This window comes from Elgaria multicarinata, chromosome 1 (assembly GCF_023053635.1).
Source record: "Elgaria multicarinata webbii isolate HBS135686 ecotype San Diego chromosome 1, rElgMul1.1.pri, whole genome shotgun sequence".
NCBI classification, from domain to species: Eukaryota; Metazoa; Chordata; class Lepidosauria; order Squamata; family Anguidae; genus Elgaria; species Elgaria multicarinata.
The window spans coordinates 201,166,407-201,231,329 of record NC_086171.1 but is presented as its reverse complement, the minus strand read 5'-3'; the positions used below and the strand labels follow the sequence as shown (position 1 = coordinate 201,231,329).

General features: G+C 43.9%; 1 protein-coding gene across 1 annotated transcript; it reads left to right on the top strand.

The window, feature by feature from the left end:
• Positions 1-9,149: 9,149 nt before the first annotated feature.
• Positions 9,150-39,371, top strand: CTCFL (CCCTC-binding factor like). Its single transcript, XM_063141904.1, is given in 10 exon segments — positions 9,150-9,668; positions 12,414-12,591; positions 14,774-14,941; positions 24,138-24,271; positions 25,489-25,609; positions 26,623-26,772; positions 34,235-34,395; positions 36,457-36,639; positions 38,283-38,406; positions 39,035-39,371. Coding segments are annotated over 10 exon segments (1,869 nt in total). The 3' UTR covers positions 39,166-39,371.
• Positions 39,372-64,923: the final 25,552 nt, after the last annotated feature.

Genomic DNA, 64,923 nt, shown 5'->3' with positions numbered 1-64,923 from the left:
TATCATGTTTCCCCACTTCTAGAGGCTAAACATGCCCAGTTCTTTGTCTCTTCTCATAGGGCTGTTTCCAGACCCCTGATCATCCTTGTTGCCCTCCTATGAACCCCCTCCAGCTTGTCTGCATTCTTCTTGAAGTATGGTGCCCTGAGATTTTGTAATCATATATACCTGCCTGGATCCTAAGATCAGTTTCAGCGGTCCTTCTCTGGGAGCCCCTGCCAAATGAAGAGAGGTGGGTGGCTACTATGAAGAGGGCCTTTTCTATTCTGGTACTCCAGTTGTAGAATGAACTTTCCATAATCTAAAAGGCTTTGCCCTGGCTCCTCATTGACCTGTAGAGTTTGGTCACATGGACACACTGCCTTATACTGAATGAGACCACTGGTGCTTCTAACCCCATATTAACGTCTACTCTGTGTGGCAGCAGTTCTCCAGGGGGCTGTCTATACTAGGGTGACCATATGAAAATGAGGACAGGGCTCCTGTATCTTTAACAGTTGCACTGAAAAGGAAATTTCAGCAGGTGTTATTTGTATATATGGGGAACCTGGTGAAATTTCCTCTTCATCACAATAATTAAAGCTGCAGGTGCCCTGCCCTCTTTTAAATCTGGTCACTCTAGTATAGCTCCTGCAGCTTTAACTGTTGTGATGAAGAGGGAATTTCACCAGATTCTCCATATATACAAATGACATCAGCTGAAATTTCCTTTTCTATGCAACTGTTAAAGATGCAGGAGCCCTGTCCTCCTTTTCATATGGTCACCCTAGTCTATACGCGGCCCAAGCCCTGCAGTGGTTGTGAAGCTGCGCTGTGTCAGTTATACGACACAGCCACAGATTCGCAGCCATTGTAGGGCTTTCCCACAAAGCTGTGCATAAAAAAAAGTCGGGGACTTACCCTGTTTCAGTGGGAGCGAGGTCAGTACGACTCTTCTGCCATCTGACCTCACTCTGTGGCTGATCTGGGGGAAGGTCCTGGTGGAAGGCGATCGTTGATTGGTTGCTGGAAACCACGAAGAGGGCGGGACAGCGACTCTGGTATCCTGATGACCTCCGGAAACCCCACACTCCCTCCTTGGTGTCTTGATTACCCAACACCACCCCAGGTAAGTAAAACCACGGGGTTTGGGGGAAAGGCAGTGCCAACTCAGCACCGTGAAGACAGCCCCCAGGAAACCCTGCAGAAGTCTTTCCCATCTCCTGCTATCTGAAATCCTTTTAAACGGAGGTATCATAAAGGGAACCTGCTACCTTCTTTATGCAAAGTATGGGCTCTACCATGGAGCTTTCTCCTGCCCTAACATGGAGCCAGAAACTATTCTCCAATCCCTGGTCTCATTTAGAGGACTAGTGTTTTTTTAAGCAACAACAACCTGGCAATCCAAACACAGGCTCTGATTTATGCTGGCACTATAGGGTGACCATATGAAAAGGAGGACAGGGTTCCTGTAACTTTAACAGTTGCATAGAAAAGGGAATTTCAGCAGGTGTCATTTGTATATATGGAGAACCTGGTGAAATTCCCTTTTCATCACAACAGTTAAAGTGCAGGATCTATTCTAGAGTGACCAGATTTAAAAGAGGGCAGGGCACCTGCAGCTTTAACTGTTGTGATGAAAAGGAAATTTCACCAGGTTCTCCATATATACAAATAGCACCTGCTGAAATTCCCTTTTTAATACAACTGTTAAAGATACAGGAGCCCTGTCCTCCTTTTCATATGGTCACCCTATGGCACTACCCATTGGAGTTGCCTCCACCAAGAATGTCCAAATGCATTATCAATCCACAATGTGAAACATTTTCATCAGGGGATAGGTTTCTGATTTGGTGCCATTTCTTTTCTTCTATTAATATTACTCTATGAATGATTGTGTTGAACATAATTTATTATGGCATTGACACATGGCCACTGTTCTTATGAACTGACGAAAAGCATCGCGTTTGAGATGAAGTGAATGAACGTGGCAGCCATTTCATGTCACAGTCATGACGCGATGAACATGTGAGTATGCAACCAGCTGTAACTGCACAAAGGATCGTACCTGTCCTGTAAGTTATATCTCCTATAGCGGGAAATAACACATCCTTGACGCTGGAAATGGCTGCTCCAGAGAATGTGGGTGAAGAAAAACCTGAGTTCACATGTGAGGAACGTTTTTGCGTTGCCATGCCCTGGGTCAGACCTAGCCAGCCAGTCAATACACAACAGAGAGGGTGTCTCTGATTTGCATTATTTTTATTCAATATAAATGTTCTTGGGCTTACCAGGGGAAAAATGAGTCACCATTTATTTTTCACAATATAATCTTTTTAAAAATAAAATAAAATAAAATAAGCCTTCTAATGTTTGAATGTCATTCTTTGGTTTGTTAAACGTGTAGTTCATCAATGTCAAAGAACACAGGGAGAAAGAGTGGTGCAGTGAAAAACTCTGTTCGGAGGGCAGGGGGAATGCCAGTGGGCATTTTCAACAAGCAAGGCAGAAGCAACTTGAAACACTTAGAAAAGAGAGGCAAAGGTTAAAAAAAATTGTGACAGATCAGTAATTGCTGCCTCCAAAAGATTGGCTAATGGAGGCTGACTATGTGCTTTTACAAATAACAGGCAAGAGGCTGAAAGTTCATGGGCTGAGAATGCCATTAAAATAAAATAGAGCGAAAAAAGGGTTTCTAAACAGGAATACAAATTGCATACTGGGTAGAGTGATGCACGAGGAGAAAACATGGAAAGAGTGCATCTCTAGGGTGACCATATGAAAAGGAGGACAGGGCTCCTGCATCTTTAAAAGTATAGAAAAGGAAATTTCAGCAGGGGTCATTTGGATGCATGCAGTGTCTGCTGAAATTCCCTCTTCATCACAACAGTTAAAGCTGCAGAAACCCTGCCCTCTTTTGTATCTTGTCACTCAAGCTCCTGTAGATTTAATTGTTATGATAAAGAGAGAATTTTGCCAAGTGCTGCATGCATACAATTAACACACCTACTGAAATTCCCTTTCCTATACAACTGTTAGAGATACAGGAGCCCTGTCGTCTTTCCATATGGTCATACTACCTCTGACTTACTTTAAGGTTGGTCAACTTGCAGCCTATGGTCTGGATCCGGCATTCCCCTGCCCTCCACCCCACCCAGAAGCAATATTGCAGTCATTAATGGCCCTACCAAATTTCTATTAACCTATATTAATATATTTGTCCTTGGTTTCACTTATAACAAAAACAACATTTTCAAGTTATAACGCACAGAATACGATTATTATAAGAAGAGCAGTGCTGGATGAGACTAAAAGCCTTTTTCGGTCCAGTATTCTGTTCCCCACAGTGCCCACAATTTCTGTGAGTTGCTTAGCATATTTTCAGAATCCAATTGGTGCAGCATTCAGTCCTGAAGTAGTAGTTTATAGTGGAAATAATAATAATTTTCTGTTGGCCTTTCCATTTGAATTAGTGTTCCTTATTTTTAAAATGGTCTTAAATGATAGTTACAATTTTTTAAAAAAAATATATGTTTGTATACTTTATCGCTTCTCTCTCCCCGCTTCTGTTGAACAATACTTAATCTTTCCTCAGGAGAAGAAAGAGGAAACAAACAACGGCCATGTGGCCCATTCAGTGGATGTTTTTATGGCACCGCTTCTTCTGCACACAGCAGGAGATCACAGCAAGTTCGGTTTCTAAAAATAAATCGGATTTACAGGGGAAGAAGGCCAGGAGGAGTGGGAGACGCACGGGAGGTGGACGGTGTCGTGAATAAACCACTCGTCTGATGATTTCCCCCACCCCCATGTCCCCTGTTTTCCTGCTTCTTCTGTCTTTTTTTCTTACCAAAGAAAATCTGATAAAGGAGGGAAAGATGAAATAGCTCCATCCATCTTCTGTTAGCTCCAGAAGCACCCTGGGACTTGCAGTTCAGAGCATATCACAGAGGGAGGCTTGTTTTTTCTCCGTTTCTCAAACTACAAACCCTAAGCAAGATGTTTTGGCTTGCAACTCCCATCATCCCTCACCATTGGCTAGGGCTCGTGGGATTTGTAGGTCAAACCATCTGGAGAGCCACAAACAGCCCTTTATAGAATCCCATAAAAGCGATCCCAATCTACACCAAGCAGGATATAACACTTTAAAAACATTATGAAAACGGTTTAAGTAATGTGTCCTGGGCCTGAACTGTTGTCATAATCATTATAAACCATTATAAGCAGCAGTGTAGATCCTGCCTCTCTCTCACTTCTAGATGAGGGGGTCCTGGACTGGCAGCTCATTGTGCATAATATTGGTTGTTCTGCTCTAAAGTTGCTTTTGATTCACTCCAGGATCTACGCTACTGCTTTATAAGTTTATAATGGTTTTGACAACTGTTCAGGCCCAGGACATATTACATAAACAGCTTTAAACCAGTTTCAAAGTGTTATATCCTGCTTGGTGTAGATCTGGCCCTGCAAATCTCACAAGGTTTGAACAACCCATTATAGATACAGGGAAATAGGTTTCCATGAAGTTTTCCTCAAGCATGATTTCCAATTTGGCCCTTTCTCCCCCTTATGGTAACGGGTGGGACAATGGCACAATAAAAGCCCCATCTGGAAGCACCGTTACTAATGTGGAAAAGCGCAGTTAGGGAATCCTTCCCCCTCCAAAATCCTTATTTATTTATTTATTTATTTATTTATTTATTTATTTATTTATTTCCTCTTGCAAAGAACCCACCCCGAAGCAAAGCCCACAGAGTTTAATGGGATTCCCATGCAAACATGCGTAGGACTGCAGCCGGCCAACCAGAATCCTCTGCATGTTTACTCGCGAGTAAGACTTAGCACTCAACGGGGCGTGCTCCCAGGCTATGCGTTCCTCTGTTTGCTATCTGACAGCCCGATCGGTGCAAATTGAAGTAAGCCCCTCTCAAGCCAGCGCACTAGCGGATTGCAACCCCAGTCATCTCTGCCACTCATTGCAACATTTGCTGCGCAAGGCAGACCTGAGCGCCCCGCTGGATGAGCGCGGGAAACCCAGGCGCTACTTGTGGGGTGAGGACGGCGGGAGGGCCCCCTGCAGGCCCCAGGGGGGATCCCGGGAGGGTCCTGCTCGGATTGGGGCGTGGGGTGGGGTGGGATGAACATAACAAGGATGGGCCGGGAGACCTGGAGGATTAGGAGGAATAAAAGGGGGGGGGGTGTTTGTGAATCAGAAAGGAGATTGAGGGAGGGGGGTTGAGTTTTAGGGGAAATCTGGGAATAAGGCCTCAGATAAAGGTGGGGGGCGGTTCCAAAGAAAAAGGGGGGCAGGGGAAGAAAGCTGTAGGGTGGGCTCGATCCCGCACGTGCTGACTTGCAAGTTAGCCCCACCACGTTCATCCAAAGTAAAGTGCATACCGGTTAGGGTGCAGGCCTGTAGCCAGGGGTGTGCCCCCTAAATTTTCTCTGCTCCCTAATTTTTTTATGAAGATATATAAGCAATTTTCAATTTTGCCTTTAAAAGGCCTGCAAACCAGATGAACTGCCCCTACTTTTTTGGCGCCCCGCCCTAGTATTTTTAGGTTGGCTATGGGCTTGTTAGGGTGGGGAAGTCGGTGAGATTTACTTACGAGTAAATAATTGGCACAGAAGCCCGCACTGAGGCTCCAATCCGATGCACATTTAGCAGGGAGTAAGAACTATTGAACCCCATGAGTTGGTTCTGAGAAAGCAGGCGCGGGGCCTGGTTGAAAAGAACTGTAACCCTAAAGGCACAGACCACTATGCATGTTTACTCAAAAGTAAGTAAACATGGCCCTGCGTAAGTGCATAGGAATGCAACTTGAATGCCCCAATTTCAAATGCCTTGTGTTGAAGTAAATTCCATTGATTTCAACAGGAATGGTTTTGAGCAACCTCAAGGTGTTTTGTAAGACCAGGTGAAATCCTATTGATTTGGGGCTATTTCATACTTTACAGATTTCCCACACAGAATAGGAAGTAATGTGAAGCCCAGATGTAGATTGTAATGTGCCTTTGCATGTGCTGGTTATGTTCACAGAACATTTTTTTAAAATAAAATACATGTGCCATTTTCACATGATGCCATCTGCAGGGTTTTCTTAGAGTTCCTGCAATATGTAAAGTCTTGCTTCTAAAGAAGTGTGTTTAAGACCAGGAGAAAATATTTAGGGATGGGATTCGGATTAGATTTAGGGTTCAAAATAATCTGGGGATTGGGAATAAAGTAGAGGAAATAATGTGTGGGCAGGAATTGGGGTTAGAAAGATTTAAGAAAAATATGGGAATGAGGACAAGTTATGATATTATCAAACATTGAAGCAGATGGGTGGTTATTAAGATGTTCTAGTACCAGGTTGGCAGAGATATTGGAACAATAATTTGAGGTGGATAATTATTGAAGGATTATTTGAGGTGGATAATTATTGGTTAATTTGAGGCCCTAAAACACAGGAGGGACATGATGGAAGTGAGGGATTTAGGCCCAGAATACGACTCTAGAACAGCCTCCCAATATGTATACAAAGGTTAAACCCATAGTTACCCTATTTTGAGCTAAACATGGTTTAGTGTGTCATGTGAACCATGGCTTAGCATGTCGTGAACCATTTCTAACTGGTGGCTACATAATTGTGGTTTAAACACACTAACTCTTTGCTGCAAAAGGGTTAGCAGCCTAACCATGTCCTAGCATGTTCTCTGAACAGGCCCACAGAGTTATCTTAGCCATTTGTGGCTCATTGAAGGGCATGGCATAAATGGATCAAATTAAAACTAAAAAGAATAGAAGTATATCTCTTTCAAGTTCAGGCACAATCCCTGCTTGGACATTTTTGGGAGAATTTTTTTACTTGCCACAGGCAACCAAATAAGCAGTTTACAGGCTTGAATTACAAATAACCTAGGAATTGAGGAATTAGTACGCAGTCGGGTACAGTTTGAATGACTCCAGGGAATAACCTGGAGTAAAATAACACGGCGCAAACATGATAACTGCTGTGGGCTGTGGATTATTTATTAATGGGAATCTGGCCTCTAATTTGATGTTTGGAGGGAAAATGTGAAAGAAGAAAAATATGGGTGGTACAATGCGAAGCGAATTGGGAGGATCTGTGGCTTTTGAAAATAACTGGAATTTTAAGATTCAAATGTGAGACATTTGTACACATATGCTCCAAACAGAAATCTCTAAATGCCCCCAAATTATGTTAAGGGTTAGGGCCCCTAGGAGGAGTAAAGGATGATTTTATCCATTGGCAGTCACTCCTGTGTTTATGGCTGGGGAATGCTGGGGGTTGTAGGACTTTTGTCAACTTAACATGCATGGGACTGCATCCGTAGATGCCTGTGTATCATACACAATTGACTTGATGGGGCTGAGTGCGTAGGCTTTGGCATCTAAAGTCTGGTGCTTTGCTTGTACCTGAGATCAAAATGTAAGTTTTGGTTTTAGCTTTTGAAAAATAAAGATGCAGGAAATAGGAGGAAAACAAACAAGCAAATATAGTTCATGGCCTGGGCTGTGTTAGACCTGGGAGATGGGTTGGTTCAACTAAACCCATGGTTAGCAACTAGTTTTGGGCAAAAGACATCTTTAGGAGGGGTTGAGAGCCTAACCATCCCTCCTTATTCTTAAGAGGGCTTCCAGGAATCCTGTTAGCGCTCTTTCCAAACAATGCTTTTACCCAGTGTTGCAGTGAGGTATTTTTAGACTCTGGATTAATGGGGGTGGGGGGAGGCTTTTAAACGGCCATATGTGCTACTTCACTTGTGAAGGATATAACTAACATTGCTCTTCCTATTCCCACCCTCTTCTATACACTTAAGAACATAAGAAGAGCCATGCTGGATCAGACCAAGAGTCCATCTAGTCCAGCATTCTGCTCACATAGGGCTCATCTACACCAAGCAGGATTATTATTATTATTATTATTTATATAGCACCATCAATGTACATGGTGCTGTACAGAGTAAAACAGTAAATAGCAAGACCCTGCCGCATAGGCTTACAATCTAATAAAATCATAGTAAAACAATAAGGAGGGGAAGAGAATGCAAACAGGTACAGGGTAGGGTAAGCAGGCACAGGGTAGGGAAAAACTAACAGTAGAAAGTAACAGTAGAATATCCCACTATCCACAATATTCCACTATGAAAGTGGTACGAAAGCGGTATATAAAAGGCAGGAGCCACTCTACTGCTTTATAGCAAAATTGAAGTGCACTGACAATTGTTGGGGCCCATTGACACATACCATATACACTTTCATACCATAGTGGAATATCCTGCTTGATGTAGATGTGTCATGGGCTCCAACAGTTGTCAATGCACTTCGATACCACTATAAAGCAGTAGTGTGGCTTGGTGTATCCTGCTTGGTGTAGATGAGCCCACAGTGGCCAACCAGCTGTTGACCAGTGACTCACAAGCAGGAGGCAGGTGCAACAGCACCCTCCCACCCATGTTCCCCAGCAATGGGTGTATATAGGCTTGCTGCCTCTGATACTGGAGATAGCACATAGCCATCAGGACTAGTAGCCATTGATAGCCTTGTCCTCCATGAATTTGTAGTAGTGAATTCCATAATTTAACTATGCACTGTGTGAAGAAGTCCTTTTTATCTGTCCTGAATCTCCCACCAATCAGCTTCATGGGATGACCCCAGGTTCTAGTATTATGAGAGAGTGAGAAAAATGCCTCCTAATCCACATTCTCTACACCATGCATAATTTTGTACACCTCTAACATGTCTCCCCTGATGGCATTCACCTGAGCATTCTTACATAATTTAGTTGTGAAATGGCTTATCTTTCCCCTTTCCCTCCTGTTTTCCAAGCTGTTGATATATTACAGCAACCGCAACTGTTGGCCAGCCCTGATTTTTGTAATAGCCTGAGCGTGTCCATTTTAAGCTCACATCATAGCACCATTGTGTTTATTTCTGTTGTCGTCATTTCCTTCTGCTCACTGGATGGTTAATTGCCCTCTCCCCGCAGGCTGGGGGATCCTGGAATTTGGCCCCGAGGTCCAATCCTAACTGGACCACTGCTCTTGCCTCTGGGGTTGACAACGAGAAAGAGGGTCACCTATCATCCTGGGACCTTCTGTGGCTTTTCTCTAACCTAGAATCTTTGGTGGCTCTCTTTCCCCCTTTGAATAGGTTCAACACACCAATGGATAGCCAGGTTGATGAGCAATTCTCTAATATCAAAGGTGCAGAAAGAGCCTGGAACAAAGGCAGAGAAGAAGACGGTGTATCCCGTGAGAAAATGGGAACTTATGATGATGGCGAAGAAGGTGGAAACCTGGATCCCATCCCATTTGGTCAGGTGCTGGAAGGAGGAGTAGATATTCAGCCAGCTTCATCTTCAGGAGAGGGAGAGAAACGTCTCATAGTGCTGAAGACAGTGCACTTGAAAATGGAGGAAGATGATTTCCAGGGGGCTTGGCGCACTGGTCAGCAGGATGGTTTGCATGCCACGATGCAGAGAGAGGCTAGCCTCTTGGAGGTCTTGCCAGCGAGCGTAGGCGTTCAGGAGAATCCAGAGAAAGTCTTGACAATCAGTTTACTGGACGGCATTTATACGATCCACGAGATGGAAGTAATGCACCTGAGCGGCCTGAAAGAAGCACAAGCATTTCGCGAGGAAAAAAGGTCAACTGAGGAGACCCCAAACGTCCTTGCGTTTAAGGTATTTCTGCCTCTTGATTCAAGTAGCTGTGTAGTTGGTAAGGCAGCTATATTGGACGATTCATTAAGGTGGCTATATGAGTACTTCATATAAATCACTTTAGGCCAGGGTGGGCTACTTCTGGTTCTGCAGATATTTTGGCCTACGACTCCCATCACCTCTACCAAGCGCAGCCAATAGTGAAGGATGATGGGAGTTGTAGGCCAAACATCTGGAGGGCCAGAAGTTGTCCACCCCTACTTTAGACCTTTTTTAAGTAAATGGGATAACATTGGGTTTCTTTTGCTTAACCACATTGCTGGTCTGTCTGCATTTCTGTTCTGTCCTTGAGGGGCAAGGGATATGGTAATTTGCTTTTCCAAGCACTGCAATAAGCAATAGTTACAAATAAAGACTCTTCATAAAAGAGCTCCATGAGAGGAGGGAAAGGGGTTGGTTCTGTGGGTGGGGTGGGGTGGGGTGGGGACTGGGGAGGCCAGCTAACAGAGACCCTATTCAGATGACACACTAAGCCACGGTTGTTAAACATTTTGAGCTAAACATTATGGTGTAGTGTGTCGTGTGATCCATTCCTAACCATGGTGGCTGCATAACCATGGTTTAAACACGCTTACTAACCATTAACCATTAACCATTAATTAATTAACCATTAATTACTAACAATTAACCCAAGGGCCTCTACTTCCCTTGCTCGGCTTCGTCCATTTTCGTCTGCTGCCCCTTACGCCTGGAACGCTCTTCCAGAACATTTGAGAACTACAAGTTCAACCACAGCTTTTAAAGCTCAACTAAAAACTTTTCTTTTTCCTAAAGCTTTTAAAACTTGATGTTGTGCAGACTTCTACTGTTACTTTCTACTGTTAGTTTTTCCCTACCCTGTGCCTGCTTACCCTTCCCTGTACCTGTTTGCATTCTCTTCCCCTCCTTATTGTTTTACTATGATTTTATTAGATTGTAAGCCTATGCGGCAGGGTCTTGCTATTTACTGTTTTACTCTGTACAGCACCATGTACATTGATGGTGCTATATAAATAATAATAATAATAATAATAATAATAATAATAATAATAATACATTTGCTGCAAAAGGATTAGCTGCGTAACTATGGCTTAGCGTCTCATCTGAACAGGGTCAAAGAGTCCTCTGGCCTCCCCAACCTCCTTCCCTCCCAGTCAAAGGCCCAGCTAGACAGACAAAAAAGCCCATCTAGCAGAAATGCTGAGCAGGAGGAGCCCATAGGCTTCCTGCTTTGCATAGGAGTTCAGAGGCAGACTGGCATCCCAATAGGATTTTGCCCTTAATCTTCAAGATGTCATGAATGTTTTTGCTGTTTAGGGTATTCAGTGAGGTTTATTTGCATATTAAATTTATCATGGCATAAGCTTTTGTGATGAAATGGACTCCAGTCCATGAAAGCTTATGCATTAATAAATGTGTTTGGGCTTTTAAGGTGCTACAAGACTCTTTGGTGGTTTTGTTTCAACAGACTAGCATGAATAACCCCCTGGAAATGGAGAATTCTCAAACTGTCTTATAACAAGTTTTTATTTATTTATTAGCCTTACAGGGGAGGTTCAGAGGGACTCCCATTTCGGTTTAGAACCAGACAAGTTGTGAAATAGTGCAAAGCATAACTAACTGTTAGATTAGCGATACATGAATTCTAATGCTGTGTACATTTTGGCCTGGAACTATATGCTCCAGCCATGTTATTATGAGAAGTATCCTATGTGCCAAAAGGACTAATGGCTACCGCAATGAGTTAATGCAGCCTGAAACTAGTGGAAACACTAGTTTCTGGAACGATGCAGATTAGTGAAACTCACAGAGGGCTTTTCTATCCAAGGCATTTAATGCCTGCTCATCATTCCCTACTCATTGTTGTTTATGGGTTCTTTAGAGGACATTGTGGACCCTTTAGTTTCATTTCTTTGCCTAAAGCACTTTCAGCAAGCTTTTTTACAGCAGGGAAAATAGTTATTTCATAGTAAAAGTGAAAGAAACTGCTTTTTTACTTGTGTAGTTGTGCTATTTTGCTATACCTCAGTGCCACCTAGAGGTAATGTAGTGGAAAAGCAGGAAAGGAAATGCTCTTGGTGTAGTGCTTAGATCTCAATTCTGCGATGAAACTGAAAGTAGATACAATGGATTAGCAACTTTGTGTAGAAAAGATCAGAAGGGAACTCCGCTGACTTTTCCTGATCCAGAAACAAGTGTTTGCACTAGTTTCTGGGGTTCCTTTACCAATCAGCTGGAGCGCAGTGGCCGTGTTGGATAATATCCAATGTTGAGATCACACTGGGTTCATCTCACAAGTGGAAAATGTATTTGTTTCAACAGGCATTTTCTAACCATTGATATTAGGATGCTTTTAGGATGTTTTTTAGGATGTTTTAACAATGTATACTATGTTTTAAATCAGTATTTTATACCTACTGCTTTTCCCCGCCTCGATCAAAATGGAGAGGCGGGTAAGAAATAAATTTATTATTATCATTATTATTATTATTATTATTGGCATATACTAATGCGAGATTAGATATGGTATTTATTATAAATTGTTCTGGTATTTTTATCTTGTTTTTACTGTATTATTATTATTATTATTATTATTATTATTATTATTATTATTTTACTTGTGCACCGCTTTGGATATTTTAAAAATATAAGGTGGTATAGAATCATGTTTAAATAAATAAAATCTCATTTTAAGTTCTTTTTCCCCTCCCCCTTTTGTTTTAATAGATTGATAGAAATAAAGATGCAGTTCCAGTAGAAGGTACAGACCAGCAGCTTCTTGTAGCTGAAGAGGACGGAATGAAACCTTTCTTCGTGGCTGAGGGAGCAAAGATTCAGAGCGGTAGAACAAAAGGTGACCCCTTATTGTTTCGCCATTCTGAAAACAAAGACCAAAGCAACGAGTGTACATCACAGCATCATCCTGTTGTGACAAGCACTGATGTTACTTCAAAAGCCCCTGGGGGCATAGTCCAGAGGGAAGAAAGTACGAAGTCAGTGGCACAATTTTGTAATTTCTGTGTAAATGCAGAACATTGTAATGGAAGACTTCCAGTTCTTTGATGGTGGCTGGCATTCGTTGTTAGGAAACAGGATGGCAGAGGGGGTGGACCTTTGGTCTGGTCAATTAGGGCAGAACTTCTTAGGATGTTCTTCTGGAACCCTTGGGGAACTTGTTGATCTTTTATTTACTTTTGCACAGTTATTCATTTACACACAGCACCGGGACTCATGCTTTTCACAATTAGTCCAGGCATACCACAATGTAATTTTAACCTTTGCAGTCTTGCAATGGACCATACCCAGTAGGCCTGTTTGGAAGACACCTTAAACCACGGCTTAAACTACGGTGGGTAAGCCAGAAAGCTGGGCCGTGTTCAGAAGACACCTTAAACCACGGCTTTAACCGCATTGAGTAAGGCTTTTTCTTTATTCTCCATGTTTAAAACTGTGGTTTAAGGTGTCTTCTGAACACAGCCCGGCTATCTGGCTTAACCATCATGGTTAAAGCTGTGGTTTAAGGTGTCTTCTGATCACAGCCCAGCTTTCTGGCTTAACCACCGTGATTAAAGCCATGGTTTAAGGTGTCTTCTGAACGGGGCCAGTGTGATATTTTTCATTGTTTACTATTTGTACATGCTGCATCGGTGATTCTCGCTTCTCCCTCCATCCTCACAACAACCCTGTGAAGTAGCTCAGGCTGAGAGAGAGTGTGATTGAGAACGTCCTAGCCGAATGGAGTTTTGAACCCAGCTCATCGCTGCCCCTCAGTACAAGTCTGACACTCTAACCCAGGGGTGTACGCATGTGTTGCTAGTTTGGGGGTCAAGGGCTGCAAGCATAGATGCATGTATAGCTGTGTATGCACTTATCATGTCTCCCCCTGCCCCTGATAATAGGGCAGGGAAAGTGCGATATGTAGAAGGATCTCTGGGGGAGGAGGAAAAGGAGGGGGCAGCCGCCATTAGCACAGCAGGGGGAAGTGCTGTGTGGTGTAGTGGCTAAAGCGTCGGACTGGGAGTCGGGAGATCCGGGTTCTAGTCCCCACTCGGCCATGGAAACCCACTGGGTGACTTTGGGCCAGTCACAGACACTCGCAGGCCAACCTACCTCACAGGGTGGTTGTTGTGAGGATAAAATGGAGAGGAGGAGGATTATGTTTGCCGCCTTGGGTTCCTTGGAGGAAAAAAGGCGGGATATACCGTATTTCTTCGATTCTAAGACACACTTTTTTCCCCATTTAAACATCTCTAAAAACGGGGTGTGTCTTACAATCGCGGGTGCGATTATTATTCTTAGAATCAAAGCTTTTTTTCTGTTGGTGGTACTGAAATTAGTGTATGTCTTACAATCGATGGCGTCTTACAATCGAAGAAATACGGTAAATGCAATAAATAAGTGTGCAATTTCCAGAGGCTCCAGAAATGGCGCTCTCCCCCCCCCATGCCAATGAGTGCCTTAAAGGCCCTATTAACGTAAGGGTACACCTTTACCCTTGCATTAATAGGGCCTTTAGGGGCCCTATTGGAGTGGGGAGGGGAGGGTGATTTCCAGAAAGTGCACATTTCTCCCCGCTGCATTAATGAAGGCCATCATTACCGTGACGGGACATGACGCAGCAGCAGAAGCCAGGGCAGGCCCATTCCTGAGCGCTTGCAGGCGGGCTCATGAGTGCTTGGGAGCAGGCCGAGAGTGTTTGACTAGGTCTGTGACTTGTGGGGGTGGGGGTGGGGGTGGGGTGGGGTGGGTTCAATGCACTCACGGACCCAGTAGACACTCATGACTTCCCTAATTGTAGCTGAAAGCTTTTACTGCCAGTCTTTAGGAAATGCATTTCAGCCATTTAGAATAAGGAAAAAACTGCCCCAAAGTCAGGGAAGCAGCCAACTATTGGAGGGCGGCATTTGGGGAACCCTGGAAGCTTAGATTGGGTCCCCAAAGCTGAGATTTCCCACCCCTAAAATAATGTATATATGTGTATGGATGGTCCATATGTTTGGGGTGGGCAGGGAAAGTATAAAGTTAATTTCCTGCTCCTTTTTTTTTTAAAAAGAAATATAATTTTTGTGGCTTATTTTATCTCCTAGGAGACACACTGCAACATTGCACTTTGTGCACGTTCACCTCTTTCAGCGCAGCAAACCTCAGTCGTCACATGAAAAAGCACTCGGATGAAAAAACCCACATGTGCCACCTCTGCCTGAAGGCATTCCGTACGGTTTCCCTCCTGCGCAACCATGTGAACACGCACACAGGTATGGTTGCTTGGCGTGTGCTTGTTTTCTTTGGTGCCTCCCAGATTTAATCCACAAACAGCAATGGCCTTACTGATTGTCACAACTATTTCTTGTATCAACATGCATCTCATAAAACATGGATCTCTTAATGTGCTGTTTCAGGAGGTTTGCGTGCATTGATCTTATGAATATGTTGATATATGCAGAGATCCACAATTTGTGGTTGGCTTATTTAAAAGCAAAACAAAACTAAGCTAGCCGTGCTGGTCCATGAAAATAAAAATCCAAACTCCACAGTTGGGCAATACCTTTATTAGTGCCAACCAGAACTCCAGTTCTGGGCACCACACTTCAAGAAGAATGCAGACAAGCTGGAGGGGGTTCAGAGGAGGGTAATGAGGATGATCAGGGGTCTGGAAACAAAGCCCTATGAGAAGAGACTGAAAGAACTGGGCATGTTTAGCCTGGAGAAGAGAAGATTGAGGGGAGACATGATAGTACTCTTCAAATACTTAAAAGGTTGTCACACAGAGGAGGGCCAGGATCTCTTCTTGATCCTCCCAGAGTGCAGGACACAGAATAATGGGCTCAAGTTACAGGAAGCCAGATTCTGGCTGGACATCGTGAAAAACTTCCTGACTGTTAGAGCAGTACAACAATGGAACCAGTTACCTAGGGAGGTTGTGGTCTCTTCCACACTAGAGGCCTTGAAGAGGCAGCTGGACAGCCATCTGTCAGGGATGCTTTAAGGTGGATTCCTGCATTGAGCAGGGGTTGGACTCGATGGCCTTATAGGCCCCTTCCAACTCTAGCATTCTGTGATTCTATACAACATTCTGAGTTCTCCAGAACGCTTCACCAGGCTGAATGGTACAGAAAGCAGGGGATGGGGGAAGAAACAAAGGTCCAGAAATTTGGCCCGGTGTTATGGCCATGAGGTCTGCAGTTTAGAGATTTGCAGTCTGAATGAATTAATCTGGAGAAAGTGTTGCAGATATCAGATTACACCTAGCAATGGATTTTGCCAAGCAGAAGCTAACTACTAAAATTATGCTTCTCCCAGATCCCTGCATGAAGACCTTCTTAAGCAATTGTATACAACTCCAAAGTCATGTACAGCATAACTGGAAGTCTCCAAAGCAACCAACTAAAGAGCAGTGGGTTGGTAACATTTGGGAGACTATGACTATGTGTAGACTTACTCAGCAGGTGCAGCAAGCAAGGAATCCTAATTTTAAGAAAACTCTTCAAACTTTTCATCAAATTCCAACCAAGTACAGTTACCTATAATTTTTCTGACCAATACGCACAAACTAACCTGCACTCACACACACACACACACACACTCTTTTTATATGCTGTATAAATTTTATTCTTACTCTTTGATTTGGTGTTGAGCTCCGACTTTAGCTGTATTCCATAAGCATATCGGTTATAGACTAAGAATTATAATTAGTGAATTCCTTTGTTTCTTTAATGATCTTGATTTATTACTATGTTCTTCTTTTCATTGCCTTTAAACTTTAACTTTTAACTTTATTTTGAAATAAAATAAAATTTCATGGGGAAAAAGAAGCAATGCACACAATCTCCCTGCCAGCCTTCTCTGCAAGAAAGGCTGGTGGGGCACTTGTTGGCTACGCCAAGGGAGATAGGAAGTTGCCTTATACTGCATCAGACTATCTAGCCAGGTATTGTCAATTGGACTCTCCAGGGTTTCAGGCAAGAATCTTTCTAACTCTACCTAGAGATGCCAGGAATTGAACCTGATACCTTCCGCAGGGGAAGCAGGTGCTTTAGCATATTTACTCTAGCAGAGCACCCTTGGTCAACTTGAGGGTGCTCTGCTGGCCTGGCCTGTAGGAAACGTTGGCAGAGCAATTCTTATTTACTTCCTCTTATGATCTTAAGCTTTGGTCTGATGCACCCACACATTCCCTTGGACACTGTCTGGATCTTGTTCTCACTCGGAATTGCTCTGTGTTGGACTTTTCTACTGCTCACTTTCCGCTGTCAGATCATCACCTAGTTTCTTTCAATATTACTCATAATCCTCCTCCTTCACGTCCCGCTTCTCGCTCTTGTCGTGACTTGCAATCTATCAATTACGAGGCTTTTTCCCAGTCCCTAGCCTCCTCCCTTCCTTCTGTCTGTTCGGCTGTCTCCTTGGACTCAGCTGTCTCCTTCTTTAATTCCTCCTTATCTTCAACTCTTGATAATCTTGCTCCATCTACAACTCGGATAGTTCGCCCTTCTCAACCCCAACCGTGGCTCACCTCTTCCCTCCGCTACCTTCGCTCTTGTTCCCGGGCAGCTGAACGCCTTTGGCGTAAGACCAGGGACCGGGCAGACTTTGTCCATTACAAATTTGTACTTTCCTCTTTCTCTTCTGCCATCTCACTGGCCAAACAGCAGTACTACTCAACGCTGATCCAGTCAAATGCTAGGCATCCTCAGCGGCTCTTTGCGTCCTTCAATTCTCTTCTGAAGCCTAATCCGCCATCTCTCCCCGCCTCTCTGTCTGCTAACAACTTTGCCTCTTTTTTCAATGCTAAAATCCAAACTATCCGCTCTGATCTGGCCAGCTCTGCTCCTCTTCCAGTTCCTGTTCCTCATCTGTCAGCTCCTCCTGCAAATTTCTCTGCGTTTCCTTCGGTCTCTGCGGATGAACTGTCTACAATACTGCGCTCTTCGAAGCCTTCCACTTGTTCTCGTGATCCGATTCCTTCTCGCGTCTTTATTAATCTTATTCCTGCTATCCTCCCTTCCTTGCTACATATTATTAATCTTTCTCTGTCCTCTGGTTCATTTCCTTCTGCTTTTAAACATGCTACAGTCTCTCCCATTCTCAAGAAACCTACTCTTGATAGGCTATCTCTGTCTAACTACCGACCTGTCTCTTTGTTGCCGTTTGTTTCAAAGATCCTGGAGCGTGCGGTCTACTCTCGCTGTCTTGACTTTCTTTCTAGTAACTCTGCTTTGGATCCATTTCAATCTGGATTCCGTCCTCTGCATTCCACCGAAACAGCCCTTACTAAGATCACCAATGATCTCCTTACTGCCAAGTCTAAAGGCCATTATTCCGTTCTTATTCTCCTTGATCTAACTGCAGCCTTTGACACGGTTGATCATGATCTTCTCTTAGATTCCCTTCATGACCTTGGATTTTGTGGCTCTGTCTATAACTGGTTTGCCTCCTATCTAGCGGGTCGCTCTTTCAGCGTGTTGACTAATGGCAGCTCGTCTTCCTCCTTTCCCCTTTCAGTAGGGGTTCCGCAAGGCTCGGTGCTTGGCCCGTTGTTGTTTTCCTTATACATGTTGCCCTTGGGCAAGCTTATTCAATCTCATGGTCTCCAATATCATCTTGTTAAGTATATGAAAAGAAATACTTGCTTAGTCATTAAAATTGTGTGTGTATGGCTATCTCAGGGTTAAACAGAGAAAGTCTATCTGTGGGCAATTACCTTGAGATAGAGGCTGTTCTGGGAACCTTGCCAAGATTCTAAGTTAGCCTCATCACAGCTGTATGTAATGTAGATAAGAATTGTGTAGATCTGTATATAGTTTCTCACTTGTGTAAAATGGAACTGATCACTGCTTACTGATCACTGCTCTATAATCACTGCTCTCTGTGTATGCCTCAGTGTGCTGATCTGAACTGATCTGAATTGAACTGCACAGAAGCCTGAAGGAAATAAACCAGCTCTGCTGTGTAAGACCTGCGTGATGTGTGTTTGTTTCTGAGCACAAACAGAGTTCCAGAAAGAGAAAAGTTCTGGCACAATAACCCAACAAAGGTTATGGGCCCAGTCCAGTCCAGGAAGCCTACGCCAGCCTAATCCAGGCAGAAGAACCAGAACTTGATGGGAACAGTGCAGTATCAGAACCAGGAGTCTGCTAAAACAGAAAACTGTTGATGAAGGAAGACATCAAGCTAAAGCCAGTGCTGCAAAGTGAGGAAAAATCTCAGTCGGCTGACTCTGAGGAGGACTCTGAGCAGGAGGACGGTGAGATACCAATTCCTAAAGCAGAGGGAATGGCAGGAGCTAATATGTCTGGTTTGCATCAATTGTTAGAAAAGCTGAATGACTCTAACTATGCATTATGGTCTTACAAAATGCAAATGTATCTGATTCAGGCTGAACTGTGGTATGTAGTCACAGAGGATCCACCAGATAGAGCAGATCCACAGAATGCTAAATGGTTTAAGGACGATGCAAAAGCAATGGCAGTTATTGCATTAGCTGTGGAAGACTCTCAAATTTCCTTCATTCAGTTTTTGAATACATCAAAAGAGTGCTGGAATGCGCTACAAGCTGTATATCAAAGAGAAACAGCGGGCAGTAAAGTAATTCTAACCCAGAAACTGTATGGAATGAAGCTGAAACCAGGGGAGTCTATGTCAAACCATTTGAAAAGCATGAGAGAAATCTTCAATCAACTCAGGGCACGAGGGATGGAGTTTACAACTATACACCAAGTCTATGTGATTTTGTCAAGTCTTGATTCATCGTACGACGCGGTTGTCACCATGATGGAAAGTCAAGAGGAGAAAAATTTAACCCTCGAGTATGTAGCTGGAAAACTACTGGAAACCTATGAAAGAAGACAAGCTTCAAAACAACAGAGCCTTAAACATCCTGTGGCTGAATTTCAACAAAGCCATAAATCTTCTGACGTGGTGGCTGCATTAAAGGCAAGGAAATGCTTTAACTGTGGTTCCACAGGACACTTAAGGCGGGATTGCAACAACAAGAAGAAAAAGCTGTTGACAGCAAAGTGGAGAGAAGAAAACAACATGAATGAAGCTGAATCAACAAAGAAGTGTCTTCTAGCAAGAGTCAAAGAGACAAAGAATCCTTGGTTTTTGGACTCTGGGGCTTCAATAAGTATGGCAAAAGACAAACTTTCATTTGTAACCTTGGAAACGTCTACTTCAGAGCAAAAGTGTGTTACCCTTGCAAATGGAACAAAAATCCAGATTTGTGGTGTGGGTAATGTATATTTTGATTGTCTGGGAGTTGAACTACAAAGTGTTTTATATGTACCAGAATTGGAAACAAACCTTCTAAGTGTGTTTCAGTTAACAGAAATGGGGTATGAGGTTTGTTTTACTGAAGAAAATTGTACTATAAAACAGGGAAACAAGGTGTGTGTGCAGGGAATAATGAAAGAATCTTTGTATGTGATTAATACTTGTACAGAAAATGAAGTTGTAGCCAGCAAAGTCACAACAAAAACAATAGCCAATTGCAAACCACACCAAGAGTGCATCCATTTAACTCATAAAAGGTTTGGTCACGCTAACTATAAAACAATTTCTAAGATTCCAGAATTGTGTGAAGGGGTGAAAATCAAACCATGTTCTAACTATGTAGAATGTAATGTATGCAGTGAAACCAAGTGTCATAAGTCAAACATTCCAAAACATAGTGAGAGAACAACAAAAAGAATTTTTGAATTAATACATGCAGATCTTGCAGGTCCTTTTGAGACAAGTCAAGGAGGAAACAGATTTTTCTTGTCTATTGTTGATGATTACAGTAGATTTGGATTTGTGTATGTGTTAAAACAGAAGAGTGAAACTTTTGGAAAGTTTAAAGCCTTTGTTAAGTGGAGTAAAAATAGATTTAAAGAACCTATAGCTAATCTAAGAATGGACCGGGGAGGTGAATTTCTTAGCAACCAATTTAAAAAATTCCTCAGTGATGAGGGTATACAACATGACCTTACTGCTCCATATTCACCATTTCAAAATGGAGTTGCAGAAAGGAAAAACAGAACCTTGCAGAACATGTTAAGAGCTCTATTGAAAGAGTCAGGATTGTCTAACCTGTTCTGGGCAGAAGCTTTGTCCACCTCAAATTATTTGTTAAACAGGCTTTACCACTCTGTACATGAAAAAACCCCATATGAAATGTTTTACAAAAGAAAACCTAGAGTGTCACATATAAGGGTTTTTGGAAGTAAATGTTTTGCTCATATTCAGAAAGAAAACAGACCAGGAAAGCTAGCTCAAAGAGGTTTGGAATGTAAACTGTTGGGATATGATACACAAACAAAAGGCTATCGTTTGTGGTCTCCATATCACAAAAGTGTAATTGTGAGCAGAGATGTAGTTTTTCATGAACAAATGCAGGAAACAAAACAGTATGTAAGTTTGCCTGTAGAACAGAAAGCTGTAGAAACAGAAGAAATTCCTGAACAATCTCAGCAAGAGAGGGAGGGGGAAGAAACTATAAAGGAGGAAACTATGCCTGTAACTATGCCAAAGCGACCAGAAAGGGAACGCAAAGCTCCAATTCGTTATTCAGATGAATACCAAAGCAAACAGGTTTCTCATAGAGCTTTACTAATAGCCTATGAACCTACTTCATTTGAGGAAATTCAGGAAATGGAACCTAAAGAAGCTCAGGGCTGGCATGAAGCAATGTCAGAGGAAATCAGAGCAATGGAAAAAAATGAAACGTGGGAGCTAGTACCTTTACCTGAAGGTCGTAAAGCCATTAAATGGGTATTCAAAGTAAAACAAAATGAGAAAGGACAGGTGGAACGTATCAATGGTAAAACACAAAGAGATGCTTTTAAAGCTGGGTCTCAGATTGTAACACAATTTAAACAACATGCGCAAGAGGAGGACTGTTAAGTATATGAAAAGAAATACTTGCTTAGTCATTAAAATTGTGTGTGTATGGCTATCTCAGGGTTAAACAGAGAAAGTCTATCTGTGGGCAATTACCTTGAGATAGAGGCTGTTCTGGGAACCTTGCCAAGATTCTAAGTTAGCCTCATCACAGCTGTATGTAATGTAGATAAGAATTGTGTAGATCTGTATATAGTTTCTCACTTGTGTAAAATGGAACTGATCACTGCTTACTGATCACTGCTCTATAATCACTGCTCTCTGTGTATGCCTCAGTGTGCTGATCTGAACTGATCTGAATTGAACTGCACAGAAGCCTGAAGGAAATAAACCAGCTCTGCTGTGTAAGACCTGCGTGATGTGTGTTTGTTTCTGAGCACAAACAGAGTTCCAGAAAGAGAAAAGTTCTGGCACAATAACCCAACACATCTGTACGCCGATGATACACAACTATATCTGTCATCTCCGGAACTTTCTCCTGATGTTCACGATCGTATCTCGGCATGTCTTTCAGATATCTCAGCTTGGCTGCTTCATCGTCGCTTGAAGCTTAACATGGCAAAGACTGAATTGCTTGTTTTTCCTCCTAAACCTTCTCCTCATCTCTCATTCTCTCTTACTGTCAATGATGTTACGCTTACTCCGGTCAAGGAAGCTCGTAGCCTTGGCTTTATCTTCGACTCCTCGCTCTCCTTGATTCCTCATATTGAGGCAGTAGCTAAATCTTGTCGATTTTTCCTGTATAATATTGCCAGGATTCGATCATTTTTGTCTGTCTCTTCTGCCAAGACGCTTGTTCATGCACTGGTTATTTCACGGTTGGACTACTGCAACCTTCTTCTCTCTGGCCTTCCTTCTTCTCACATCAGCCCGTTGGTTTCTGTTCACCACTCTGCCGCAAAGATCATCTTCTTAGCACGCCGCTCCGACCATGTTACTCCGCTTCTGAAATCTCTTCATTGGCTTCCAATTCACTTCAGAATCCAATATAAACTTCTCCTGTTAACCTTCAAAGCTTTTCACGGTCTAGCTCCTTCCTATCTCTCCTCTCTCATCTCACACTATTGCCCCGCTCGTGCTCTTCGCTCCTCTGATGCCATGTTTCTCGCCTGCCCAAGGGCCTCTACTTCCCTTGCTCGGCTTCGTCCATTTTCGTCTGCTGCCCCTTACGCCTGGAACGCTCTTCCAGAACATTTGAGAACTACAAGTTCAACCACAGCTTTTAAAGCTCAACTAAAAACTTTTCTTTTTCCTAAAGCTTTTAAAACTTGATGTTGTGCAGACTTCTACTGTTACTTTCTACTGTTAGTTTTTCCCTACCCTGTGCCTGCTTACCCTTCCCTGTACCTGTTGGCATTCTCTTCCCCTCCTTATTGTTTTACTATGATTTTATTAGATTGTAAGCCTATGCGGCAGAGTCTTGCTATTTACTGTTTTACTCTGTACAGCACCATGTACATTGATGGTGCTATATAAATAAATAATATTAATAATAATAATAATAATAGGGTGTCTCTACATTAAAGGGAAAAAAACACACTCTTACCGGGCTTTCTTCTTCTGGAGTCTTTCCAAGTTTACGACTGGCTACTTTAGACAGTGGCCACGTGATTTAGAATTGAGAACTTCCCCTTTTGGCATTGCTGTATATATTCAGTGAAATACCGCCATCTGGTGGCTGTTTTACAGTGCAACGCCAGCTTTACATACTGTGAATATCCGGCGATAATTTTAACTACTGCATCATCTCTGATCTTTTTAAAAGCGAGATTATGTGTATGTTTAAGTATTGTAGAAAAAAAAAATTAAAAAAAAAAAGCGAGATTATTGGCGGGGGACGGGACGGGACGTGGGGAACGTCCTGGAGTTGATGATGTCGTGTAAAGGAGCCTCAAACTTCCGTGAGTGGCGAATCATGAGCATGCAAAAAATTATGTAGAGAAGCTTTTAGACCCTTTTAGTCAAGGCATCCAAACAACTCTCAGCCTCTCACATACACTCTTGGAGCTGGGAAAAGGGTAGAGATTGCCGTTTAACTGTCAGCACGATGTCCCCCTGCCTCTGAAGCAGCAAGGTTGGGAGGAAGGCTGGTTGTAGAGCTGAGCTGAAATTTTTTACAAGACATTTTTCCTACCCTGGGGAGAAATTAATTGAAATGCTTCCCTACCTCACCCCTCCCGGTTTCTCTGCCTACAAAGACTGCAGGGAATTTCAAGAGGCTCTTTGTGTACATCACACAACATTGTTATCTGGTTTATTTCTGGTATTCCTTTGTTTTTATTAATTTTTGCTATTCTTACTGCATAGAACTTTATTGTATAAGCTGCCTCGGCAGTTTCTTGCCCTGAAAAGCACCCTAGAAATGATTGTTTTAAAAAATACATTTGGCCCTTAAGTGTTTGATGGGCCATTTTCTGCCTTCTTCTGCTCCTCAAAGTAGGCAGATATAAAACCAGCGGCTCAGCATCACAGTAGATGCATAGTTAAAAACTGAAATTTCTCAGCAGTTTCAGAGGGTGATCTAGCACCACAACTTGCATTTAAGACAAAACGTTTGGCTTCTCCTAACAGGGACCAAGCCGTACAAGTGTGGTGAGTGTGATATGGCCTTTGTGACCAGCGGTGAGCTTTCGAGGCACAGGCGGTATAAGCACACTCTTGAGAAGCCCTTCAAGTGCTCGTTCTGCAACTATTGCAGCGTGGAGGTAAGAATGGTGTTCACAGCAGAATCGCTTTCAGTGTTCTGCCTGTGTGTGGCTGGATCCAAGGAGATGAAGGCTCTGTGAAAGGGACGTTGATGCTCACGGTGTGTTCACTCATTTCTATTTATTTATTGGGAATGTTTAATAAGTGCTCTGCAGCCACAGCTCTCAGGGCCGAAGCAAACGCTACATTAAAGACACAGCTAGCAACTGCATCTATTTCTTTCTTTTTAAAAAACTTTAGCTTTGGGAGCCCAGCATGGGGGTGCTTTATGCTGGACCTGCTCACTGTGGTCCTGATCTGGGTTAGCCCACCATGCCTGCAAGCAATAGTGGGCCGACCCATCCTGGTGTATTGGACTACAAACCCCAGTATCCCCCAGCCAGCTAATTGGTAGTACTATGCAAACTTGGGGGCATGCGACAAACGTAGCCCTCCCCATCCTGGTGTATTGGACTACAAACCCAGTATCCCCAGCCAGCTAATTGGTAGTACTATGCAAACTTGGGGGCATGCGACAAACGCAGCCCTCCCCCTCCTGGTGTATTGGACTACAAACCCCAGTATCCCCCAGCCAGCTAATTGGCAGTACTATGCAAACTTGGGGGCATGCGACAAACGCAGCCCTCCCCATCCTGTTGTATTGGACTACAAACCCCAGTATCCCCCAGCCAGCTAATTGGCAGTACTATGCAAACTTGGGGGCATGCGACAAACGCAGCCCTCCCCATCCTGGTGTATTGGACTACAAACCCCAGTATCCCCCAGCCAGCTAATTGGCAGTACTATGCAAACTTGGGGGCATGCGACAAACACAGTCCTCCCCATCCTGGTGTATTGGACTACAAACCCCAGTATCCCCAGCCAGCTAATTGGTAGTACTATGCAAACTTGGGGGCATGCGACAAAATTAAACTGGAAAACACTTTGTTCTCTCCAATCAGTATTCTGAGACCTGTGATGCTTTCTCCCACTTCATCCTTAACTCATTCTGCTGTATGTGTAAAAACCAGTTTAGGAGGTTAAGTAATTCCCACGGACATTTGAACTTTTGACTGAGGTGTGAGTGTCTGTGTGTGTGTACTGTATACAATTCCTATAGACCTTTGATTGAGGTGCTTGTGTGTAGCTAGATAGACAGACAGAGTGCTCTGTGTGCTTGTGTGTTTATTTTGGCTAGATCCCTGGTAACGTAATTTGTTTGCATTTATAACTACAGGCCAGCAAATTGAAGCGTCATATTCGCTCGCATACAGGAGAGCGCCCGTACAACTGTACTCTCTGTACCTATGCTAGCAGAGACACTTACAAGCTGAAAAGGCACATGGTAACTCACTCAGGTAAATGTTAGAACTGTAATGTTTTTCATTGAAATTTGTCTCTCACTGAGTGATGTAATGCCTGTTCCTGTGAGGTCATAGAATGCTGAGTCACTATAGCCATCAGGACTAGTAGCCATTAATAGCTTTCTCCTTCAAAAATTTGTCTAACTTCCTTTTAAAGCCATCCAAATTGGCGGTCACCACTACATCTCGTGGTAGCGAATTCCATAGTTTAACTATGTGCTGTGTGAAGGAGTCCTTCCTTTTATCTGTCCTGAATCTCCCACCAGTCAGCTTCATGGGATGACCCCTGGGTTCTAGTATTATGAGAGAGGATGAGAAATGTCTATTCACGCCATGGATAATTTTGTACAATTATTAAAAGAAAGAAAGGGCAAAGGGGAAAAAAAACCCAGGCCAGCCCACTGAGGACTGAGCATGATCAGAGGTCTCCAAGAGCCATGGAAAAACGGAAGGGGGAGGATTTCACATGCTTGAGCCCCTAACGTGGGGGACATGGCTGGCTGAACAGAAGTACTGCTGTGAAGTGGTGAAGATATACTGCAACATTTTGTTGCAAGTCCCATTTGTTTTGAACTACTACATTGTGGGCCTACCTCTCCCGTTCCCATACTTGCTATTTACTGTGTTATCTGTACAGCACCATGTACATCGATGGTGCTATATAAATAAATAATAATAATAATAATAATACTCCCATGTCATGAATAAATAGAGTACAAAGGATGCTGCATTTGAACAGGCAGCACGTGGCAAAGGAGTACAGGAGAGTTGCATCATTTTTTGTCTTAGCACGGGGTGAATCATACAGACACTAGGAGAGGTAAAGAAATCTCAGTGGAGGTATATGTTTTAAGACACCGTGGAGGAGAAATATGTAGCTGCCATTTACAACGGCAGTAAAACAAAGAACGGAAGCGTGTGTGTGTGTGTGTGTGTATAAACAGTCTCACAATTGTCTGCCATGGTATTTTGCTTTCTAATTTACATTTTCACCTTTTTCGTTCTAGGTGAAAAACCCTTTGAGTGTCTGATTTGTAAGGCTAAATTCACTCAAGCCGGAACTCTGAAGTTCCATATATTGTACAAACATGGGAAAAATGTGCCAAAATACCAGTGTCCGCACTGTAACACATCTGTCGCCAGGAAGGGTGATTTAAGTAAGTTTCATTACCTCCCCCTCCTTTTTTTAAAAAAACGTTCTATGAAATCAATGAAGAATTAGGTTGATATCGTTATCTAATTTTGATTTAAGAAATTGCTATTCCTAATCTGGCTCATTTGTTCCAAATCAATAGCTAACTTGAAGTCTTTGCAATAAGTAAGGTCTGATTTCTCCGGTGTGGGCAGCGTGAAGGATTTTTGGTACCGCTGCTGAGCATTTTACTATACCCCATGCAAATCAGTTGAGTGTGGGATGTTTATGAAATTTTACGTTCTAAAATTCCAACCTGTGTTTTCAGGTTCCGAATTCCCGTTTCCCTTCTGTAGCAGCGCTGTTCGTGTTCTGCCATTCTTCTATTCTCTATCGCTAGTGATTTTGTTCAGGCTGCTGCAAATGGCCATGTTCAAATCTTTTCTTTTTTGCAGGATCCCAACTGTGCACCGGTGCATAGGCGCATGGATGGAATCACAAGGCAACACGGTGCCATCGCATCAAGATTCTGTATTGCACTTCAACTTAATTACTGCCCCTATGCACCGGTGCGCATTGGTAAACCCATAAAGGAGCAAAAAGAAGAGCGAACCGAGAATGGAACCAAAGTGTGCTCCATGCTCCAATACAGAAATTTATTTTACAGATTCTCCAAATTAAATCAGAAGGGAGGCAGGATGGAACTCAGGGAGGCATGAACTCACAGAGCAGTGAATGGCAAAGTATGGTGAAAACCCATAACTTAGTTTTTGAGTGGGGGGGGGGAATACTATCCCGTGACCACAACCCCAGATTGATTATCTTCAGGGTCTGAAGTGCAAGGGGAGATAAGTAGACCTGGCCCAACAGAAGTTCTTACCTGAGGCAAGCCACTGCCCTGCTTCTTTTGGGTCACGCGGCATCACTGGCTCCTCCTCCCCGCTTCTGCATTGCTGCGGTTCCCCCCTTCCATGCAGTGGCAGCAGCGGAGGAAGTATTGGAATGGGTAAACTTAGCCATGTCCACTCCCCCCAGATCCCCTGCTGGTCAGTCACCCTTGTTCTCCATGTAGTGGCTTTGTGGTCGCCCGTAGGCACCAATCAGCACCAAGGCCATCAGGAAGCTGCCATTTCTCTGCAACAGTGGCAGCTCGGCGAGGGGATGCGCAGCTCGCAGCTCCCCGTTCTTGCTCTCCTGCGCACTCCATCGGCTGGCTGGAGGACTCAGCTGAATTGACGCAAGAGGTCTCGTGATATTTTGGCCAAGTCTCCCAGCCAGGAGCCCTGCAGCTGGGGCAGAAGATGGGAGATGCCGGCCAGAGAGCTTCGGCTGTGGGGCGGTATATAAATGTAATAAATAAATAAATGAGGGAGGGAGGAGGCACCGCTGCTGCCACCGCCGCTGGGGGTGTGCAAGCTTGTTGGCCGGCTGGCCAAGCAGGCAGGCAGCTAGGGAGGGAGGGGCCAGCCAAGCAGCAGCAGGCCCTTTGGTGGGGACGGCAGAACAATTTGCCGCTGTTCCCATCCCATGCAGCCTGCTGCGGTCACATCTTGCTGCTTCATTGTAGGGCCAGCCCTGAGCATAAGGCTGTCATTGGCTACTTACTATGACGATGATATGCTGCTTCTAGCACTAGAGGCAGTATGCTTCTATATATCAGCCACTGGGGAACGTGCACTCATGTCAGTACACTCATGTCCCACTTGTGGGTTTTCCACAGGCGGCTGGCTGGCCACTGTGCAAGCAGAATGTCGGACGAGATGGACCCTTGACCATAAGAAGAGCTCTCGTGAATCAGACCCACGGTCCGTCTATTCCAGCATCCTGTTCACACGGTGCCCAGCTATCTGCCCTTGGCCAGATCCAGGTTGTAAAGGAAACCACACTCAGCCAAACCGGCTGCCCACTGGATTTTGCACAGATCTTGGAATAAAGCTCACAGCTCTCAATTTGAAAGGGTTAAGCCCAATCCTTTATTGAAATAGGAAGGGTAAGAGGCAAGCATTTACATCAGATTAGCTACTAAAACAGATACATCAACCCCGAACCCCATACCAGCAAACTAAAACATTTGTTACAGAATATACTTCCCCGCAGCCAGGTGTCCTTCAGCTCAGGCACTGGCCTCAGATTTGGTGGACTTTTTAAGGCCCCTCGTTTCTACTCCTCCCCCTCCCTCCGGAAGGGCCAGTTTCTCCTTCACAGTTGCAAATTGCCCCAAGGTCACTGCTCTCGCCTCAACGGAGCCAGGAGATGGCTTCCCGCCTGCGGCCAGGTGGAGAGATAAGCGGTACTTCTGCAATTCTATAACAGACAATGAACAAAAATGAATTGCTAAAAACAGTAATTCTGAGTACGCTTAACCCCTTCCTTACACAGGTTAGCTCTTTTTATGTTCTTAACAGGCTCCCCCAGTGGCTTTCCTGATTGCAGTCCTCTTAATTGCTTTGCACAAGTCAGTGCCCTGCCTTGCCACCAGGAAAACCACTGGGAGAAGCAGTAAGTAGCCCTTGCACTTCTGACCCTGGTGGGGATAATCAGCCCAATCATGGCGGGGAAAATGACGTATTTGCCTTGTTGACTTGTGTGGATCAGGAGACGGGGCTGCAATTCGGGGTGGGGGGAGGCAGGGAGGAGAGCTCTTGCCAACTTCTGACTTCAGGTACCGCAGGAGTCTAGGGGCAAGGGTCAACCAGCAGTTTTCCTGATTGCAGCCAGACAAGAGGAAGAAATGAAAGTTCAGAAGTGAATCTCTGTAGCCAGTCCTGCAGCTGCTACTAAAGACCACTAGAGAACCTCTGGAACAAACGCTCCCATTTTATTGCAAGAGGCAGGTTATTCGAAGCGTCTGGAGCAACCCAGTCAGCATTTGCTCCCCCGCTGCCTCCATATATTCCGAGATTGCTTATGCAGGAGCTAGACAAGCCCTGCAGGTTCAGCATAACCTTCTCCAAGCCTTTTCGGCTGCGCTATGCAAGCGCCTGGGTTTATTTTTTGTAACGAAGTGAAGCGGCGCCACCTTGTGGTTGTTGTGAGTTCAATCAGCACCCGTGACAGATCAGTGCCCAGACTTCCAAAGTCAATAGAAGTGTGTTCTTGGTGGGAATGGACCAGCCGCTATGTCTCTAGCCCGTGCGGATATCTACACGGGGCTTTTACTCTGGTTCTACTCCGCCCCAAAGTCAGTCATGTCAGAGGATGTGCGCCCCTCCCCGTAGCTAGCGGGGCATTTCTTGCCCTAAACCCTTTCCAATCCTCCCCCAAACTCATTTTGCGACAGGTTTCCCAGCCACAGTGGGAGGAGATGCCACATTGGGGAAGGATAGCCCTGGTACTCAAGCTACACACCATGAGCATGGGGGGGCGTTGTTTATTTTAAGGGAAATGGAGAGGGTTTAAAATCACAGCAGTGGCGCGGATGGAAGGGGGTCATAAAACATCCGCCCTCCCCCGTAGTGCAGGCTGCATTTGCGATCATCTTTCCCTTTCCCCTCAGCTGCTTTTTCGCCCGCGAGAAAAATACAGCGGGAAAGCAGCTTGTGGGGTTAGTTTTTCATCACTGTCGTATCTAATGCAGGGCGCAGGGCTTCCATACTGCTGCTTCACAGTCATGTAATCACGCAGTTGTGCAGTGGCGCGTTTGCGCAATAGTCAGACTTGCATTGGGCTGGGTTAGTAAGGGCTTCATGCTGGGAAGCTTCAATATTGTTGATGATGATTGTTATTAGATTTACTTGTATCCCGCCTTTTTCCCAATACTGGGACTCAAGGCTCCTGTATCCTTAACAGTTATGTAGAAAAGGGGATTTCAGCAGGTGTCATTTGCATGCAAGCAGCACCCAGTGAAACTCCGTCTTCATCACAACAGTGAAAGCTGCAGGAGCCCTGCCTTCTTTTGTATATAGTCACACTAGGCAGGGCTCCTGCAGTTTTAATGGTTGAGATGAAGAGGGGATTTCACCAGGTGCTGCATGCATACAAATGACACCTGCTGAAATCCCCTTTTCTATACAACTGTTAAAGATACAGGAGCCCTGTCCTCCTTTCCATAGGGTCATCCTAGTTTCCCCTCCCCCTAAAGACTCTTTGCACTTCTGCAAATGTTTGGATTTCCCCCAAACACGCTGGGATTTCCCCCAAGTGTGTGCCCTCTTGTGGGCAGGTGCTGCCATTTTGGTTACTTGAGGATCAGCTGTTGCCCCCAAACATTGCTGATAGAGGCAATGGTAATTATTCCATAGAATTACAGAATGAAGATTTGGCTTTTCAGTGCGCAGGACAGATTTGAATTGCTTGCCTGCACATCATCTAAACTTAGGGTTTCAGTGTCTGTTTTTTGTATTCTTGCTCAAACATTTGTGACTAGAGGGGGGTGTAATTTTATTCATTCGTATTTGTGAATGGCTTAGCATAAGTCCAAGGGGAGTTCAAAGACAACACGGAAACACAATGAAAATCAATTCAGAGGAGACCAATAAGGCTCCCTTTGAAGTCATTGGGAGCTTTTCCACGGCCGTTTATTGCAGCGTGGGTCTGGCCCAGAGCATCCATTAACTTCTGAACTTTTATATCTGTTTAGCAAACAGTAATTGATTATATGACTCTTGAAAGCCCTGGCTGCATTTAAATTTTATTAAGCCAGTGTAGCAGAATTATTTTTCGGGTCCCGGAGACTCATAGCACATGCCACAGGGGAGAGATCTGTTGTAACAGCCAGGTTTGCTTTGGTCTGCTGCGTTAGCCACGAAGGGCCAGAGAAGAAAACACTGTATTTTTTGTGTAAAGGTAAAAGACCCTCACCAAGCCAAGATTCCTCCCCCTGGCTCTAATCAGCCATTTTGATTCCTACAGGATGAGTGAGCAGAAATATGATTGCCATAGTTGGCTTTGTTGGTAAGAGTCATCCAAATCTCAGCGCAAAACTATTGGGGTGGAGGAGGCTGTACGCCGGAGGTGTTGTCAAGCTGCTTTCATTCCAAGAGCAGCATTCCATTGCAGAGAATTTCGGGGGCCAGTGGTGGACGGAGCCAAGACAAAAGTGTAGGGCCAAAAGTACCGGCGTATTTGAGCTTAAAGCTCTGGCTTCTAGTAACTAACCTCAGGAGAGGCATTTCAACCTTCTAAGGCACACACACACACGCACAAAAAAGCGCCAAGAAATCACCAAGCTATTGGTGGTCAAGGGAAGGGTGTCTGATATATGGAGAGCCAGTGTGGTGTAGCGGCTAAAGTGTTGGACTGGGAGCCAAGAGATCTGGGTTCTAGTCCCAATTCGGCCATGGAAACCCACTGGGTGATTTTGGGCCAGTCAAAGACTCTCAGCCCAACCTACCTCACAGGGTTGTTGTTGTTATGAGGATAAAATGGAGAAGAGAATTATGTATACTGCTTTGGGTTCCTTGGAGGAAAAAAGGGGATATCAATGAAACAAACAAATAAATAAATAAGGGTGTGGTGCCAGGAGAAGGGGCACAGGCATCTGGGGAACCACAGAGGGCCAGAGTGGAACCCCAGGCAAGCCGGGTTTGTCCTATGTGGCGGAGGTTCAACACCACAGCTATAAACAGTGTTTCCGGAAGGCCATTTCGTTAGCCCACCTTATTATTATAGGCATTAAGAAGGAACTTTTGCAGGCTAGTGAATGACTCGGATGCCCTGCTGAATTAGCAGGTCCATTTCATACATTACACTTTCAGGCATATTCCTAAGACCTTTTACATCCCTACACATATGCCTAAAAATGTAAAGTATGCAAGAAACGTTCGTAAAGGAGCTGTGTTTGGTTCCAGGTTCGTATTGAGTGTATCGTCAGTGGTAAATGCGGATTTGCCTCCATGTAATGTGTGAATAGCCCACTAACCATTGTGAGCATGGCAGTCAAGTGAGTCAGCCCTATTTCTGCATCTGGTGCTGAACCGGAGGCCAAGAGCGTCTTTAAATGAGCAGTTTGTAGCACGCTCATGATTGGCCACTCACAGAAGTTCACGGGTCATTTTGATGACATTGTGAGTCTCCTGTGTATCTCCCGCTCCTTTTCCCAGTTAATCGGTTTTTTAAAAAGACCTCAGAAAACCCGATTCTTCTGAAATATGTCGGGATTTCCTGCCGTGTGCAGTTGAAGTTGCACTATAAAACGCTCTCTTGGGGGAACTGACCCATTGAACTATATGGGCTGAGAAGTTTTAGAATATAGGCCACATGGTTGCTGCTCTCTTCCCATGTGATTCATTTGTTTCAAACGTGGAAGAGAAGCAGGAAGCAGAGCAATGATAAGGCAATGCAATTTCCCCCTGTCTGAAAGCACTCCAGGTGGAAGTGCTGATTTCTGAAACCCGTATTTCTTCCACTGCCTTGGACTGATGTAGGACATCTACTCATAGCTCTACATATGGATAATTATTATTAATATTTATTTATAAAGCGCCATCAAAGTTCATGGCGCTGTACAGAATAAAACAAAACAAATCCATAGAGAGGCTAACAAGTAGAATCATAGAATCGTAGAATCATAGAATAGCAGAGTTGGAAGGGGCCATCGAGTCCAACCCCCTGCTCAATGCAGGAATCCACCCTAAAGCATCCCCGAAAGATGCTTGTCCAGCTGCCTCTTGAAGTCCTCTAGTATGGGAGAGCCCACAACCTCCCTAGGTAACTGATTCCATTGTCGCACTGCTCTAACAGTCAGGAAGTTTTTCCTGATGTCCAGCTGGAATCTAGCTTCCTTTAACTTGAGCCCATTATTCCGTGTCCTGCACTCTGGGAGGATCGAGAAGAGATCCTGGCCCTTCTCTATGTGACAACCTTTTAAGTATTTGAAGAGTGTTATCATGTCTCCCCTCAATCTTCTCTTCTCCAGGCTAAACATGCCCAGTTCTTTCAGTCTCTCTTCATAGGGCTTTGATTCCAGACCCCTGATCATCCTGGTTGCCCTCCTCTGAACACGCTCCAGCTTGTCTGCGTCCTTCTTGAATTGTGGAGCCCAGAACTGGACACAATACTCTAGATGAGGCCTAACCAGGGCCGAATAGAGAGGAACCAGTACCTCACGTGATTTGGAAGCTATACTTCTATTAATGCAGCCCAAAATAGCATTTGCCTTTCTTGCAGCCATATCGCACTGTTGGCTCATATTCAGCTTGCGATCTACAACAATTCCAAGATCAATTCTCATTTGCTCAGAGCTGTGTTTGAAAAGGAAAAATAATATTATGCCCAACTTATTTATTTATTACATATTTGCTTATGCTAATCTTATACCGCTTAATATTCTAACATTTCTAAGCAATTCACAACATGATACATATAGAATGTCTTATAAAAACCAATATAAAAACCATGGGAAAACAATATAATATAATTAATTCAGAATAACAAAGGCAATCATAAAACAAGGCAGCGTCATAATCCATTACAAGTCAGGGAAAGCCAATGTAAACAAATATGTCTTCAAGAGACGTTTAAAGCTCACCAGAGCTCCTGCCTTTTAGGAATCCACTTGAGGAACCTGCATTCTTTCATTGATGTGCCGCTGAAGTGCAACTGCTGTGAAGACACCTTCCACGACCGCTATGCTTTCAGACAGCACAAGAAGACGCACAGAAATGAAAAGAGATTCAAATGCGACCAGTGCAATTACGCATGCAAGCAGGTATTTCAGAGAGCCGGGTTCTGGTCGCCGGTTTGATGGGTTCCATTTGTTGGAGACGGGCGTTAGCTTTGGTTGCCCTGCAAACATTTATTGCTAAACTCCTGTAGAAACATCAAGGCTTGGTGGTGCAAATGTAGGTCTTGAAATGTGTGATTTACTTGCTGGAGCAAAGGTGTTCTCTGTCATTATGATTGGAGGGAAAACGTTTTATCTGAGCCGCTTCTCTCTGTCGTCTGCCAGAAATAATATTTTGAACTGTGGGGTTGAAAATGGGCAAAATGATGTCAGCATTTGATCAAATCATGATTAATTAATTCCTGCCATTAAAATAGCCTGGGGAGAAACCACCATATTTTCCCTAGCTCAGGGGTAGGGCACAATCAATATGAATTAAGGCTCCCGCCTTTTTAATCAGTTAACCTTAAATGCTTTAGTTGATTCGTTCACATCAACTAAAACAATGCGAGTAAAATAATATTGCTGAAGCAGGAAGCACAATTCCTTTGTTTTTAGAATCTAAAGGCCAGTGGTATTTAGGGACTGTGGAAGGCGCTTGCGGAAAGTCCTAAGCGGTATGAACACTTTGCTCAGCTCTGTAGGACAAGGAAGATTTGAGTCCTAAAGGATGGTTCTGCACATGTTCATGGGGCTGTCTTCACGGCTCCAGGTTGGCACTGCCTCCCTCCGAAACCCCACAGTTAAGATTATTATTATTATTATTATTATTATTTATTTATTTATATAGCACCATCAATGTACATGGTGCTGTACAGAGTAAAACAGTAAAGAATAGCCATTCTGGATCAGTCCAAGGGTCCATCTAGTCCAGCACTCTTTTCACACAGTGCCCAGCCAGCCATTGACCAGGGATGAACAAGCAGGACATGGTGTAACAGCACCCTTCCACCCATGTTCCCCAGCAACTGGTGCACACAGGCTTATTATTATTATTATTATTTATTTATATAGCACCATCAATGTACATTATTGCTTCGAATACTGGAGATAACACACAACAATCAGGGCTAGTAGCCATTGATAGCCTTCGCTTCCAGGAATTTATCCAACCCCCTTTTAAAGCCATCCAAATTGGTGGCCATCACTACAGATTATGGTAGTGAGTTCCATAATTTAACTATGCACTGTATGAAGAAGTACTTCCTTTTATTTGTCCTGGATCTCCCACCAATCAGCTTCGTGGGATGAGCCCGGGTTCTAGTATTTTGAGAGAGGGAGAAAAACGTCTCCCTATCCACCTTCTCCATACCATGCATAATTTTGTACACCTCTGTCATGTCTCCCCTCAGCCTCCTCTTCTCCAAGCGAAACAATCCCAGCTGATGTAACCTTCCCTCATAGGGGAGATGCTCCAGCCCCTTAATCATTTTAGTTGCCCTTTTCTGCACTTTTTCCAGCTCTATCATATCCTTTTTTAGGTGTGGTGACCAGAACTGTACACAGTATTCTAAGTGTGGTCGCACCATAGATTTGTATAAAGGCGGTATGATACTGGCAGTTTTATTCTCAATTCCTTTTTGTATAATGTCTAATATGGAGTTTGCCTTCTTTACAGCAGCCGCACACTGGATTGACATTTTCATCAATCTGTCCACCACAATCCCAAGATCTCTTTCTTTCACTCTCCCAGGGTGGTGTTGGTTGATCCTGACGCGAGGAGGTGCATGGGGTTTCCTGCAGCCATCTGGGCACCAGAGCTGCCCCCACTCTCTTCCTGGTGGAAGGTGACTAACAGGTGGTTGCCTTCCACCAGGCATCGCCCCCGGATTGGCCCCGGAACGACAACAGGCGGCAGAAGAGCCGTACTGGCGTCACTCCTATTGAAAAAGTCGGGGCAAATCGCCGACTTCTTTAGTGCACAGCTTTGCAAAGAAGCCCCGCGGTGACTGCGAAGCTGCACCTGAGTCGTATAACTGACGCAGCGCAGATCTGCAGCCACTGCGGAGCTTTCCCCATGTAACCCCCCCCCCCCGGTCATTATGGTAACGCTTGGTTTTATTTTGGTCAGCATTTCGTTTCTCCTCCTTCCACCCCGCCCCCCAGGAACGCCACATGATTATGCACAAGCGGACGCATACTGGCGAGAAACCCTTTGTTTGCATCTCCTGCAGCAAATGCTTTCGCCAGAAACAGCTTCTGACAGTTCACTTCAAGAAATACCACGACACCAGTTTTCAGCCACAGGTCTATGAATGCCCTCATTGCGGCAAGGGCTATTCACGCTGGGTAAGCTGACTCGCCTCTGAAAGGGCCTTCTAGGAGATGCCTGTAGTCCGATATAAGCAGAACTAGGTATCTTCTATGGATTCCATGCAAGCGACATTTTAAAAAATCTGGTATTGCTTGCAAAATTCAGCATTGTGACAACCAGAGCTATTGGGTTTCCCACCCACCCCCGGTTTGGCATCAAGACAAAGAGGGGAAAGCTCTCTACTTGAGAACTTGGAAAGGCACTGCCAGTCAAAGTAGAGCAGCGGTGGATAGAAAATAGATTGCGATTCACTGGGTAGATCTCTGGGTGTTTTGTAGTAGATCAGCAGGCACTTGGGCTCCCTGTAGTTTAACAATAGTTCTATGTAGGTCTCTCTTTGACTGTTAAATCCCCCGATCTGTAGTAACTCTTGGCTACTCTACACAAGTGACATTGCACACTTGTGATTGGTCACTTGCAGATGTTAGCAGGACCTTTACATCAGCGGTCCCCAACCTTTTTGGCACCAGGGACCGGTTTTGTGAAAGACAATTTTTCCACGGACCCGGGGGGGCAGGGGGGTTTGAGGGGATGGTTTTGGGAAGCCCCCCCCCCCCACTCCAGCAACCTGGCTTCACTTTGGCTGGGTGGGCGCCCAGCCAAAGCGAAGCCAGGACGCTAGGGCTGGCGGCTTCGGAACGGCGCGCCCGGAAGTCGCTCTCCCAGGCACACCGTTCCGAAGCCGCCCCACCCCAGAGTCCTGGCTTCGCTTCGGCTGGGCAGGCGAGATGGCGCCCCGCACCTAAGTACACTGGGGTGGGGGTGGGTGAAAGCAGCTCACCTGCGCAGCCCGGTTCCTAACAGGCCACGGACTGGTTCTGGTTCCAGCCTGGGGGTTGGGGACCCATGCTTTACATGACGTCATCAACCTCCAGGATGTCCTCCTGCGCTTTGTCCCCTTTATCCTGCTTTCAAAAAGATTGGAGATAACACGAAAAGAGGCATTATTCCAATCGAACAGCTGTGTGAAATGTTGCTATTGCGCTGTAACTCAGCCACTACATGGCACTCTGTATTGGCAAAGACAGAAAAGAGAAGTTTGAAATTTAACTCAAATCATGTATCTGCCAGGGGGGTGGGGGTGGGGGGGGACGGAATCAGAAAGCCCTGGTAAGGATGCAGTTTTTTTGCTTAGTAAGAAGAAGCTCTCAGATGTAGATTTGTACTTGTGTGTGCAGGCCAGACCCTTGTATTGATCATGGGTTGCAATAGAATCAGCCTTCTCCAACCTGGTGCCCTGCAGATGTTTTGGAGTACAACTCCCAGAATCCCCCAGCCAGCTAATTTAAGGATTAAATGTACGGATTTCTGTGCATATTTGGGGAAATGTACGCATCCCCCCTTGAACAAAATGCTTTTGTACCTTTACGCAGGCGGGGGGATGCTGAAACGCCTCCCAAACCTTTGAATTGCAAGGATTTCCGCAGCAAACTGAATTCCAGTTCACATTTAGGTTTGGGAAGTGTGACTTTGTTGGGGTGTTTGTTTGTTTGTTTGTTTTGCTTGATAAGAATATCTGAGAGCTTTACATTTTACATTTCTTTTTTAACACAGTAATGCATAAACTGTTATTGAGCAGATTCGCAAAATCTTGTTTTTGATCCTTTATGCCGGACAGAATAATATGCGTAAGCATGCTGAAAACTGTGGAAAGGAAAGAGCTGTTCAACCTAGCAAAGGAAGCAAGAGTAAAAAGCAAGAGAACGGAAGAAAGGGATCGGGCCGTGGCACTAAAGAAGAAGGTAATAATTGAAGTGATCTCAGGTGAAGTTGCAGAGCACAAGGACTTTTTGTCATGTTAGGGCAGTCTTCCTCAACCTGGAGCCTTCATCATCATCAAAAATACAAATTTATATTGCACTCTATATTGCACATTAACCAAAACCCACAAAACACAGCAATATTATTTATTCATTTATTTATTTATTTACGTATATAGTGCCATCAGTGTACATGGTGCTGTACATAGTAAAACAATAAAATAGCAACTCCCTGCCACATAGGCTTACATTCTAATAGAAATAAAAATCAATAAATACACAGTAGATAAACTGCTAACCAAAAATAATGCTTTGGACAACAACTCCCATCAACCCCAGCCAGCCAGGGATGATGGCCATTGCAATCTAAAACTTCTGGAGGACACCAGATTGGGAGGGCTGCTTTAGGGTATGGGAAGGGGGTCAGGCTGGCGCTCATCCAGGTTGGAATTTGCACACTTAGGGTGCAATCCTATGCCTGTTTAGTCAGAAAAATTCCTACTACTCCACTATTGAGCTACAGCCCTTCCTGACACAGGGCTGACGTATTTATTCCCCATAAACTGAACTTCCCTCTCTCTCTCTCTCTCTCCCTCCCTCCCTCCTGAAGTGGTTGCTTGTGTCAACTCTCAGTTCTACACCACCTACCCTGTCGGAACGTGGGGAAAAGAAGAAGCTATTCTGGAGGATGAGAAAGCCGGCATTACTTGTGAGATGATCTTCAACTTGATGGACGAATAGTTCCTGGGATGCGCCTCCTTTCTTCTTGCAGAGTGGCAGCCTCAGCCATATAGAAACGTTGAACCCAGTTAGTGTTTATGACATGTTCCTGCAAAATGTTATTCATGGGTTAAAGGGTGCTAAACTACATATCTTTTGGCAGTGTTGTGTTAGTGCCATTCAAGATGCTCTCACTGTATTTTCCAAGTAGGTTCTTGGAACTTATATGGTTGGAATCATTTCAAATCTCCTCTTCTCTTGCCAAGGGTGAGTCAGGGCTGAGTATAAACTGTGGAATTCCAGTTCTCTTCCATTGTCTTTAGTGTTGCAACTTTAGTTTAAAAAATGGTTGGAGTTAAAATGCAATTTGAATTTATTCCTCGGTGGCTTTGATCCAGATCTCCTTACTGAGTGTGACTGGAGACAGAGAGTGTGTTTTTAGAGGGTTGAAAATATTATGAGAGATATATCGTTGCCTGCAATATGTATACTCATCCCACGACAGCTTCTAAATCAAATAGGTTTTGCTGGTTTTAAGACCCAAGCTGTATGTGTGCGTAACTGCATATTCTACCCTCGAGTGCTGTTCCCCCCCTCTTTTTTCACAAATTGCCAGCATGCCCCCTCCCAATCTGGATTTGAAGTTTAGCATGGGAGGTACAAGGGATTTAACCCTTTATCCCCTGCTGTAGTCCCAATCCGGATTGGAGACCCAGAACCTTTGCAAGAAAAGGTCCCACTTTGTAAAAAAAGAAAAGAAAAAAGGTCCCATTGAAATGAATGGGTGACTCTCTTTTCTTTCTTTTTTGCAATGCAAGTTGTGGGGGGGGGGCGCAATCTGGATCAAAACAGTGGGGGGGGGACAACATGCCCCCAACTTAACACATTGTGTCAAAAAAAAAAAAAAATCGGCACTCAAGGGCAGAATTGCACAGTGATGTTCCCGTGTACTGTGCCCTTAGCGCTTCTAGAATTTCTCAACCCTGTTTGACTAGAGACAATAGTGGGGCAAGATAAAATGAGGTTTTGGACCCCATTGGAAACAATATCTCTATTATACCAACCCCCATGACTGTTTTAAAAAACAAAATTATTGCCTGCCTCTGAGCCATGCAACTTAACTAGACATTCTGTAAACACCCTAAAAGGAGACAGTATATTTTTGCAAGATTGCAATGGAAACTGTTGTGCTAATCTCCAACATTTTTTAAATTTATCATATGCAATCTGTTGTCTTACTTTAACAGGGTACATGGCTGTTGTTTTTTAAAGGACTACGGAATGATAGTATTGGGTATGATAGTATTCCATTTAACTTGCGCAAACAACTGAAAGAGCAGATTTTCCTGTGTTACGGAAATCTGGTCACTGTGGTATTGACAGTGCTGCCCATGCCCAGTTTAATAGGCTCACAGAAGCCCTCTTCTCTGATAGTTAGGACTTACTTAGCTGTAAGCCTCTTTATGAGGCTTGCTCCAAGTAGCTGCATGTTTTTTAAGCATAGGAAATTTCCCGCAAGTGACTTTGGTTTCTAAAATAAATGGGGAAACTTAGTAACGTTCATGATCGTTGAGAAAGAAGTGAATGTCTCCCAGGAACTGAGAAACAGCTTGACCAGGACTGTTGGTTTTTCTTGGAGGAAACGGCATGGCTGGTACGAAAGACTAGCAGTGCTGTGCGGCTGCCAGAACTAGACCTGTTCAGGGCTTTACCTCCAACCAGCCAATGTCACCATCTTGGTTTTCGTGAGATTCGGGTCTTGGCCAAGTCAGAGGTAGGGTCCTGCCAACCTTACGAAGTCCCGTTCTAAGTCCATTGTAGAAGCTTTTGTGATGCAGAAAAAGGCATCAAACACCCTGTAGCAGTCTCCAGGTGTTTTGGACCACAACCCATAGAATTCCTGTCTAGGACTGATGGGAAGGCTGCTTTAGAGTATTCTCAGTTTGTTTGCATCAGCTGGCTCTCCCCTACTCACAGTGAGCCACAGGGCTTTCTTAGACAAGATTCTTCAAAGGGCCACCATCCATATGACAGGTGGGATTCTCAGCACACCTTTGCCACCCCGGGCCTTCCCCTGGCAATGTGCTCAAATCTGGCAACCTCAACCATTCGTTAAATTCTTTTGTCCAGATGCTGCATCAGTGAAATTCTAGATTGGGGCCATAATATGTGTGTGTGTTCCTTTTAAACATTGCTAATTATTTCAAAGTTATTGAGATGTCACCAGGATGGATAGTTTCTAGTACTGGCATAATTGATTTTATTGTAATAAGGTGTGATATGGTATATTTCATTCTTAAAGCCAAGGAAGGCACTGATGTCATTAATGCTGATTGCTTGAGTAGCCCACTTTTTATAGGAATGTTACAGTGGGAAGAGTTACTGGAATGTTCATGTTTGTGAGTGGAAATGGGAAGAATCATTGCTTTTTTGTTTAATAAAAGTTTTTTTTTTTCCTGAACAACATCATTTCTCATCTGGTCTCTCAAGCAGTTGCATGTCAGGCTTTCAGAAACCAGATTATCTGAAGAATAAAAATATCCTATCATGCGGACATCCCATGTCATAAGCAGTCTATGTATAAAATCTGTATGGGGAGAACTGGACGTACAAAGAGAGACAGAGCTGTCAGAGTGATGGCCATTCCATGACTCTTGGGTCCTCTTGTTCTACCCTAAGCCCAAGGAGAAAAATAGTACTTGGATAGTTGGCAAGTGTCTTCAGTTCATTCCAGAAAAATCAGAAATACGGGTGTTACACAAACTAGGCCATCTTTTGCAGCTGGCACAAAACAAAACCATCTCTGTATATAAAACACTAAGACGATACACGGCACAAAGGTTTTGAGCCATGACATGCTGGAGTTTCTGAGCTATGAGAAGAACTTTGTACAATGGAGGTTCTGAGCTATGAGAAGAACTTTGTGTGGCTAAGCAACAGGATACATAAGCGCAGCTGGGAGCAGTGGGAAGAGCAACTAGGAGGGAGGGGGTGGGAGGGGGAGCCCAGAGAGAACCGCCAGGTGGCTCGCTGGTGCACATGCAGGCCTCAAGTAAGTCCTGTGGGTCGGCTGGCCAGTGAACCGGGGGGGGGGGGTGCTGGAAGGGGGGAGTGCAATGGACACCCAGTCAGCCTCACACCCGCAGAAAAGTAGTAGCGCACAGATGGTCTGTACGAGTCAAGCTAGTTGTTTTGAATATGGTTAGAAAAGCTTCCTTCAAAGGAAACCTATTTAGAAACATTTATACCTTGTCAAGGATATTGTTTATTAATAAGCCAAAAGCAAAAAAAACCCACAAAAAAACGAAAACCGAGCTGTAAAGCCAAGGTGGGGAACTTGGGGCCCTACTGGCATCCTATCAAGCCCCACCATTGGCTATGCGGGCTAGAGCTGATGGGAGTCGTAGGTCAAAGCATCAGAGTCACAAGTTGTCCACCTCTGCTGTAAAGGAAGCAAGAAGCGTGTCCTTAGTAGTCCCTGCTGCTATACATTGATGCTACCGAGGGTGTCATGGCAAGAGCTTGCCTCAAGGTGGCGATACAATTTCACTTGTGTGTTATATGACCAGAGTTGTAAGAATTTAGTCAGAAAACATCTGTTGCATTTTCGGAGGGGGAGTTGTGTTTGCCTCAGCAAAAACAACGGAGAATCTTGTGGCAGCTTAAAAATTAACATTTATTATGGCATCACCTTTTTTGGTCAGAGCCCACTTGAGAAGCTCCAAAAGCATCTCTCTGACTTGGGACAGTGAGCATCCAAAGGGCAGATGCGGTTCAATGTAAGCAAGTGTAAAGTGATGCACGTTGGGGCAAAAAAATCCCACCTTCAAGTATAACCTGATGGGATCTGAGCTGGCGGTGACTGAACAAGAAATAGATTTTGGGGTTGTGGTTCGCACAACAAAAAAAAGCACCTAGCCCCCTCCCCCACCCCGGCATGACATAAAACCACTGTGCACTGTCATGCAAACCGGGTCAGTGATAATGACCTTATTAACAGTGACCATGCACCAAGGTTTTGAGTGATAGTACAGACATCCCAATATTGGGAAGTTGATTAACCACATATAGTAGGTGGTGGTGGTGATGGTGGTGATGATGATGCAACCTTTGGAGATATGTTGATCTTCTTGATGAACTGTAATTCTGCTGTTTCACGTTGCCATCTGTTTTGGAAATGACCTTGCTCCAGAATGACCTCTTTAAGGTCAGGAACAGAGTGTCTTGGGAGGCTGAAACGTTCCGCCACTGGTTTGTGAACATTGCCCTTTATGACATCCTTGTGTCCATTGATTCTTTTGCATAGAGGTTGGTGAACACTGCCATATTGATCCCAGGGAAGTGGAGACATAGAGAATTGGTGAGGCGAGACTGTCTAGCATTCCACCAAACACAGAACTATGGAAGAGTTTTGGGTGTGTTCTAGGATACACTCTCAATCCTAGAACCCACATGAGTTGAGTGGGCAACTCAGGAAGTGCCTTAAAACTGTGTCTAACGTTGATGTCCTTTTTTCATTTTCACTCTAGAGAGAACGCACTCTTCCCCCTTTCCTGTGTGAAAGCCTTTTGCGTATTTGAAGAGTGCTATCATATTCCCTCTCAGTCTTCTCTTCTACAGGCTAAACACACCCAGTTCCTTCAGCCTTTCCTCATAAGACCTGTTTTCCGCACAGCTGTTCATAGATGCTCCTCTTTGAGCCTGTTCCAATTGGTCCACCTGCTTCTTCAATGGCAGCACCCCAGACTGGTCACAGAGTTACTCCTCAGGCAGCCTGACAAGGCCTGAATAAAGTGGAACCATTATTTCTCATGGCTTGGAAACTGTGGTTCCATTCATACAGCCTGAAATTACATTCGCCTTTCTTTTGGGCAACATGATTCTGAACGTTACATTCTTTCCGAAGACGATACCCACCTTAAATTCCATACTTGCAAAGCTACTCACAGGGATTTTGGCAGTGGCCATGAGCACCATTTGATTCATGGCAGGTTCCATGATCAATGGTGCTTTTAAACGGCTGTCATGGTCAGGCCTAACATGGCCACTGCAGTTGTCTCTTCTTGGACAGAGTATAACTAGCATCTTCCAGGCGGTTTACTGTTGTGTATTGGACAATCAAACTAACCCTGGAAACCTGCTTAATGAACCAGCACTTCCCAGCATATGGCACCAAGCCTTTCTGGGTTATATTTATTTTTTAATAGCCCACTATTGTTCCAGATCAACCACTGAAACAGTTGAACTCTGTCTAGCACTGCAGTTTGTGTCTACAATGAAACAGTAAAGAATGTCCTTAACGTTTTCTGATCCAGTATTTTTTATGTGACATTTTAACAGTTCGACAATTTTTTGACCTGTTCTTCCATTGTCAAACGCTTGCTACTCCTTTATAACAACCTCTTGTGTGTGTGTGTGTTTTAGCTCTGCCCCTCTACTCATTCTTCTTTTTGCCCTTCTCTTTTGATTCCATGCCATCTGGGCAGCATTTCCTGGTCACAGTAAAAACTGCAGCAAGATCTTCTGTGAGATTTTATCTCCGACTTAGTTGGAATCGAAACAAAGAAGTTCAAAATGCCTTGATCTGGCTAGGGCTATACACCAGAGGAAGGAGGCTTCCTTACAATTTCCCAAAGTGAAAATCCTTCAAGAGCTGCACACCCACACACTACCCATCAGGTTATAAGTGATAGCAACAATCTCTTGTTGGACGGAAGGGTGGAGAAGGTGAACATTGAACTCAGACACACACACCCAATTCTCTGCCCCCCGCACTCTGCACCCCTGCACAAGTTGCTTGGTTCTTTCTCTAACAACGGCACCAAGCCTTTTGCACGGCAAAGTATGTGTGCCACCTCTGTGTGCACATAGATAGATCAAGTCAATTAGTATGAAAGGCTGTTCAATTGGATGGAACAACCCATTAACAAATGCCCCAGCATCTTTCAGGATGTAATTACAAATCATGGGTGACTCACTCCTTTAAAAAGTCATGATATTGTTAACACGCTCCCCAGTTCTCTTGAGCAGTGTGAGATTTCAGAAGTTTCAGCATTTACTCGGGTTTGGTTTGATTTGAATTACGTCACTGGAGGCTTACGAAATTTTTGTTGGCAGGACTTGGATTATATGGCTTATTTATTTTTATTTATTTATTATTGCATTTATATCCCACCTTTTTCCTCTAAGGCAGTGGTCCCCAACCTTTTTGGCACCAGGGACCGGTTTCGTGGAAGACAATTTTTCCACGGACCGGGGGCAGGGAGGTTGAGGGGATGGTTTTGGGAAGCCACGCCTGCCCTATCACCCCAGCGTCCTGGCTTCGCTTCGGCTGGGCGGGCGAGATGGCGCCCTGTGACCAGATACGCTGGAGTGGGGGTGGGGTGGGGGTGAAAGCAGCTCACCTGCGCGGCCCGGTTCCTAGCAGGCCACGGACCAGTACCAGTCCGTAGTCCAGGGGTTGGGGACCCCTGCTCTAACGAACCCAAGGCGGTGTACATAATCCTCCTCCTCCTCTCCATTTTATCCTCACAACAACAACCCTGTGAGGTAGGCTGGGCTGAGTCTGTGACTGGCCCAAAGTCACCCAATGGGTTTCCATGGCCGAGTGGGGACTAGAACCCGGATCTCCCAACTCCCAGTACAGCACTTTAGCCACTACACCGCATTGGCTCCGCGGTGGCTCCATGGTGGCATTGCGTCAATTCTACAACGCAGCCGCCAACTTGCAGCCACAGCCTGGGTTTTCCCCGACGCTCTGCTTTTAAAGCCAGGGACTTACCCTGACTTTTCTCCTTGAACCAAGGGCACCACCGTCCTCCCACTATGTGACCTCGCTTCATCATTGAGCTGGGGACATTCTCGGGCAGATGGCAACTGGTGATTGGTCGCCGGAAGCCATGTAGGGGGTGGGCCCAACGAGCTGAATGGCCACTAGAAAGCCCGCAGTCCTTGCTGCCATGGGGATTTCCTGCCCCTACCCCACAGCAGCAAAACTGTGAGGTTTTCTATGAAGGAGTGGCAAAGCAGTGCCATGAAGGCAGCCTCCTGAACTTAAAGGGTTAATATGTACCTGAATGAAGTGGGAGGGGATTGCTGGGATGCTTGTTCTGCCCTTTCCTGTCTCCTTCTACTTCCTTCTTCGAGCTTCACACCAGGGTTATACTGTGCAATCACTGCGCATTGCGTGCAAAGGACTCCAAAATTTTCCAGTTTATAATCTGCTTTGACTGTGAAGCACTCCCATGCATCCTGCTTTAACTGTGCTTCATATATAAAAGAATCAACCTATTTTGCTACCTCTTTAGGAGCGAATCTTTTGTTGTTCTCTGAGCGGCCACTGGGGGCACAGGAGGAGGATTTGATATGTTTAAAGTACAAATTAAACAAATGCTTACATCTGCGTAAGTTTTAAAGATAAAGACATCAAAATTGGCACAGTAATAGATATTAAGGAGGGCTTTAAGCATACCAAATTTGAATCGGATTGGGTCATCCGTTGATTTTTTAATGTTTTTTTACATTTCTCCCCCGTAAACCCTTTTCCTAGTATGCAAAGGATCTTAGGAGCACCACCGCCCGGGGTGTGATTTAGCTGACAACGACAACAACAACAACAGTTTTACACTATGGGGATAATTCGAGGGAAACGGGTATGTGGGATGAAGCCCTTCTTATCCCTCAAGTAAAAACTTGTTCCTAATCCACTACTCAAGTGTTTTGTCTGCACCCGCGGCTACTCCCTGGGAGCTGGTTGATACTTCCATTTTGTACTGTTTGCGTGTTGATCATAGGTGGAGCTTCACAGTGTAACATGCCAAAGTCAACTGCTTATTCACCAGATTTTTAGGGAGAGAGCAAGTACCTTCAGATCCTAGCAGAGAGCAACTCAACCTTCCCTTAGTCTCAGTCTGTGTCTCGCCACTCCCCCACCTCTACATACCAGCCAGGTCTGTTCTTTCCTGCTTATACACTGACCTCAAGATCATTACATTCCATAGGTGGGGGTGGGGAAGACGTATCCCATTCATGTATTTGCTGGCCATTGATAAGGACAGTCATCCACTAACCTCCAAAACATAATGGAATGGACCATTTTAGCCATCTCTTCTTACAATCTCAGAAACATAAGAGTTAGAAGAGACCCTTAAGCTGGAGGGGGTTCAGAGGAGGGCGAAGAGGATGATCAGGAGTCTGGATGTTTAGCCTAGAGAATAGAAGACTGAGGGGAGACATGATAGCACTCTTCAAATACTTGAAAGGTTGCCACACAGAGGAGGGCCAGGATCTCTTCTTGATCCTCCGAGAATGCAGGACATGGAACAATGGGCTCAAGCTACAGGAAGCCAGATTCTGGCTGGCCATCAGGAAAAACTTCCTGACTGTTAGAGCAGTATGACATTGGAACCAATGACCTAGGGAGGTGGTGGCCTCTCCCACACTAGAGACATTCAAGAGGCAGCTGGACAGTCTTCTGTCAGGCATGCTTTAAGGTGGATTCCTGCATTGAGCAGGGGGTTGCGCTCAATGGCCATATAAGCCTCTTCCAACTCTAGTATTCTATGATTCTATGACCCTGAGAGCTCATTTAGCCTCATAACAGTATTTTATTTGGTGCTACAAGAGATGTTAAGTTTTCTTACTCTTCATTCCCTTCATGGTTTTAGGCAAGGCTCATCAAGATTTTGATAGCATCATATTATTTGTGGACCGTCGAGAGAGCTTCAGCTATTGGGCGGTATAAAAATGCAATAAATAAATAAATGAATAAATAAATTGTCATCACTCCCTAAAACCCTTCTCCTCTCCCACCTCCACACTTCTCTGGCATGCCACAAAAAGACTCATGGTTGCCAAAGGCATCCTGTCAGCCGCTTTTGTGAAACCCTCCCAATAGGTGAGGGTGAGCAGCATGGAGGGGAATCCCCACTTTATCTCCCACCGCAGACCATAGATAACAGTGAGGTTTCCTGTTACTTAGTGTGCCACTGTCGGTCGTCCACCTGACAGCCTGGGATGGATATCCTCACAACAGCCCTGTGAAGTAGGATAGGCTGAGAGATCATTCCTGGGCTCACCCGCCAGGGAGCTTTGTGGGGGTTTGATCCAGCACTTCCCAGCCCTGGTCTAACCACAGCACCACACTGGCTTGGCTGGTTGTCCTTTCAGCTGGCCTGTTCTTTACTCTCTGGTTAAGATGGACATTTGCATATGAGCAGGCGCCCGTGGTTATTTCCGCCCAAGGCCACTTGGAGGGGGGGATCTACACTACTGCTTTTAAAGCGCTTTGAAAACGTTTTGAAACCTGTATATGCCGTGTGTCCTGGGCCCCAACAGTTGTCAAAACTGTTATGAAGCGCTTTAAAGCAGTAGTGTAGATCCCCCCCCCCCCCAAAGAACATCGGATTCATCCTGCAGCTAAGGTAGAGGCAAAGGTTTCGGTGTTCTCCTGTTGGAGAGGTGCAGCTGTGTTTGCAGCTCTGGCTCGTCAGGAGGAGAGTAGCCAGGAGCCGTCCTGCGCTTGGTGCCTTGCCATCCCATCTGGCAGATGGCTGCTCGCTCCAGGAGGTCACGCGCACTGCCGGGCCGACTGTCCTGCCGCTGAAGATTTCTCCCTCTCAACAGCAGGCGAGCGACTCGGAACAATACATTGCTCTCACAGCCCGAAGATGAGGAATGACAGGTTGCAGGGGATGAGGCAAAGGTTATTGATGAGACGATCCGTCCAGATAATTGCTATAATTATATCCCGGGGATTCTGCGCCCTTCAGATGCATTTATGCTGTAGTCCTCCGACGATAAACACAGGTCTGACAGAGAACTTCCATACTTGGCCTTCGAAACGGCAGCATTCCCTCGTTTGTACAAACAAAGGGAGAGACTTCGAGCATTGGGGGTTTTTTTGCAATAGCCAAGGTCCTTTTTTAAGTCTTCCTTCCAGCAAATGCAAAGAACGCAGCACACTCTCCTGGAAAAGTGGATGCCTAAGGCTGGATATAGGGCAGTCATTAATCTTATGAAAAAGAAGGGGAATACTTTGGGATCCTCACCAGGGCAACAAATCATAGGAAAGATCAACACAGCAGCATGTGCGTTATTATAGGAGGGGATGACAGTGGAGGCTGGTGGCTCTGATGTCAGTGGGGCAGTAAATCCACTCTGGGGTTCAGTCAGAATTAGTCAGAACTCTAAAGGAGCGATCCAAGATGCGCTGGCACTACCACTATCTATATATGATTTTCAAAATTGAGAAATTGGACCAATTGATTCTGGCTGGAGCACAGAAAGTTCTTGGGCAAGACACATGCATACAAGTGCTGCATGCATACAAATGACACCTGCTGAAATTCCCTTTTTTATCCCTCTGTTAAAGATACAGGATCCCTGTCCTCCTTTCCATATGGTCACCCTAGGTAAGCTGAGAGATTACGATGTTATACTATATTGGCTGGACTTACAAGGAGTCCCAATGATGGCTTATTAGCAGAAGACACCAAAACTACATCAAGTATTAGTGTGTTTTCTGGCGATGAGTGCGTAGCTCAATGAGTGAACAGTTGCTCTTAATTTCTTCTGGGAATACAGATGTCTTCCCTGAATTTCTGTCTGATATCCCATGGGTTAGATACAGATTTATGCTGGATCAACTGTGCAGGATCAAAGCAGACCCTCCAGCCTCCTGAAAATGCTATATGGTGGCTAGCTTCACCCACCATGCTCACCCACCATGGGTTAGCATGTTGTCTGAACGCAGCACGTTTCTGCATGGTGAGTTATTGTGTTGTCTTAATGCAGCGCATTTTGCACGGGGTGACTTGTTAACCATGCAGTGTGGTTTATTTTTCTGGAACAGGCCACCTTGAGAACCCATGGTTTGTTGTTGGATTGTTCAAGGTGGTTAACAAGCCACACTGCATGCCTAACAAGCCACCCTATGGAAAATGTGCTGAATTCAGACAACAAGATAACCCATGGTTCAACAACCCACACTGGGCAGGTGAGCATGTTGTGTGAACCCAACCAGTCAGGAGAACAGGCTGAACTGTTGTGGGGGCAGGGGGGATCCTCCCCAAATCAGGTAGAAGAACCTTAGCGGAGCCCTTCCTCTTGCAGCCGTTCTCTTCCTGTCATGGGAGGAAGAGCCTGGATTCAACCCCATTTCTCCAGCATACAAGTAAAAACATTTGGTCAATGGAAACATGTAGTAAGTGTTAGCATACTTACGCCGGCTGATTTTAATGAGTTCCAGTGCATCCAACCTTGTCTGAACTGGGGCATGAATACAGAAGCTGTGAACTGCAAGTCCAACTTTGTATTGGCAGGCTCTTTTTCACATGGTTTAGAGAAATGCCAACCCATTCTGTGTAATGGTTTATTTTGGTTACTAGAGGATGGCAGATAAAACCGTGCTTGCTTGGCTGACCTGGCACTGCATCTGTTGTTTCGCTCGAACACATGACAGAATTGCTGGCATGTTCAGACGTGTTTGTCTCCCAAGATGACAATAATTAAGAGAATTATGTCTCCGATATATACATATACCTGCCTTGACCATGAGAACAGCTTCAGTGATCCTAGTCCGGGTGCTCCCACCAAATGAAGTGAGGTGGGTGGCTACTAAGGAGAGAGCCTTTTCAGTGGTGGCACCCCGGTTGTGGAACGCACTTCCCAGAGAGGCTCCCCTGGTGCCTACGTTGTGGAGTTTTCAGCACCAGGTGAAGACCTTATTTTCCCAGGCATTTTAGTCTTTTGGTTTCTGTGGCTTTCAAATCTGTTATTGTGTTTTTAAATCCTTACACTGCCAGTGATTTTCACTGCGGTTTTATACTGTATTTTTAAACATTTAAAAGTTTTATATTATATTATGTGTCATTGTGCTGTATTTTATGGATTTAATTGTTGTGAAGTGCCTAGAGCACTTTACTACTGAGTGATATAAAACTGTAATAAATAAGTAAAACAAAATTTTTTTAAAGACCATAAACCTTGATTGACAAAACTAGTCTCACTGTGTCAAAAACAGGGTAGCACTGGAAAAAGTACAACAACAACAACAACAATAATTTTATTTCTTACCCGCCTCTCCATTCTGATCGAGGCGGGGAACAACAATAAAAGATAAAATACATAAAACTGAATTAAAACATAATATACCTTGTTAAAAACATCCTAAAAAGGCTAAAATCAGAATATATAGATAGAATATATTCCATGTGAAGAGCTAATATGGTGCCAGGATTAGAGTGACCATATGGAAAGGAGGACAGGGCTTCTGTATCTTTAACAGTTGTCTGGAAAAAGGAATTCCACGAGGTGTCATTTGTATGCATGTAGCACCTGGTGAAATTCCCTCTTCATCATAACAGTTAAAGCTGCTGGAGCCCTGTCCTCCTTTTCATAGGGTCACCTTAGTGAAATCCCCTCTTCATCACAACAGTTATAGCTGCAGGAGTCCTGCCCTCTTGACCAGATACAAAAGAGGCCAGGCTTCTTGCAGCTTTAACTGTTGTGTAAGCCGTTTCAAAATACAAGCCTGGACAATTTAATCCATGCAAGCATTTGGTTATTAAAAAGAAATCTTAACGTGATAGGAGTAGTGGAATTTCTTCTGTCATTATAAAGCTCCATCTCTTCCCCAGGCAAACTGTTGTTGTCAGTATCCTTGAGTGAACTTTCCATATTCCAGCTAATTTGACCCTGTCTGTGGTTTACTATATATGCTCCCATTTAAAAATAGTAAGACCGAATGTTCCATGTGAGTGTTGCCTCCGCAAAGGCTTTCCTTCTCCTTTGCTTTCTGCAAAACTTACTGTTTCTACCCTCTTTTCAGCTCTACATGTTGGCTGCATTCCAACAACACCATAGTCAACAGTGGGGTAATAATCAACTCTACAGTTGCTTATCTCCCCACACAACATGATAATAAACAACCGTGGTGTGGATTAGGATCTGTGTTGAGTTGACTATTATTCCATGCTGAGTTGACTCACTCATCCCCTGCCCTCTCCTCCCACCCCAGTCTTCCTGCTATTATCCCATGAGCCATTGCTGCTGAAAAACTATCCTTCTGGATGGCCTAGAGTGGCAGCCCCTGGTTTGACAGCTCTTGGCTTGCGACTCTGTGGCTGAGGAAATAGCCAACGGTGCCCTCCACACAACATGATAACCCCCGGTGGGTTAAATAAGCAGCTGTTGACTATTTAAACCACCCTTAGTTATTGTGTAGTCTGAACCCAGTCGTTGTCTTCCATTTTATTGTGGGCTTTTCTTATAAAAAAGACAGACCAAAGACCAATTGATCTGCCTCATGGCTGGCCCTTCTGAAACAATATGTACATTCCCTTAAAAGAAAAAAGGAAAGGAAAAAACTGCTCTTTTGACCATTGTAACTAGCAGTTGCTATCTTTCTTATTTAGCTTATCTTTTTTTAAAAGGCATTTTATACTAGCCAACACCGCAACATCCTTCAGCCATGGGTTCCAAAGTTTAAACTTGCATTGGATGAGACCTAGGAAGCTTCTAAGTATGGATTCAAACCACTGGGTCCATTTAGCTTGGTAGTTTCTGTTAATTATTAATTTGATTTCTTTCCTGCAGTGGAGGCTGGTGGCTCTGATGTCAGTGGGGTGGTGAATCCTTTAGAGCTCCTGATGGAAACCTGGAGTGGATTCACTGCCCCATTGACATCACTGCCACCAGCCTCCACTGCTTTCCTGCCTTTCCACCAAAAAATGGTGCTCAGGGTGCCTATCAATAAAATCCAAACTGACAGGGAGCAGCTCTCCAGGTTTTCACTCAGAGGTTTTTTCCTAACCTTACTTGGAGATGCCCAGGATTGAGCCTGTGACCTTCTGCATTCTAAGCATGTGAGCCACAGGAGTATTGCTTTTTGTTTATCATACACATGCTTGTTTTCATAGGAATAGGACTTATACTGAGTTAGCCCATTGGTACAGCTATCCCAGTATTGTCAACACTGACTTGCAACAATGGCTTTCCAAGGCTTCAGGCAGTTTTTCCAGCCCTACCTGAAGATGCTGGGAAGCAAACCTGGGACATTCGGCATGCAAAGCAGCTGTTCTACCAACTGAGCCACAGCCCTTTCCCTTAAGATCAAACAAGCCAAGTGAATTCTTAGGCCAGAGCTACACGTGGGGTGTTTTATAGCACGCTCGTTACTGGCCACTCGTCTTTTTATCTCCTACTCCTTCTGCTCTATTTTCTGTGACAAAATAAGACCTGGAAAATCCGTCGTTGTTTTTATTGAAGCAAAATTTGCCACCATTTCCTGCTGTGTGCAAGAAAAGCAGTGCGATAAATATTCCCACTGGAATGGGGCCATGTGATCATTGCTGCTTCCTCTTTATTCCCCATGTGGAGAAAGAGGAAGCTGCTCGTCCCTATTTGGGGATGGAAAAATGATGGTAGGGAAACTCAGATCCTCCCGTCTGATGACGCCGCTGTGTCAAATCATTACGAATGTGGAATAAAAAGTAGGGTATATACTATGAAAGCACTATATGGAATGTGCACCGTGCCCCAACAGTTATCAATGCACTTCAATACCGCTATAAAGCAGTAGTGTAGATCTAGCCTGGCTTTTCTTTTGCCTATACTGTAGGAGTACATCACAATCCAGTGATGTGGATTACTTGGCCATAAACCCTTGGGACAGACAGTATCTCTCTGCCTTATGTACTCATAAACTGCATTTTCCAACTAGCAGGCGCCGAGGGAGATGTAAAATAAACGTTTCGTTAAAACGTCTCATAAAATCAAAAAACACAAGGAGAGCAGAATTAAAATTGAAGAGCAACAAAACATTATACAACTTTAAAAGCCTCACAGAAAGGAGCAGTCTTTGCATTAAAATGCAAATAAGAAAGGAGACAATCTCTCCTTCCTTGGGAAGCATTCCAGTTGGGGTCCCACTACCAGAAAGACCCCATCTTAAGTATCCATCAACCTAGCATTTCTATGTGGTTGGTCATATAATAGGGCCCCTGTTGATTATTGTAAAGTTAGGCGCATGAATCATATGGAAGGAGATAGCCCTTCAGATATTCTCACCCCAAACGGTTTGAGGCTTTGGCCCCATTCAGAAGACACCTTAAACCATGGCTTTAACCACAGTGGTTAAGCCAGAAAGCCGGGCTGTGTTCAGACGACCCCTTAAACCACAGTGAATAAAGCAAAAAAGCCTTATTCACCGTGGTTAAAGCCATGGTTTAAGGTGTCTTCTGAACACAGTCTGGCTTACTGGCTTAACCACCATGGTTAAAGCCATGGTGATTAAGCCAGAAAGCCAGGCCGTAGTCAGAAGACACTTTAAACCATGGCTTTAACCACGGTGAATAAAGCAAAAAGCCTTATTCACCATGGTTAAAGCGATGGTTTAAGGTGTCTTCTGAACGGGCCCATTGTTAGTTAACAAGGTCCTAAAGATTAACAAGATAATAAAGCACTTTGAATATTCAAACACACAATATAAATGCTTAATATTATTACTTGGAGGGAATGTTAATACACAGTTTTTGGGTGTATGTATGAGAAACACTTATCTAAAATTATGTTTTGCTAGATTCGAGTGTATTCTCCACTCAGGCAGGAAAGCGTTAAAGTGGTCCCTGCTTAAACAATCCACAAAGTTCCCCCTTATAAAGTAGCATTAATTATAGAGAGAGCCCTGAGGGTACAGTGAAGCTCTCACATATCTGAGTAGTATTTAACACCAAGACATTTTAATAACTGGTTGAGTTGGATGATCCCTAATAAATTACTGTGTTTGGATGGTAAAATCCAGTATGAGAGTCAGATGGGAGTTGGCAGCTGATGTTTTAAAAATAAATACTTTTAAATTGCAGGAAATTACTGTAAGGCACTCTTTGGAGTGTGTATCGCAGAACATTATGTGCCTTGGTATGTTGGGTTGCCCCTTTGTCTCTTGCTGTTTCTTGCTTTTTTTTCTTTGGTGCATGATGTAAAGTCTGCAGGTGCACAAATGGGGAGGATCCTACTTGAAAGGCGACAAAATTTTGGTATATGCAATGCAACTAGTCGGGTGGTACAACATGCAATGGTGTGTTTTCAGCATTTGGATAATTTTACCAACTATTTTCTAACACATTTTGACAAACCCTATATGTGGGCGGTGTGTGTGTGTGTGTGTGTGTGCGTGTAATTTTGAGACAAAATTGTGGGGGGAGGTTAACCCCTTCTCCCAGAGTGCCACAGTCCAGATTCAAATTAGGGCAGCATATGTTACACTGGAGTAAAGAAACCTGTCATGCATAACTTCTCTAATCATGATTAGAAGAAAGTTTAGTTTGCCCCACTGCAATTAGATTAAGGGTCTTATCAACTCACACACAGTTTGGCATGGGCAAATGACAAGTGAATTGTTCTTTGCTTTACAGCACTGATAATTTCTGTATGGTTTGCCTGTACAGTAGAGCCTCCCTTTTTTAAAAAAAACAACAGAAAATATACTTTGCTAGGCATGAGTGACAACATACAAACTGATCAGAACGGCATTTAAATCAAAATATACCACATTAGCAAATGGAAAGGTATTTTGCAGGATTTCCCTTTCAACATATTTTCAGCCATGTGACCTGAATGAGATTAAGTCTGAAAATAACTGCCCTGTCTTTACTGGTGTTAGTTCAGAAGGTGTAGCAGCATCTGGTTATGGGGTAATAAGTATGAGAAGGCAAGAGGAGTGTGTGTGTGTTCAAATACTGGTGTCCCACTGTATAGACAGAGTGCAATGGGCTGTATTACTACAAGAAGTATTGATGGCCACCAATTTGGATGGCTTTCAAAGGGGATTAGACAAATTCATAGAGGAGAAGGCTATCAATGATTACTAGTCCTGATGGCTCTGTGCTACCTCCAGTATCAGAGGCAGTATGACTATGTGCACCAGTTGCTGGGGAACATGGGCACTCAATTCCTGTTTGTGGGTTTCCCATGGGCAGCTGGTTGGCCACTATGTGAACAGAATGCTTGACTGGATGGACCCTTGGTCTAATCCAGCATGGCGCTTCTTATGTTATTCTGTACTGGGGCTGTGGAAAGGGTTTCATTTTGTCCAGTACAAATGTTGTCTTGAAATCCTGGAAGGGAAAACAGGATTATGGTCTTCTCAGCCATACTATTTTACTTGTTCCCACGCTCTATTACTCAGGGAGATTTGAATTTCTCAAGTTTTGAGGCTATGTAAGAGGGTGTTTGCTTGTTTTTTTAAAAAAAATGTTTTTTAACTACTTGAATCCAAATAAGGCAGTACCTAAGCATTACATGTTACCTTTAGGGTGGCCACTGATGTAGCACAGAAATAGGAGAAAGCCATTACAAAAAAAGACAGATTTGCATAAAAATTGCACATGCTAATTGATGTGTATAAATGCAAATTTAGAAACCATTATTATATTTTAAATAGAAATACAATTTCGTAGTGGAAAGACCCACCAGGCAACCTGTGTGCATGCCTGTTCAGTCTTCTGACAGGTGCTAACTGATGGTGACTTCAAGGCCTTTGTTTTCCCCTCTTGTGGTTCTTTTATCTTTAAACTGGTCTTGGATAGGACAGCCCTTCAAACAGAGGGTTGTCCTCCATAAAAGACGACACATGGCCACCCTAGTTTTAGCCCTAAAAGATGGCTGTTGCCAACTGTTTACCAGCATAAATTTGTCCTTGCAGCCACAGTGTTTGACCAATTTTGATAAATTGTTGTGGGCAAACTAATATTGGGCTTAACATTTATCCCAAAAATTTTAGTATTCTGTAGTGGAACCTTATAAGAAAGAAGTGACTGAAACCAATACGCTTTGAACCTTGTAACCGTATGCATTTGAACTGAGGAAACCATTAAGCTTATACACGCACTTACTTGAGTTAATATAGTCCAATTATATTTACCAACAACTGGTGTGGTCTGTGGAGGGGTCTGAGGAGAAAACAACAAATGGTGGCAGTGGAATGGGAAACTGAGGGCTAGGTTGCTGGGCTGTGGAGCTGTGGGGCCTGAAGAAGAGGCGAGACAGGAGCAGCAGCAGTAGACCTAAACCCTCAAACACGTCATTAGCACAGGGGGGATTAAAGTGGGCCTGGGTGCTAATGGACAGGCCTGTCGGGTGCTTGTGGGTGTCTCAGGTGAAGTTAGGATGACACGAGGGGGCAGGACACAGTCTCTCATTGGCCATTCAACTTCGCCATCCCTTCTCTCTCGTGTACCTACAGTTAAATACATGCACACACTAAGGTAGCATGAAGTGCACTGTTATCCATTTTACAGGGTAGGGAGGTCTATTGTGAGTATAATAATAATAGAATTAATGGGGATAATTATATTTTTCCAGTATATCTATTTTTACTTTATTTTATTACATATATGTTCTGCTTTTAATTCAGGAGCTAAAGATCTCCATGGTTATGTCCTCAAACAATTGTGTTAAGTAGGTTAGAGGTAGTGAGTAGCCAAGATCATCCAGGGAGATTCGGGAAGCATTTGATGGTCCTCCTCAGACAGCGAAATGTCTTGCACCACCTAACCGCTCTCCCTCTGTGTGTGTGTGTGTGTGTGTGTGTGTGTGTGTGTGTGTGTTCTGTTTGCGTGTAGTATCTGAATGAGTCAGTTTGTGTCTCTCTCTTGAGTGGGTGACTATGTGTTTCTATGTGTTTATGTTTTCTGTGTTGTTTACTGTAGGCTAGAAAGGAGGAAGATTGTGTTTGCATTTGAATTCTCTGCTGGATGAGATGCTAATCTTTTGCCTCCAGGAAAGCAGGGAAGATCATTTTCTCTAAAATATATAGGGAAATGTGTTTTTGCATTATCATTGTACATAAAATAGCTTTCTTTCTGTGTACGTGTATAACTTCTACTTGTCTGGGTTCTATGGGGCTTAATTAGAATAAACTTGCAAAGAATATATATATATATCAAAATATGTCTTTAGTAAATATCCAATTACAGAAATATGTCACAATTTCTCCTTCTATGTGCAAACAACAACAACAAAAACTTGTCTCTCTTGCTTGTAGCCCAGTCCCACGGGGTTCTGTATCTCCAGGTGCTGAGTATTTCAGAAGTAGATTTTTTGTAGATTTTTTTCTCAACTTTTGTTTCACAGGGCAATCCCCGACCCTGCAATAATATAATTAGTACAAATATCAAAAATGCAACAACAACAAAAAGATTCCCCACCCCCTTGAAATGTACTGTACACAATTAACAGTTCAGTTTACCTTATACAAGGTGATAAGAGCTTATAATTAAACCGAAATTCTTCTAATATTCAGTTTTCAGCAGAACTGGTTCTCTTTCTTTTAGCTGTTTCTCCTCTGGCCCTCCCTCTGAGTGAGAAGCCGGCCCAAGGGACTAAATATCTACTCCATAGGGGTTACACGTGCATACATAAACACTGTGTGTGACTTCAGTACCAGGAGAAGAGTAGGGGGCCCATGACAGGTGGTTAGGCCCAGCACCCATCATGGCCTTGACCTGGCCTTGGGCCGTGAATACAGTAAAGGCAAAATAACAGTATTTCATGGCTATAATTTTACAAAAGTCAAACAGTTATGTATTTATCCTGAAATCTGGAGAGAATCTAACCCGACAAAAGGAAAAACGAAGTATATTAGGGGTCTGAAAAAATATATACAAACATGGCATCCAGTTCTGGGCACCACACTTCAAGAAGAATGCAGACAAGATGGAGGGGGTTCAGAGGAGGGTGATGAGGATGATCGGGGGTCTGGAAACAAAGCCCTATGAGAAGAGACTGAAAGAACTGGGCATGTTTAGCCTGGAGAAGAGAAGATTGAGGGGAGACATGATAGCACTCTTCAAATACTTGAAAGGTTGTCACACAGAGGAGGGCCAGGATCTCTTCTCGATCATCCCAGAGTGCAGGACACGAAATAATGGGCTCAAGTTACAGGAAGCCAGGTTCCGACTGGACATCAGGAAAAAACTTCCTGACTGTTAGAGCAGTACGACCATGAAACCAATCCCCTGTAGATGTTGCATGAAGAAGTACTGCTCCCAATTTCTGGTGTTATGAGAGGGGGAGATCTTATAAATCTCTATCATGTCTCCCCTGCCTTCCCATCCCTTAGACACTTCACAGGTCTAGCTGTTCTTGTTATTAAAGATTTGCTGTGGGGGTGGAGGGTGTTCAAGCAAAAAGGTCACACAACCGTTCACATTTTCTTCAAACTGTTTTGCAGCGAACCTTAATGTTTGCCAGCTGCTCGTCTTAATTGTATTTTATTTTTTTCTGCATCTAAGACGTCCACTTCTCCTCTCCCTTTTGTTTTAACATGAAATCTCTTATGAGATGAATGACCTTGATACCGGAGGTTGCAATTGAGATTATACTGAAGCATGTAGAGTACTGCTGAGTTTATTTGAAAAGGGTAATTTAATAGATTTTTAAATGTGTATAACTGATTAACTTGCTACGGCCTCGCTGAGAACAGACATGCCCAAATTGGACATTATGAAACATCCATAATGGGAATCTTGGACATGATCCAGCCACAGTCAAAAACATTTAAGTCCTGTTGATTTCCGTAGGACTTAGGGCACAATGCTATGTATGTTTAGACGGGGAAAAGTTCTACAACTCCCAGCATCCCCTAGCAGCAATGCTGGGAATTGTGACTTCTTTCTGTCTAAACATGCATAGGATTGCACCCTTAAAAAGTGTCCCTTTGGGGGCTTAAAAGTGAAGGGATTCAAATTCATCTATTAGATAGCTTTCAGAAGGCATTAGACCAGTGGTATTGAGCCCCGATTAATGCAAGGGCAGAATTAAATTTCAGAAAAGCAACTGGGTGCCTTCCAAACAAACCTAAGTTTTATAAACGGAGCCTTTCCATTCATGTCTCTCAGGCAGTGCCTCTCTCGTCAGGCCAGAAGCAATGGTGCTGCGCTCAACCACTTCCTGGTTCCTCCCAGGAAGCATAACCCACTCAGGCCAAATCCAGTACTTTTTCATATTGTAACAACTAGCATTCCCAGCCTGCATGGTCGATGGCCAAGGATGATGGGAGTTGCAATCCAAAACATATAGTGTGGACACCAGGCTGGGAAAGCTTGTTCCAGATGGCCCCAAATATTCTGCTGCTGGAAGTAACTCAGACACACTGGGTCGGTTTGCACACCCTCTGCAGTCCACCCATAGGCTGTTTTAGAGTTGTGGATGGTTTGGTAACCATGCCAACAACCCCACCCTCGCCAGATTCAGATGACACGATAAGCTACGGTGCCCGCTTGCTGTGGCTTGATTTTTCAAAATGGCTGCCGGCACATGCCGCCACCACCCCCATCATCATGTGAATGAGGCCCAGCTGAAGTGTTATGTGAGACACAGCAGACAAATGATCCGTATAGTCCCTACTCCTACTCGGCCATGGAAACCCACTGGCTGACTTTGGGCCAGTCACAGACTCTCAGCTCAACCTACCTTGCAGGGTTGCTGTTGTGAGGATAAAATGGAGAGGAGGAGGATTATGTACGCCACCTTGGGTGCCTTAAGAGGAAAAAGGCAGGAAATAATAATAATAATAATAATAATAATAATAATAATAATAATTTTAAAAATTAGGGTGGCCACTTAAGAAATTGCCAGAAAAGAGAGGACATGCAGCACCAAAAAAGAAGAGCATAGTGCTTTGCTTAAAATTTACACATCCAAATTTATATGTATGGATGCATATTTAGAAATTATTATAATTTAAATTGAAATACAATACATCTCCCCATAGTGTGGAAGACCGTGACCAGGTGACATATGTGCCTGCCTGCTCAGTCTGCTGTTGAAGTGCAACAATTCCTATTGTTCTTAATCTCTAAACTGAATTGGACACCTTCATATAGAGGATTGTCCTCTGGCAACCTTCCAAATAGAGGACAGCCCCCTGTAAAAAGAGGCCACGTGGCCACCCTACCTCCATCAGTGGTGTGTGAACAAGATAAATTGACTGAGCTTTTATATTGTATTTTATATTATGGTTTTATACTGTTGTTTTATACTTTGAATGGTTTTAATTTTTGTGAACTGTCCAGAGAGCTCCAGCTATTGGGCGGTATAGAAATGTAATAAATAAATAAACAAATAAATAAATAAAGTGGAGGTAGCATGAAAACACCTCCAATTCTCTCTCTCTCAAGATTCAGGCACGCTGCAGAGCCCTTAATGTGGTTTATAGTGCAATTCTATCTTGCCAACTCAAAAGTAAATGCCATTTAATTCATTGAGACTTACTCCCAAGTAAGTATGCATAGGATGGTCATCTTAGGTTGCAATCCTATACCCACTTACCTGGGAGTAAGCCACATTGACTTTAATGGGACTTAGTTTTGAGTGAGGTATATAGGCTTGAGGTTTTTAATCTCCCTGCCTTGAAATGGGTTTTAACTTGCTCCTACGATACTTTTTAAAGGAATTATCAGATTCTTGTTTTTATTATTATTATATCGATTGTTTTGTTATGCTTTAGTAATTTTGTAAGCTGCTTTGAATTTAGTTATAAAGAAAAGCTGGGTAGAATGTTCAATTTTTATTTATTTATTTATTACATTTTTATACCGCCCAATAGCCGAAGCTCTCTGGGCGGTTCACAGCTCTCTGGGCAGTTCAATAAATTAATAAAAATTCCCTAGCCCTTCTTTATATAATGTAGAAAAAAAGCCACTATAACAACAAAATTCCATTGTTTGCCTTTCACCCAGTTCCCATTTAAAATTATAATAGACAGTTCAGATCTGTTGTTCACTGATGATGGGATGGTGGTATTTTAGTGGATAATTGTTTTTAGCTGTTTTAAATTTTGTATGTTTTAATTTTGTTGTAAGAGTCTTTTTTGGGAAAGGTGGCTAATAAATCTAAATGACGATAACAATTAAAACAATATGTTATTACTATTTACATGGATGATTTTTAGAGGGAGGCTATGTGTGTGATATTTGGGCTGCAGTCCACAAACCCATTACATCAGAGTAATCCCACTGAATTTAATGAAACTACCTCTGGGCAGGTGTTGAAAAGCAGATTGCACCGACAAAACTATTCATGGTGTTAAGATTTGACTATCTGACATTATGGAAGGGCGGGGTGCAATTGAAGGAATTCTTTATTTCTGCTCAAAGTTTAAACGATGAACACCTTGTTCCAATAACATACAAGTGTAAGGAAATGATATTTATGGTGATCGTAGACTGATATTGAAAGGCAAATACATAAATTATTAAGAACAGATTTTCTGGGTCTGAACACGTCCAGGTACCACCTGATGAGGGCACCATTGCTCTAGTGGAACCTAAGTGAAGAGCCAGAGAGATCTGCACCAAGCAGGATACAACACTTTGGAAACAGTTTGAAGACTGAATGTAGAATGTGTCCTGGGCCCCAACAGTTGTCACTACTGTTATAAACCGTTTTAAAGCAGTAGATCCTACCCTGGAGAGAGAGAGGGGAACAAAAGGCAAGAGGCATTTTCTTTAGAAGTGCTGATTTACCTGATGGCAACATTAGGGTGACCATATGAAAAGGAGGACAGGGCTCCTGTGTCTTTAACAGTTGCATAGAAAAGGGAATTTCAGCAGGTGTCATTTGTATATATGGGGAACCTGGGGAAATTCCCTCTTCATCACCACAGTTAAAGCTGCAGGAGCTTTACTAGAGTGACCAGCTTTAAAAGAGGGCAGGGCACCTGCAGCTTTAACTGTTGTGATAAAGAGGAAATTTTACCAGGTTCCCCATATATACAAATGACACCTGCTGAAATTCCCTTTTCAATACAACTGTTAAGGATACAGGAGCCCTGTCCTCCTTTTCATATGCTCACCCTAGGCAACATCAAAACTTCGCTTAGTCATTTCACCTCAGTGGAACTGCAGAGTTTATTGACTGTGCTCTATTACTGCAAACTGTCCCAAGTCAGATGGTTGCAATAGATCTCTCACTGAGCAGGCTGAAGGAAGGGAACAGTGCCAACTCCAGTTTTTGAGGGCCCTTGTGCAAGACGCCCTCAATGGGCCTCCTCCCTCAGTGAGTCTACCTTCTCACTGCCATGGTGACCAGCTGCCATTGCTCCTCATCTTCTTTCTCATCATTGCTACCCCCTTGCTTGCTTGACAGGCAGAAAGACAGTGATCAAGGAGGCAGCAGCATCTACTGCTCCTTCACACCCTCACTTCACCACCGCTTCCAAGGCACGACAGTTGGGTGACGTCCTTTAGCTTTTGCTTAGTCTATTCCAGGGGTGGGCAGAAGGTAGGTAAGGATCTCCTGGCAGATGTCTTGGTGATTTGCCGTTGGTACCCTGTTCCCAATTGTTCAAAAACAGCAGCTGCAACAAAACGACTCCCTCTTAACTTAAATATATTGTGGTGATTAAGAAAGGTGTGACTGGGCAGGCAATAAACAGGAATGGGTTTTGTGTGACCTCTGTTCAGTTCTGGAACTCAAAACAGATTCCTGGGCTCAGAATTCCTTAATTCTAAGTGTAGGTGTTTCTCAACGGATGGTTCAAAAATACGGAAAAGTAGATCCTGCAAGCCTTATTCCCCACACACACCTGACCCAAAGGTGATCAGAAAAGCCAACAGAGAGTCCTGTAGTAGAAGGTGAACACATTGGTGGTGTAAGCTTTCATGGACTTAGATGCATGAAGCGTTATGCTCCATTGGCAGGTACACATCAATCAATCAACCAGAATGCATTAGTCAACTAACCATAATAAGAGGTGCAAACATGGGGGAGTGAAATCCCAAAAGTACAACCTATGGCAATTCAATTGAAGTTTAAATGTATACAAGCTAAGCAAAATGGCCATTGGCAAAACCACTATTTCGTTATCACCGATGTCTTAGCATTGCTGAGCTAATTGACACCAGTAGTGTGAGTGAGTGGAAACCATCGAACTTTGTTCATCCCCAAACATCCGGATAAATTCTTATTCTGCAGTTTTTCAGAATATTCTAACATTTATTCTGCAGTTTCCCTTTGCAATCCGCCCTCACCCTTCACCTACACACTAGATTTTAGTGTGTACACACTGTTTTGCACACTTGTCCATTTAACTACGCAATGCTGTTGTGAACTCAGCACAGACGTGCAACTGAAAGGGTCAGCCATTGATTCATGCTGTCGCTGAGTTCCCCTGAGGTCATTTGCTTGGTTTTTCTTTTTGAACCCTTGTAGATTCCTTATAAGTCCAAAAGCTTACATTGCAGGAGGTAGCCTGAATTGAGCTGTTAAAGGGAGTTGTACTGTTCATTTCTTATTTGTGATATTTTTCTCTTTTTGAAATTCTGATATTTGGACTTGGGACTTTGTCTCCTCACCCACCCATCCTTTTTTTGTTTGCTGGAAAAAAAAGAACAATGGAAACAGCTCTGGGAGTTTTTCTACGCAAGGTATTTATTGTGCATTCGTCATTCCCTACTCACGGTTCTTTACAGGTTCTTTAAGAAGAAGTAACCCTCCAGTTTCACTTCTGTTTTTAAACAGCACTTTTGGTGAGTTGTTTTGGTTTTTTTAGAGTAGGAAAGGTATGGTATTAAAGCAAAAGCAAACGCTCTTTCCACTTGGATAATTGAACTATTCCCCTATAGCACAGTGCCACCTAGAGGCTATGTTGTCAAAAAGCAGGAAAGGAAACACTATTCATGTAGTGCTTGGATTTTAATTCTCTTCTCCCAGGCAGTTAACAACATATGCTGAGTTTTTAACTGACCCCAGAATAGCTGTTTTAAATGGATATTG